Raw genomic sequence first — 72,089 nt, 5'->3', positions numbered from 1 at the left:
CTGACCACAGAGTAGATACTTAATACATGTCAGTTGAATTGAATCTGCAGAATGATGGGGCCGGACTAGATAATCCCTCCAGTCTCTTCTTGTTTTAAATCCTATGATTCTATGTGAAAGAGAAACAGGAAAGAATAGGGTATGTTTAGCAGTAGAATAGTCTAGTTTGGCTGAAAAATAGAGTTTAAGCTATATAAAGGAGGTTGATAGATTATGAAGAGCTTTGAATGCCAGTAAATGCTTGAAATGTATTCATTAAGCAATAGGGACACAATAAACATTTTTTAGAAGAAGAATAACGTGACTATATCAATATCTAAGAAATATTAGTATAGCAACAACATGAAAACTGACTTAGAGGAGGAAGAAAATGGAGCAAGGAAGAATTGTTAGGAAGCTATTAAAATAGTATAGGTAGGTGGTAATGAGGGTGTACTTTATGGTTATGGAAACAGGAATATAAAGAAGAAAGTAAATTGGGAGGTATTGCAGAGGTGAAATCAATAAGACTTGGTAACTATATTTGAGAAAGAAGAGTCAAAAACAATAGGTTTCAAAAATGGAAGAGCATGTGAATGATAATGACATTGACAGAAATAGTGAAGTCAGAAGGAAAAGCAGATTTAAGGAGAATAACACTAAGATGCTATTAGACCATGAACAGGTAAATACTTCTTATATAGGAAAAAAGAAAAGAATATAGTCTACATCCAGTAAGTCAGCCAAATGGCCTTTGGGCATGATAGAGCTGTAGTTAGATAGATCTGGAACCACCTGATAGGCTGGACTCAAGGAACCATTATTGATAGGCCAATGTCATTTTGCAAGAAGTCTATAGTGGACTAAGGTCCCAGGGACCTGTCCTTGACCCTATACTTTTTTTAAGCAATGAGTTAAATAAAGGCATAGATGGCACTCTTATCCATTTCATGGGTGACACAATACTGAAAGACATAGCTAAAATGTCAGGTATCAGCATCAGGATCAATAGTTAGGTATCAGCATCAGGCTGGGCTGTTGGAACAAGTTTAATAAGGCAAAATGTATTGGGGAAAATCTTACATATCTGTTCAAAAAAATCAGCTTCAATAGAAACAGGCAAATTAGGAGCTGGTGTGGGTTTGGGAAAAGAGGTAATGAATTCAGGACTGGATATGTTGAGTTTGATATGTCTATGGGACATCCAGAACAGAAATGTGCAACAAGCAGTTGGAGTCTCAGGACCAAAGCTCAAGAGAAATGAGGGTTGGATATATAGATTCTGGAGCCACCTGTATAGAGATGATAATAGGTGTCACGGGAACTGATGAGACCACCACAAGAGTAAATGTGGACAGAGAAAAGAAAAGGCTCAGGACAGAGTCTTACATAATCCTGTAATGCCAACTGATCTAGAGTAAGACCCTTAGCATTCTAGATGGATCCGCTTTGGAGGATTAATAGGATACGAATAACAATCAGACTGAATGAGAGAGGGTTAATAGGCAATGATCTGCATCATTGGAGGACATATTTACATTGGCGAGAGCACAAATCCATCAAAGAATGGAAGTACAGAAGGAAGGAGATGATGACAATTGTATTATACTCCTCCCTGGCCAACTAAAGTCAGATCTAAGGAAGGCCACCAAAATGATGAGAGTAATGGAAACCAAATAAGATATGGATAGGTTGAAGGAACCAGGAAAGTTTAGCTTATAGAAGAAGAAATATAGAGGTGAGAGGCTGTAGGGAAATGGCCATCGGGTTCAAATATTTGAAGAGTCACCATGTGGAGCAGAGACTTGACATTCTATATGACTCTAGGAAGGAGAAGTAGGACTAATGAGTGCTATTTAAAAGAAGACAGATTTTTGGCACAGAATGATAATTTCCTAATGCTGAGAGCTGTCCAAAAATGGAATATGCTGCCTTGCAAGGTAATGAGTTCTCTGGCCTTAGAAGTCATCAAGCGAAGCCAGAGGTCAGGAATATTGTAAAGAGGGTTAATATCTGGAATAATAAGTTCAGTTCTAGTTGCCACATTTTAAGGGAAAACAGAAACTGATGATCTGGAATTGTCCTAAGACCAGGGTGGTGAGAGGACGCGAGACTATGCTATATGAGTTAGGAACTCAGGATGAGAGATTTAGGAGATGTTAACTTCCTTCAAATATTCAAAATATTGTCATATGGAGAAAAAGTTAGATTAGTTCTTTGCCCAAACGGAGAGAACTAAGAACAACAGGTAAAAGTTGCAGAGGCAGAATTAGGCTCAACATAGGGAAAAACTGAAAATTCAGAGCTGTACTACAGTAGAGTCTTCCTCAGGAGGTAAAGGGTTTCCCATCCTTAGAAGTATTCAAGTAGAGGTTAACTGACTACTTGCTGGGAATATTATAGAACAGATTCATGTTTAGGTATGGGATAGATAAGATGACCACAGAAGTCCCTTCCCCTTCTGAGAGTCTTCTATTCTATAAAGCTTAGTTAGTTTAGCTTTCAGTGTTAGAGGAAGTTGGAGAATCAGGGTAAACAGTTGGAAAAGCAGATCTGAAATTCAGAATGGAGTATTCAGGGATGGAATACAAATTAGGGAGTTGTCTTCATAGAGATGACAGCTGAAACTATCAGAGTGACTGAGATGAACAATAAAGTGAAAGTAGAAAAAGAACAAATCCTAAATCAAAAACCTGGGGAACATCCACTTTAAGGGGTTGGAGAGAGGAAGATAAAGAGCCAATGGAGAAGACAAGTAAGGAGTGATAGGAAATAAACAAAAAGAGAACAGTATTTCTGAAGTCAGGAGAAAAGAGAACATCCTGTAGGACTGAGTGGTCAACAATGTCAAATGTTATGGAAAGGATGAAGATGAGCAATAAAAAGTGTTTAAAAAAACAGAATTAAGGATCTAAGATAACTAAAAGACTCATGATGGAAAATGGTATCCACACCCAGAGGAAGAACTATGGAGTCTCAATGCAGAACAAAGAATACTATTTTCTCTCTTTTTTTCTTCTTTCTCGTGGTTTTTCCCTTTGGTTTTAATTCTTCTTTACAACGTGACTAATGTGAAAATGTGTTTAATATGATTTTACATGTATAGTCTATATCAGATTGCATGCCATCTTGGGGAGGGGGGAGGAGAGGGAGAGGGAGAAAATTTAAAACTCAAAATCTTAAAGAAATAAATGCTGAAAACTAAAAATAAATATATTTTTAAAAACAGAATTAATTTATAAGATCTAATGGCTTTTAAAAACTTAAGAAATCAAGGAAATTGGTGTTTATATATAAGAAGAGCTATATTTAAAAATTCATTATACAAATTTGAGAAAACGTACTTTCTATTTGGTACTAGTTAAAGAGTGCAGAAGTTGATCATTAGGACAGATTAGAAATACATGATGCAGAAGCAAATGAACATAGCAGGATAGAGCTTATGTCCCATAAACCCGACCCCAATTGGTGAGGTAAGGATATATATTATCCAATAAAAAATTCTAGAAAAACTGGAAAGTAGGGTAGCAGAAATGGGGTATCTAAGGATATACCACAATAAGCTCCAAATTGATACATGACCTAATTGTAAAAGCCTACAAGATAAATAAATTTGAGGACCATAACATTCACAACTAGGGAATTATGCTTTATGCAATGAAGGATAGAGATGATCCTGAAAGATGAAGTGGACAATTTGGATTACATATCAAAAAGTCACTAAATTGTGCTTACTCTTACACCCACTGATATCACTCCTAGGCAAGTATCTCAAAGAGATAAAAGAAAGAAAAGACCTGTATGTACAAAAGTATTAATAATAGCATTTTTGTTGTAATAAAGAATGGGAAACTAAGGCAGTATACATAAATTGGGGGATTGATGATCAAATTACAGTACATGAATGTAATGAAAAACTGTGTCATAAGAAATGATAAAAGAAAAAATGATGGCAGAGGATGTCTCAGAAAAAATATGGGAAGATTTGTATGAACTGATGTAAAACTGATGTAAAGGGAGGTGAGCAGAACCAGAACAATTTTTACAATTAACTACAACAGTGTTTAAACACACACACACACACACACACACACACACACACACACACACCTTTGAGAGAGTTAAGAAATTTAAGAAATTTGACCAATGAAATTATCAACTATGATTCCAGAGAACTGACAACAAAACATTTTTCCCACTCTAGACAAAGACATAATGAACTAAAGGTACAAAATGAGACCTACATTTTTGGATGTGGCCAATGTACGGGTTTGCTTTGCTTAGCTATGCTTTTTAAAAGGGATGGCTTTTCTTTTCTTGGTGGGGGGCAGGGAGGGGGAAAGAAGAGTGAAGTTAGTGATAATAATGCCAAAAAAGGAGGGAGGAAGAAAAAGGATGTGAATGAAGTAAAGACAATTCAAAGAAGACATCAAAAGGAGGTTCAGAGAACAACAGCAATGAGCATGACAGTTTAGGAACTAACATACTGAATTGAGTATATACTTCTTTTTAAACCTAAGCTATATATCATGAGATTCGAGGTTTCATGAGTGATTCTCTTTTTCTGTCCTACTTTGTATATGGGAATGTTCAAGTTTATTACAGCTTGTCAAGTTCAGATTAAGAATTTTTTATTTAAAAAAAAGAAAATATAGTTCCTATTGAGAGACAATGATCATGGTAAAATGAACTTTCAGAAATTAATGATTGAAGTCTAATCAACACAATATGGACCAACTACAATTCTAGATATCCAGTAATGAAATATGCTCCCCATCTCCCAACAAAGAGATGAAGGATTCAGGGTAAAGGAATATATTTATTCTGAACAGGACTAATGTAGGAATTTGTTCGCCTGATTATGAATATTTGCTACAAGTGTTTTCTTTTTCTTTCTTTAATGGGGGAAGATGAGGGAGAAAGAAAACAGATTTTTTTGTTTGTTGAAATTTTTTTATTTTTTAAATTAAATGGCTTGCTTCCCAAAAGAAGTCATATATGAATAGTAATGGAAAAAGTCATTTTTATTATTTACATCTATGTATTAGTTGATTCTTCCTTTCAACCACCTCAAAAAGGTATGTTCAAAGGCCAAGAAAGCATAGAGCAAAAGATAATGTATAAATTCACATGGATGTGGAAGGAGTATAAGTCCTACAATTGATTATATGGTGAGTAGAGAGCTGTCACCATTAAATTCTTTACATTTCAATCCAACTCTGTTAACAATCGCTTTTTATTCTTGATTTTACTAGCAATAAATATGTATAATATAAAACAATAGTTAATTTAGCACTATTTCCTTTACCCTCCATCTTAGTCCCACCCAGATTTCTCATTGTGGCGTGAGTTGACCCTGGGTTCTTAAAGACTATGCTAGCAAAGGGTAAGTCTGGCAGGTTCCACTATGATAGAAAGACTTCAAGTATGGTTCCAAGAAGAGAACAAGCATCAGCTGAGCTCATCACAGAGCAGCACTGCATCAGTAGGCTGATGGTGATGGAAACGTTTCTGGTCATGACAACCCATGAAACAAAGAAAAATTTTAAATCATCCTCAATCTTGTATAGCACTCTTTCACTTCTAGAGCAGAGGTGACAGAGTTGTAAGAAAGCGGGTAGAGGATATTAAGAATCACACAGTTTTTAGACCATCAACAAACTTTAAATCTATTGTTGGTACTCTAAATGTGAGAACCTTGTCCAATGACCAATGAGTGGATATGTTTCTAAAGGAGCTAAATCACATCAATCTTGTCATTCTTGCAATAGACAAAACCAGAAGAAAGAAGTTGGAGCTAAAAAGAAGGATGGGTCACAGGCACCCCTTGGAGAAGCAAAGAAAGTGATTTTGAAGAAGGTTTTATTGTACACCCAAGAAATATCATGTCATAGGACATTTGGTCATTATCTATTTTAATACTAAGGATAGTCATACATTTTGTAAAACCTACCATGAAAATAATTGCAACTTATGCCAACATTAGTTGCTGAGGATGACATGGTGGAGAAATTCGATGAAGAATTTGACAGGAATTTACACATCAAGTCAACACTCATTCTGATTCTTGGTGACTTTAATGTAACAGTGGGAAAAGGTTAGGGTAAAATATGTGGGAAATTATGGTCCAAGAGAAAGAAATGAGAGAGACCAAAGACTTGTAATGTTTACCCAACATTTCTATATATGAACGCTTTCTTCAAAAATTAAATTGATAGATTGTAGAAACGGTAAGCATTAAATAACATAACAAAGATAAAACTAAAGAATAAATGATAAAATAAAAATAAAAGACTACATTTTAATAGAAAAAAGATATACTATCTACTTGTTAAATTTCAGATTAGAACTTATAAGAAGAAATAATAATAACGAAAATAATAATGGTATGAAATTATGAAGATTTTATACTACATTAAACAAGCTATTGATAAACAAAAATGGGGAGTAGACAACAGAAATGACACTGATGTTAAGTATAAGTTCACCAAAAGTTCAACTAATGTAAATTAACTGCTATAACAAGGAATACAAAAGAGCCCAGAAAGTACCTCAATCAATAAACATTTGACTTGTTTGCCAAATAGGCAAAGATGACTACCAGCAGCAACACAAAACTAGAATATAAACTCATCTATAAAATCTTATGAAGAAGGAAGATGGATTATTTTAAACAGGAGTTTCTCAAGAAGCAGAAAGAAGTAGCTTAAAGAAAACTGGCAAGCTATTCAACTAAGCAAAGTCATCCCAGGGACATTCAAGGATAAATATGGAAAGAGGGCTATAAACAGAAGAAAATGGAAAAGATTTATGAATATCATTTCAACAAACTGGTTTTTCCATCAAGTACAGTGGAACCACCTCACTAGGATCCTAATTACAGCTACAGAGGAGGTAGAAATGGAACTAATGAGAACAAAGATGGAAAAGCAGATGGACTGGATCAAGAATCTATAGAGAAGATATGTGCTGGGAATGATATAAGTATGAAGACATTGAGGGAATGATACACAAAGTATCTAAGAGAGAGGAAGATACTAAAAGCATAGAAAAAAATTTGAATCTTGTTATTAATGTCACATAAATTTGAACTGAAGAAAATAATTAACAACCAACCTATATGCTTTCTTTCCCATCTATACAAAATCTTTATGAAAACACAAGCTGAGGCTACACTCAGTGAGAGTATTAGTAGGAAACAAGTATATTTTGCATGCAGTATTCAACAATGATCCATATCTTTACCATCTCAAAGTTGACTAAAATGTATAAAAAATATAATCTCCCATTAATTTTTTTGTTGATTACAAGAAACTCTGGCCATTAGACTACAGAATAGACTGTAGGAAAAAAAAAATCCTGCCCTCCCAGCTCTTTTACAACAAGGATTCCATTGGGAGGTATAACAACTACTCTATCCTGTTCAATAATCCAGATAATAAGCATCAAGTGAGGCATAAAACTTGGCAATGAATGTTCACCCAAAGTATTCACTATTAATACAGGAGATCCATCACAAAGCCCAGGTCAAGGATGGCTTCCCTATGGATGGTGAGATCCTCTAAATGCTTCTATTTTCAGATGACATTCTGTTCATTGCATCAAACTTCAAGACACCTCAGAGTCTCCTGGAAGAAATCTGTAAATGCTCAAAGGAATTTGGCCTGTTCATGAATAATGTCTATTGCTCAGAAATTAACATGCATAACAGACACCCTATGGAGGATGTCCACAAGCACATATATCTGGGACAGGAAGTATAAAAGGACAATGAGTTAAGTTCAGAGTTGAAAAAGTGGAAGAGATCAGGCTGGAATGTTTTAGGAAATTGGAAAGCTCTTTACTGAGCCTAAACTTCCCCAAAACAGCAAACTTTCAATATAAATATTTCACTTGTGTCGCTGTATGACAGTGAGACCTGGAACAGCAGTACTGCCAAAGGACTAAAGATGAACATCAAAGAGCAATGAAAAGTGATGGCAGGGATGAGCAGGTTGCAACACATAACCAATAGGAATTCCAAAGAATAGAAAAGGGTGTCACCAAGGAAGTGTATGAAAGATAAGATAGCTGGTGATGTGTCAAAAGTAAGAGAGGACGGAAGGAAGACCAGAGTGCTTCATTGGTCACTCACTGATGTTAGGAAAAAGCAAAGAAGTGACAAATTGATTTGAATGACAGTTGCACAAGATAGGCAGGCAGAAATGTCAGAGATGTGCATCATTGAAAGAAACTTTCAAATCAATGAGATCAAAGATATATTTGAGTATTTGAGTACTTCACTCAACAAGAGCACAAATGATCAGATGAAAATTTCCCATGACATATTTAAAAGAGTAGAAAGTTTAGAGACAGAGGTAGCTCAAGATTTTATGGCTAATCTAACCTGAAAATCAAGAGTTTCATAGAATTATATATTCTACGACTAAACTACCAACTATTCCATGAATAGGCAGGGATGAGGAAACCAAAACATAAGTGTGCAAAAACAGAAATGATTGTCCTACTGGGAAAAAGAATCACAAAATTATAGCATCTCAGAGTTGAAAAGCCCATCTGTTTCAAACTATACATAAAGCAGGAAACCCTTCTATAATAACCAGTACAAACAGTAACCCAGACTCCTTTAGAAGACCTCCAGAGACAAGGAAGTTGGTTCCTCCTTGGTCACCATATTCCACTTAGATCTAATTGTTTGGAAATTTCTCATCATATTAAACTGAATTTCCAATCAGTAGTCTCACTCCTTCCCTCTGGGCCAAACAAAACAATTCTAATTCATCATTACTTCTTCTAAACCCTCCACCCTCCCCACCCTGCAGCCCTCACCAAGTCTTCTCTTCTCCATGTTGAATATTACCATCTCTATCAATCAGTCCTTGCATGACATAATTTTGAGTTGCTGCCCTTCACTGGACATGATCTAATTTGTAAACGTCCTTCCTAAAATTTTGGTACCAAGAACTAAACACCATATTTCCAATGTAGTCTGACCAGGGCAGGGTACAGTTGGATTCTCACTATCCCCACTACAACCCCCAACCCAGAACATTATGCCACTTAGTGCAGCCTAAGATTGTATTAAAATTTTTGGCTGCTATGACATACTGTTGACTTATATTAAACGTGAAATTTACTAAAACCCTAGATCTTTTACATGGTGGCCATGTCTTTTCTATTCTACACTGTTGTAACTGGTTTTTTTTTTAACTAAAATATGACTTTACATTTATCCTAATTAAATTCAGCCTCTTTCCAGCTTGTGAAGAGGTATTCAATGTTTTATTATGAACTAGAAATTAATCAACAAACATGAACATTTCCATACACAAAGAAGTCCAGAAAATTGAGGTTGTATGTGAAATTATAAATCTATTACATAGAGCTTGTTTTTAACATATTACATTAACAAATTTGCAAATTTAAAAATTATATTTATTTAATACATTTAATATTTTAAATGTCATAGAACTAGCATTGCCCTGTTTGTCTGTTTCCCCTTCTGCCCTTCCTTCTGCTCTCTTCTGTGTATTTTTCAAATGTTGAAGGGCTTTTTTTAAGTCCCAATTCACTTATCCAGTATGTTAGCTATCTCTCTCAATTTTGTGTCCCCTGAAAATCTGTTAAGTGCAATTTCTATACCTTCATCTAAGTCACTGAAAAAATGTTGCATGGACAAAGCCTAGCAACATTCTACAAAAAGCCTCCCTCCAGATTGACGGACTTTTGGTTACCATCATTCAAATAAATTTGAATGCACCATCATTAACCCACCTTATCAACCAGGATGTGGGGAGAGAGAGAGAGACTATTTAAATGCCTTGCTGAAATCTAGGTACACAAAATTTCCCTAATCTACCGGTCTAATAGCCCTATCAAAAAGAAGAAAATTAGTCCACCATAATTTATTCTTGATAAATCTTTAATGGCTTGTACTGACCTTCATCTCCATAAATGTTGACAAATGATTCCCTTAATAATAGTTTCTATAACTTTGCCAGAAATCAGAATAAAGCTCACAGACCTAGAGTTAGAAGGTCCTATCGTCTTCTCTTTGAAAAATTAGAAAATGTCTTGCCTTTCTCTTCTGGCAGGAGTCTGATACTGTTTTGCTATGCTGGACTGCCAAAGGGTTGTCATTCCTTACCTATCCCTATCCCGTATGGGTAGAATGACTCCTACCCAACAATTCCCAAAGCTTCTCCCCTGTGGCAGAATGGTTTTCTTTTCAAACTGGCTTACCAAAAAATGAAAAGGAAAGTCACCAAGGACCTACCAGCCAGATTATTATAACTTCTCCCAGACAAAAACTGCTGAATCATTTGCCTAGAAAGATCATTTCTTTTGCTGTGCTGGTATGTTGAGTGTGTGTATACACCTATACACATATGTACATATACATACACACACATATACATATATGCACACATACATATATACATAGAGATGTGTGTGTATTTTTTAAATTATAAAAATTCCCCAGATACACAAAAATATTTATAACAGAACTTTTTGTGGTAACAGAGACCTGGAAGCAAAGTAGATGTCCATCAGCTAAGCAATGGCTAAACAAATTGTGGTATATAAAGGTAATGGAATATCATTGTGCTATAAGAAACAATGAATATCATCAATACAGAGAAGCATCAAAAGATTCATATGAAGTGATGCAAAGTGAAGTTAGCAGAGCCAACGAAATAGTATGCACAACTAAAACAAGGTATATGGAAGAACCACTACCACAAAATAATAAAAAATGAATGTTCTAAAATAATAAAAAACAAACAGCCTCAAAGAAGACATTTCTCCCTAGTCTTTGCAGATGTATAAGGTACAGACATGTGGAACACTGCATATAATTTCAGATTTTTTTCTTTGTACTGTTTAATTTTGGTGATTTTTTTCCCTTCTTTTTTTTTCTTTTAAAAAAGTATTTGTTATATGGCATGCTCTCTGGGAGAAGAGAGAGGGAAAATATAGGAGGAAATTTAGGCAAGATAAAAACAAAAGATATCAATAATTATCAATTATTTTCTTTGATATTAAAGAAAAGATATCAAAAAGTTATTTTAAAAAAGAAAAGAAAAAGTGAATCAATAATTCTCTTTTATTCACTCTGAGCCACAGTCAGAAAAAAATAGAACTCTGGAAAAATGCCACAGGTTAAATCTAGATCTCTCTCCTCTTCTCACCTTGGCAGTCACCGCTATTGTCTCTCTCTTCCATACATGTACAGTGACACACATAGGCTAGGAATGTAATACTTAACTACAGTTATCAAACTCAAAGTAAATATAAAAGGTAAACTCTTAAGAAATGGAGAGTTAAGAAATTGGCACTTGCTTTCCTGACAAGAGAGAGAAAAAGGAAAGTGAGGCTGGAACTGAGGAATAACTAGCCTTGAGTATGCCCCTCAGGGGTAACTCATCAAAATGGAGATCTGCCCTTCAGAGGAAATCTCATCCCTGCCAAGGGGCTCCGCTGCAATTGTTCTCTGTAGTTTCTTACACTTGTCAGAGATGTTCCATCCTACGCATGCTTTCTCCCATGTTAGCAACTCTCAAGTGGTTTCAGCTGTTCACGCTATGCTGTGGGTAGGGGTTGGGAACTTCTGCCTCTTCCCTCTAGTCCTTTGATTTGGGCAAATTCCCAGGAGACCAAGTAAAGTACACCAGGATTTTCACCTCTTGGTGAAAATCATCTCCAACATTCCATTACATTCCAATCTTATGATAAGCCTTCTGTTTCCCAACTACTTTTTTCCATAGGATCAAAGCCAGTAAGCAGTTCAATAATTATATCTGCATGTTTTCTATAGGCTTTGAGTTGTAATTCATCTCCCCCTGACAATCTGAACTCCTTGAGAAGTAGCATCTTCCCATCTCCTCATTTAAACAGTTTCAACGAACCTCATAAAGTCATCAAGTTTAACCTAACCCTAAGCAGTAATTCCCTTTACAAAATGACCAACAAGTACTCATCCAGCTCCTACATCACCCAATGATTTGGAGCTCACTAGTCCCTGGAGGTCCTTTCATTTTTTGGATAATTTTAGTTTTTAGGAAATTTATCCTTATATTGAGCCAAAATATTTCTGTCTGTAACTTCCACCCACTACTTTCAGTTCTGCCATCATGCACCAAATAAAGAAAATCTAATCATAGGATCATAGATTTAGAGCTGAAAGGGATGTGTGAGGCCATCGAGTACAACCCCCTCATTACACAGATGAGGAAACTGACACCTAGATTGTCACCTGACCAATCAGACAGCTAGTAAATATCTGAGGTAGCCCTTTTTAGAGTAACTATTGTATATCTGAGTCTCCTCCAATTTGTGCTTTGCAGTCAATTCTTTGAACCCAAGTGAAGGACTTTACATTTATCCCTAAGGATTTGTCTTGACCTTTGACCAAATTTTCAATAAACAGCAATCAAACACATTAATTAAGTACCTCTATGCCAGGTACCAGGGATACAAAAACAAAAGTGAAACAGGCCATGCTCTCAAGGAGCTTGTAGTCAACTTTATACTTCATGGATAGTGTGGCAAGTATGGCATTTCCAGTTAACATCCACCAAGGAGTCAGGAATATCTGTTCTTATACCATGAAGGATTTCCCTATATACCATTTTGTCCTATTTTTCTCAGTCTAAAACTAATTCTCTTTGATAGGGAAAGAAAAAAACAACAGAAGCAAAATAAGAGTTGAGTAGTTCAGGCTTCTCTCTGTCATCATTTGGATTTTCCAGCTAAGAAGGTGGCAATGTTAAGCCCTAGAGGACCACAGATGCTCCATAAACATTCCAGTAAAGCTCTGAAAATGCATGAGAAAGAACAATAAAAAAGAGAGAGAAATAGATGTGAGCTATTTCATCCATTTCATCCAGGACTGCACAAGAAAACCAATAGAAGCTTATAAGAACTTGAGCAGAGACAAGCCAGGGTAGGCAGAAGGCATAGCATGCCAACAGCCTGGTCTCACAGCTAGAGACAAGGCCAGCCCAGGCAATCCATACTCAAAGCATCATGAACCACAGAAGGAGAAAAGGCAACAACTGGAGTCTTGTAGGAGACTACCATCTCCAGCAACAGCATTTGTCTGGGGCCTGTCAGGGTCACAGCAGAGAATGGAGCCAATTCTGGGTTGAGGGTTGTACAAGGAAGAGAGAGAGGGGCTCAAGATCAAAGTCTAAGTCCAGTCCTTAAGAGAATGAGACTAAACCTAAGAATTCCTGCAGAAAGCAGGGTAGAATCTTAACTATCATGTCCAGGATCAAACAGTCTATACTATCCAAGAGCAAGAGAACAGTCTCACCCAAATGCAAAGCCCCAATCCAGAAACTGAGGCTGGGATATGATTAAATAGAATAAAGTACTTAAAATAATGAATAAATGCTATGGAATAAGAGAAACCTAAGAGCTTAACCCAAAAGAAAATAATTCCACCAGTATAAGTAGTGCCTCAGAGAAAAGGAAAGCAAGGACTACAAAAGTACCTAGAAAAAAATGAAACAAGAGATACAAAATGCATTGTTAAATTAAATGAAAGCAAGGGTGAAAAATGGGAAGGAGAATTCATTGCTAAAAACAGAATGTGGCAAACTTTATCAAATAACTGTGTCCCTGAAAATAGGAATGGGACAAAGAGAAAGCAATTAACTCCATGAAACAACAACAAAATTTAAACAAAATCTAAGGACTGAAAACAAATATAAGGAATATACTCCATGTCATTAATTTTTATTGTCCCATCTACTCCAAGCAGTAATCACATCCCATATCTCAAGTTACTTCAACATTTATTAATTGTGGAAGGATCTATGCTGAAATTGGGATTTGTTTTTCCTCTTGCTTCAACCACCAATATCTACCAAAGAAAGTCCAAACTCTTTAGCCTGTCATTTAAGACTCTCTGCAATTTAGCTCCAACCTACCATCCTCCATTAATGTCCTACTGCTCCTTATTTTGTACCATATGAAATGAAACTGATCTGCTCAAGGATTCAAAAAAATTTTCACTTTCCCATGTTTGCTCACATCTCTCTACACACTTGAAATTATATACTTTTTCATCCCTCATACCTGTTTTTGGAAATTCTACCCATTCTTCAAAGTCTGCCTCAAGTACCACCTCTTCTAAGAAACTTCTAGATTCTCTGATGAAAATAAGCTCCTCTTGTTCTGAACTCTCATAGTACTTTTTGGTTATTTTATACACCTTTTAAGTATATTTCTATACTGTTTTATGTTTTGTCTTTGTATCTCTAACACCCAAGATGGTGCCTTGCATATAGTAGGTGTTCAACAAAAGCTTGTTGGATTGGGTTATCAATTCTCTAAGGCACTTGGCTCATTCTAACTTGCAACATATATATTCGGGTATGTGGGTTTGTTTGGTTTTTTTTCCCTATTACAATAAAACTTAAATTTGCTAAGAGCAGGGATCAGGTTTTATTCAACTTTGAATCTTCTTCAATATTAATCACAGTACCTTGCTTTTTTTTTTTAACTGGACCTGTGATTTTGTTGGTGATGAAATGCCTTCTTTCAATAGAGATCAGCTACTGCCCTGCAATGTATGATCTTAAAGAGTTGCCTGGGGCAGAGAGGTTAAATGAGTTACCCAGTGCCACAGAACCAGGATATGTCAGAGCTGTGGTCTGAACCCAAGTCTTCATAGAGATCAGGTCTCTATCCACATCACTGTCTCTCATACAACACATAGTGGGCATTTAAAAAATGTTAGCTGAGTGAATGAATGAGGTTAGCAAAAGAGATCACTGCCTATATTCAGCAGTTTGAGATTTAAAATGAAGTTCAACCAATTATCCTTTCTATACTAAACCCATATCAGAATTATCTATACTCCATAAAGCCCATCAGTTCCATATATCCAACAAAAAGGTATTAAGGTCCTGCTATGTGTAATGCAAGGTACTAGACATAAGGGATACAAAGATGAAAAAGTATCCTATCCTTCTTCTGGAGGAGCTTACAATGTGATACAGAGTAACTGGGTAAGAATGGTAATGCTTAGGGCAAGAACAGAGCAGGTAGCACCATATTTATAAATTATAAGGACATGAAATGCAGCTGTAACCAAGAGGTTATAAATTCATGAAGTATTAACTGTTTCCATTTTAAGAGCATACATAAAATACATATCCACATCATGTCTTGGGAAATCATGATGGTCTACAGAGAACTCTGTGCTTTTTGTAAGAGCACACAACTCCAGCAGAGAGCAATTGTATATGCAATAGCTTTTAGCATTCATGGTCAAAGCAAGCTTACACATATTACAATTCATCAATGAGAATAACTTTGAGTGCTCAAAGGAGAATTCAAAGGAAATAAACAGCAGTGCCTGTATAAACTAAAAACAAGATAATTTCACACAGAAGCATAAACAAGTTTAAAAGAACCTCAGAGGACAAAGAATAAAACTGTGGGAAAAGTGCACAGAAGTGAAATGTGTATTTATCTCAGACTATTAAAACTATTATGTCTTGTCATATATACAGAGAAAATGAAGAGAATAAGAACAGTAAAAATGAAACTATGTTGTCCAGAACAATTTATAGGGAGGATACATCTCATCCTAAAGACTCATTTGATTAGAACTATCATTAACTTTCACTTCTTTCTTTCAATTGACCTGAGATGTATAGAGTGGTTAAAAAAATTAAATTAAATTTTAAAAAAATAAACAAATTAAAATTTCTGTATTTGTAGTAAGAAAGTTAAGTCCTAGTTCAAATTGTGATTCTTCCACTTAATATCCATATAATACTAAGCAATTCAGTCAACCTCTCTAGACCTTAAGCTTCATCTAAAACCAAGTAAGTGTGTTGTAGGTAGCTTGGTGATTTCTATTGGTCCTTCATACTCAAAATCCTATAAAAGTTATGCTGAAGTAAATTTATGTCCAGTCTTGAGATATTGCAAACTGTTGTCAGGTCAGAAAAACATAGCATGTGCTGGCTCCCGTTGCCAATAAGAATCCACAAACCCTAGTAGTTCAGTGTTTTCCCTTGGGTTCAACTAGCAATAAATAAGGTTATTGCAAAAATATGAATGTTTTTTAAAAATCTATTACAATGAAAAAGGAATAACACATACTAGAAACAAGCATTTCCTTTGCTGCTTAAGCAGATATCAGAAAAAACACGGACTGGTAAAACTGCATTGAGGTTCTGAAGAAAGAGCAATTTATCAGAGAAGGGGTGAGGGAGATAGAGGTTTGGTAAATCTAGGAACAGTAAGAATAGTGTATTATCCAAAAGTGACTCTAGAGCTATTAAAAACATATAATGGTGTCAAAGAGCTCCCCTCCACTTTGTAATTTACAAAATATGAAACACCAAAATATATTTCACATGATTAATTCACATTTTAATAAGAATAGAAACAAATGAAATAAACAGCTATTCAACTCAAGGGATGTTAATGATGTTTTCTTCTTTAGAATTACAGTAAATCCGGCTGTTTATCTTGCTTATCCTTATGCTCAAAATAGAAAGAGGAAATAAAGATTCAAGAAGCCAGAAGAGTGCTCCCTTCAAAATTAATTCAGGTTACAATTTAAGGCATATAAATATATACATATGTTGGCTCATACATACATATATAATAGGAATATAGTTCACTGTGTGAAGTCATTGAACACAATTTTTTAAAAATCTAATATATATACAATGGACAGCTGAAAGGACTGGTTATGTTTAGTCTGAAGCATAAGATTTGGGGAAGAAATGATGGGTCTTCAGGTATTTGAAGACACTATCATACATGAGAGAGATTCTATATAGTCTATGTAACTCAAAAAGGCTGAGCTGGAATCACTGGGTAGAAGTTACAGGGAGGGAGATTTAGGTTCCATCTAAAGGAAGAACTATCTAACAATTAGACTTGTCCAAGAACGAAGAAGTTGGAAGTGTTTAAACACAAACTACATTTCCAGGATACTGTAATGAAAGTTCCAGCTTGAGTATGAGATTAGGTCAGATGACCTCTAAGATCCCTTTGGAATACAAGATTCAATGATTCAATGATGCAATGAAGTGTTTGGATAGCAGTCTTTAATATTAAAAAGTATGTCAATACCATGAACATTTAAAAACATATTAACATAATAAATGTCTCCAATTAAGCCATTTCAGAATGTGGATTACATAGTCCATTATGCCTTAAGCAATAATCAAATACATATTTGATACAATATATAAATACAAACTTTGATCCCCTAAAAAACAATGATCCATGTTATAATCAAGCCATTTGTTTAAAGAAAAATAAAAACTAAAACACTGAACTTTCTTAGGATGCATAAACAACTTTCATACAAATTTATTAGCTATCTATAAACCTGTTCTTAAAAAGAAAATAACTTTACACAAACTCAAAACCTGGGTAATTTTTAAACATTAAACTCCTTTTTTTTTTTTTAGCTAACCTGTTTTTCCTAGCCACTGTACCTACTCCAGCTTGCCACTCTCTTCTTTTCTTGGCTCATTAACATGCAAGAAATATCTATTATTCTTTGTACAGTCACTAACTTTTTAAGGGTAGGGAAATATGAACATAACTATTATAGGTGGGGGAAAGACAAAGGAGTAAGAATAGTAAAATTGAATGTAGGACTCAAAAATCCAAAAGGATAATTAATTAGAATACCAAAGCCTGTCTGGTTTCCAGACAAATACATTCTTTGGGTTAGATTTATGGTGGGTATAGTATGGGGTTCCCATGGGTCACCTAAAATCTATTGGTTATCATCCTAACAAATCTGAACCACTTTCAGGGAATCTCCCAATCTAAAACCCTGATAAGGAAGGGTCAAGCCTGGGACTCTTTTGGGGGATCATATATTGCCTTTCAGTCAACTATTTTTAAAAGATTCTAGAACTGATCTAGTTCTCCCATAGTCCTTTGACTAAGGCAGAATAAAGAGTCAGGTTGAACCTTTGGAGCAATTTGCTTGGACATATAACCAATTTGGGCCCAGAATTCAACCATATTTTTACAGATGTCAAAATAAAGCAAGTCAAATGACTTGCCAACCTTATTGCATTTGTATCCACATTGACCAGCATGAACGATTCTTTCAGCCCTTGGATGTTCATTTATTGTTTGGTTCAGTATTCTTGAAACATACTTATAACAGACCAGATCATAGCAAAATAGTAATAGCTAGCACTTACATAGCAAAGCACTTTATAAATAGTCTCATTTGATCCTCACAACAACCCTGGGAGGTAGGTGCTATTATTATCCTCATTTTACAGATAAGGAAACTGAGACAGACAAGAGGTTAAGTGACTTTCCCAAGGTCACACAGCTAGTATATGTCTGAGGCTGTATTTGAACTCAGGTCTTCCCAACTCCAGGTCCAGCACTCTATCCACTTCATCATCCCCAAATCTCCTCCCAAGCAGTCAGTCAACAAGCATTTACTAGGTGCTTACAACGTGTCAGGCACTGTGCTCCACAGTGAAGTAGAACACCAAATCTTACCCCAATCCAACATGTATTCAGGATCCAACTAGAATTTAGGAGATGAAAGATGAAACATTCCCTACTTGGGAACTTCCTTACACATAGAACTGATGAGTCCAACTTAAAAGTTCATCACTTGCCAAGCATGTGCTCAGTCACATTTTCTAATTGAAAATTTACACTGGAGTGCACCCAAATGTAAAAGTTGACCATTTTTGCTTAGAAAATCAAGAGATATATGGCAAATCTACAATTTTATTCAGTACCAGTATACAACTTTACTGTTGTAGTTTACAACTATGGTTTAATTATATTACATTCATGAGTAACAATACCTTTTAAAATTCTTCTTTAGAGACATTGCTAGAAAAAGTGAAATTTTGGCATTAAATCTATTTATTACAAATAATGACTGTAGATTGCCTAAGGGATGAAATCACAACTAACTACTTATTTTAGTACAACTTCATTTTGGTAACAGTATTGTAGAGTGCGATACTAACCACATAATAGATAGATATCTGCCCCAACTGAAGTCAGAGTTTCCTTCTCAAATGCAAAACAATTTAAATGACAAGTACCAGACCCAAACAAAAAGAAGATACAAATATTAGATAGGAAGCTTCATAGCCCACCTTTCTTCTTGACTGGCATTCTTGGATCTCTCAGCAATCACTGGATTCAAGGACTTGTTTACAGGTATCAACTTTATCCAACTGGGCTGAAGCCAAGAGCCAGGTGGCTGTTGCAAAGTACTTCTGCTGCTCAGTCTTGAAATCCAAGCTCAGTCTTCATTTTCACCAAGATATGAAGTAATGTTGAATATTTTTTCCACAATTAAACTTTTAACACCTCCCACAGAATTTAAAGAAAAAAAGATTGGGGTTTCACAAAAGTGTCTTTCAATTCTTATAAAATATTTCTTAATCTTTAAAAAACTGAGAACATTATTGTTGGTATAGAAAACATTATTAGAATTCCTCTTCAGGCAGCAAATTTGGTGTCAGTTTAATGACTCAAGGCACAACCCAAATTTAAACAACTCTCACTACACTACAAAACCAACTTCAACGCCATTCAAATTTAATGATAAAAGATGCCCAGTTCTAAAGAGGAGAAATTTTCAGGAAAAAGCAAACAAACAAAAAAAAACTTTTTTTAAAAGCAAAGTTCTTTGCCTCTGGTTTCTGAAAAGGTGGGTGAGTCTGAGATGTTCCCCGGGACTGAAAGGCCGGTTTCTATTCAGTGGACAAGAAGTTTCCAATCTCACTCCCTCAAATCAGACAGCATCCACGTTGCAGTCCCTTTCATTTTTTCCCCTTCTCTGCTGTCCAAGCCACCCAGGCTTGCTTTCTAATGCCACTCTGATCCTCCCATGTATTAACCGAGGGAGAAGGAAAGCACTGCTTTGGCATGGAGACATTAAAGTGACAGCGCTACTCAATGGGCACTGGATGCAGTATGAGTTGGCGGAGCAGCCTTCTTCACACTGGAGCCATTCACATCATGCCATCTCGTCTCATCCAAGCAGCTGCCTGACCGGTGAGGAAAAACACAAGACCCTCTTTTTCCAAAGGAGAAAAAAAAAAACCCAAACCTTCCCCAGAGGTAGCCTCGGAGATGCGGTAGCGTTAGTCTTGGAAGCACGAGCCATGCAATCAATCCGCTCTCTTCCCCCAAAGAAAGGGCTCAGCTGCTTGGCCTCACCGTCCACCCTTCCTCTGCCCCCACCCCCAAGCCCTACCCGCACTGTCGCCTCTGGCAGAAAGGGGGAGAAATCTTTTGGGGGGCTGTTTCACCACCACACACACACTGTGCCCAACCCCCGGGTGTCCACACCCCTGTCTTGTATGAGAGGAGCAAGGAGAGGTGGCAGAGCCTTCGTGCAGGAGGAGCAGCAATTATATAACTCGCGTTAGGGGCTCCTGGAAGATGGAAGAAGATGCGGGTTCGGCTGGGGCTACGTTGGCTAGGAGGTCTAGGGCGGGGAGTCGGGGGATGGTGCACGACTACGTCCCGGGGGTCCCCCACCCGGGCGAGGAGTAAACACAGCGCGGAGTGAGGGGAAGAGAGAGCCTCTCAGATGGGCAGGGGTCAGTCTGTCGTCGCCCCCCACCAAGTCACTTCCTTTGCGGGGGGGTGGGGGGGGCGGGAGACAGTAGGTGCGGGTACGGTGCGAAGCTGACAGCAGGGGGTTCAAGATGTGGCTCCTGCATCAAGGTTGACGAGTCGCGGGACCCCGGGACTGCTCGGGTCTACAGCAGTCAAGGGGGACCCAGGCCTGAAGGGAGGAGCGGGTGCAGGGAGAAGGGGAAGGTTCATCCTGAAAAAGGGAGGGGGAAAGAGTGCGGAGTGGTTGCCCGGCCAACGCAAAGTGGGCGGGAGCGACCCGCCCGGCTTCTCTCACAAACCAATGAACCGCCCCTGTTCCGGGGCAGCGGAAGCCAATAGGAATCCGAAGAGAGGGCGCGGCATTTGACCGTAGGGGGCGGGCCTCCCTCCCTCTGGTGCTGGGGCTAGGAGGCGGGGCCTAGGGCCAGAGCTCCAGGGACCTGGGCTACCGTGGGTCACGTGAGCGCCCAAGATGGCGGCGCCCAGGCGAGAGCACCGGGACTCTGAGTGAGCGGGCGACCGTGGTCTCAGCGCGTGGAGACACACGCGAGGTATCGGCGTGAGCAGTCTACAGGCGGGCTGAGGCGAGGTCGAGGGCCCTAGTCCGTGGAGGGTCCAGCCTTAAGCCTAACCAAGGCCTCAGAGCTGCTCTGCGAGGTAGGCGGTGCGAGCGCGTCCTTATCTGTAGTGGAGGAAGTCGAGGCTCGGAGAGGGCTTGTTTTCTCCAAGGTCACACTGGGGACCCGTGCAGGGCACGTGACAGGCGCCTAGTGTTTAAAAACGTGTTTGGTAAGCTGCTTTCCTGAATCATCCATCCCTAATCATAGTATCATAAATTTGGATTTGGAAGGGCCTTAGAGGTCATCGAGCCCAATCTCCTCATTTTACAGATGAGGAAAGTGAGGCCCGGAGAAATAAAGTGACCTGTCCAGGGACAAATCGCCCATGAGCGTCTTAGGGCAGGATTTGAACTCACCTCCGTGACTGGAAGCCCTGGGCTCTGTCCACGGCCCACAAAGCTGCCTGCGTGGTGTTCCTCGAGCCAACTGGGTGACCACTTGTCACAGAAGTGGTAGAAGGGATTGTGTTTTAGAAAAGAGCTGTTAGGTGGTACCTGGAGTCAGGAACACAAGTTCAAATCCCAGCTTCAGACATTTCCTAGCTGTGTGACTCTGGGCAAGTCATTTAACCTCGATTTAACCTCAGTTTCCTTATCTGTTAAAAAAAGGGGGGGGTTGGGGATAACTATAGCACCTACTCCACTCCCCCCCCCTAGGTGCTATCAGTACTAGATGAGAAAATAATTGTAAAATGCTTAGCACCAAGCCCGGCACACACTATGCACGATATAAATGTTCATTGTTGTTGTGATAGAAGTTGGGAAAGTAAAATTGAATTAAAAAAAAAAAAAAGAAAAGTTTGACTGGGCGACTGAAGAATTTCCTTCGAACGCTGAGATCATGATTTTCTTGTCTAGTTGTTAAATTCCGGCAAGTCTGGTATAACAGGAAATCTCCTGGGTTTGTAGTCAGAAGTCAAATCCTGATCTTGTATTCAGCTGGCAAGCCTCTTTTCTGAGTTTCAGTTTAATCCTTTGTTGCTATTTGTCCTTCATGCTTGAAGAGGACCATATCAGGGAGGTGATGCAAGTGAATTGGATTTAAGTGAGGGAGGGCTTTGCACAGTCACCAGCCTCACTTTCTCCTCCTGAGCCATCTGGGTCCAGTGGCGGGATATAGATCAGGACAACTGGAAATGGCCCTGGATGCGGTGGGGACCTTAGCCTTTTCAACCGAAGGTCTTTAATAGATCTCAGTTTGACTGAGGCAACACCCATTCAGTGATTAAGGCTTAATAAGAAATGTGGCAAAGAATGGCCTCTTAAAAAAAAAAATAGATCTAGGAGGGGAAGACCTTCAGGGTTTCTGGCCAGAACAGAATAGACCTTTGAAGGATTCTCATGGTTAGTGAGCATGATCTAAATGAAGAGCCAGCAAAGGAGCTGGAAAAGGAGCAGTTGGACAGGCAAGTGGAGAACCAGGAGAAAAGTGTCATGAAAACCTAGAGAGAAAAGACTATTATGGAGAAGAAGGTGATCTATGGTGTCAGAGGCTGCAAAGAGGTCAAGAAAGATGAGGATTAAGAAGAGGCCATTAGGTTGGATAGTTAAGAGGTTGCTAGTAACTTTGAGGCCAGTAATTTCAATTGAATGATAAGGTTGGAGGTCAGCCTGAAGAGTTAAGAGTGAGAGTAAAGAAATTGGAGGCATTGATTGTAGATAGTCTTCTCAAAGAATTTAGCCACAGCCAAAAACTGGAAATTGAGGAGATGCCCATTAGTTAGAGAATGACCGAATAAGTTGTAGTTTATGAATGTAATGGAATACTATTGTTCCATAAGAAATGATGAGCAGACGGACTTCAGCAAAATCCGGAAAGACTTTCATGAACTGATGCTGAGTGAATTGAGCAGAACCAGGTAAACATTATGCAGTAACAGCCACATTGTGAGGTGACCAACTTTGACAAACTTAGCTCTTCTCAGCAATGCAATGATCTAAGACGATTCCAAAAGACTCATGATGGAAAATGCTATCCACATCCAGAAAAAGAACTATGGGGGTCAGAATGCAGATGGAAGCGTACTATTTTTCCTTTTTTTTTTTTTTTTTTTTTTTTTTAGTTTTTTCTTTCTCATGGCTTTTCCCTTTGGTTCTAATTCATCTTTACAACATGACTAATGTGGAAATATGTTTAATGTGATTCTGCATGTATGGCTTATATCAGATTGCATGCCTTCTGGGGGGGGAAAGAAGGGGGAGAAAAATTAAAATTCAAAATCTTATAAAAGTGAATGTTGAAAACTAAAAATAAATATTTAAAAAAAAAGAAAAATATTTTAGCCACAAAAGCAAGAAGAGAATAAGCTGATAGCTACTGGGGAGAGTTGGATCAAGTGAAGATTTTTTGAGGCTGGGGGAGATGATAGTGACATTGTAGGGTATTATACAGGTGTTAAATAGAAACACTAGATTTGGATTCAGTCAAAAGGCATCCCTTGAGGACCTAGAGGGCCACATGTGGCCTTGAGGCCAAAGGTTCCCCACCCCTGCTCTAGAATAACAAGTGAGGTCTTTTGGTTCATAATTCAGTGGGTTGTTTATTTGTTTTCCCACTGTACTGTACTGCCTTTCATTCCTGCTATCTTTCATGCCATGCTATTGTTGGGATTAAATAGATAAATGTATGTAAGACACTTTGCAAATATATATACATATATACATACACATATATATGTATATATATCAGCTACTTTATTGTTTCCACAACACCAGGATGATTTATCAAATTCATTCTCTCAAACCTCATATTTTAATTATAACTATTTACATACTATGTGCATTTACAATTAGTCACCTATCACCAAATAAAACCAAAACACTTTCTACTTAACGTCACTGAGTTTATAAACTCAGTATTCAAATTTCATTTATTCCCACTTACTGGGTTCACTTCCCCTCACCCTTCTTTTCCATAATATGTTTTGTTCTTTCACCAAATTCTCCTCCAGAACTATTAAAGGCTAGTTACAGACTTTAGCATTTCTTTTTGGTCTCAAAGGGAATTAATCTTCAAAGTAACAATTTTGTTTCCCCTTTTCATTAAGGACTCACAGACATCATGAGAGGCAGTTTAGTGTAGTGGATAGGGAGTCAGGAACACCTGTATCCTAGTAATGCCTCTGACACTTACTGGCTGTGGGACCCAGGACAAAGGTCACTTAACCTCTCAGTGCCCCGACCATCTGTTTTAGGACTGTTAGTTGCAGAGATGGCTTGGATCTGCTTTGGTAGAGGAGTTACTTACCTGGAGCTCCCTGAAGGAATGAAATCTCAAGGTCTGGTCCAAAAAACAAAGACATCATAAACTCCTTCTTTGTGTCCTCACCCCTAATCTTCAATAATTCATTTCACAAAATTTATTCACACGTTTGAGGCCCTGAAGTTACAAAATTAAAAAAACAACAGCCCTTACCCTCAAGGTTACATCCTTCTAAGAAAATAGATCACCTGTGTACAGATAAATTCAAGGTAATTTGATAGAAAATAGTAACAATTATGGGAGGCTAGGGAAGACTTGTCAGGGCACGGGGCACCCGCACTGAGGCTAATTGGCTCGACACGAACCTTGTAAAACCAAGGGTTACTATGTGACCTCCCCAGAGCCTTCTCTTGGGTAAGTGCACTCTTTCTTGCCTATGAACATTGTATTGCCTTTAACCAGCACTTTCTTATATAAGACATTGCACATGACACACCAGCATTGTCCTACTTCTATTTCCTGCAGCCTCTTCAGAATCTTTTTATGTCCTTACTCTCAAGTCCAATTTCTTTTTCTACATATAGACATCCTTTGATTTAAAATATATTTATATATATGTGATACCTTTCTGGTTTCCCATTTTAGGTCCATGGCCTTTATCAAAACTATGCTCTACCACTATCTTCACCTCATCTTTTTTTTTTGGTAGGGTTGTCTGTTTCTTTTTCCAAATTCTTTTTCAGCAGCAGAATATTCCCTATCTGACAGTCAAGGCAATCAGGTGGAATTTAAAGTAACCTCTCTTCCCCACCCTCCACCAAAAAAAAAGAAAATACAATTTTACATAATAATAAAATCCAAGAGGCCATAATGGAAACAGAAATACTGTTTGAAATAACTACAAACTGCAAAAATATTAAGGAATCACTCTATAAAGTACACAAAATACTTGTATAAAATTCAATACAAAAGAAATAAAGAGCTGAAGGAATATTCAGGGCTCATGGCTAGGTCATGCCAATATAATAAAAACAGCAATATGACCAAAGTTAATTTATATTTTTAATGCTATGCTAATCAAACTATCAAGAGGATACTTTATAGAACTGAACAAAATAATAACAGAATCCATTTGGAGAAACAAAAGGTCTAGAATATCAAAGAAAATCATTTTTTAAAAGGTAGGAATAAAAGGGAAATAGCACTTCTAGACATTGAATTGTATTCTAAAGCTACAGCCATCAAAACCATTAGGCACTGGTTAAAAAAAAATTGATCAATGGAACAGACTGGGAGAACCAGGGATAATAGAACTCAGAAACCCAGTATTCAGTAAGCCTGAAAACATAAATTAAGAAAGAGCTTCCTGGTAATAAAAATTGCAGAGAAAACTAGGAAACAGGCTGAAAGATATGAGGCTTAGACTAACATCTGAAACATATTCCACAATAAATTCAAAATAGATATGGGAAATGAATATTAAAAACACCATAAAAATTAGAAGAGAAGTAGATCATATATCTTTCACAGCTGTGGGGAGAATATGTTTTCTTAACCAAAGGATAAAAGCTATTACAATAGATAAGACACATAACTTTAATTACATGAAACTGAAAAACTTACACACAAATTTAATGGGATTTGGATAAAAGGTAAGCAGTCAAAACTCTGGATCAAATTTCTCTGGTAAGGGTTTAGTGTCTAAGATATATAGACAACTGATAGATATAGATAGACACATTGCAGCTGGGTAGCTCAGTGCATAGAGCACTGGACCTAAAGTCAGGAACATCGGAGTTCAGATGTTACCTCAGCTACTTACTAGCTGTGTACCCTGGACAAGTCACCTAAATTCTGTCAGCCTCAGTCTCCTCAAATCTAAAATGGGGGTGATAATAATAGTCTCACTTCATAAAGAGTTGTTGTGAGGATGAAATACTTCTAAAGAGATTAGCACAGTGCCAGGCACATAGTAGGCACTTAATAAATGCTTATTCCATCCATCTATACACACATGTACATGCCAGAAAGCCATCCCCCAATAGATAAGGGTCAAAGGATAAGTTCTCGAAAGAAGAATTACAGACAACCATGTGAAAGAATGCTCTGTTCTTAATAAGTGAAATGCAAATCAAAACGCCCCTGAGGTTTTGCCTTACATGCAGCAAATTGGCAAAGATGACAAAAGATGGAAATAGTCGGGGGGAGGGGGGGGCGGGGAGGGGAGATGATAAGATAGGCACCCTAGGGTACAATTGGTAGAGTTGTGAATGAGTACTATGAGTTTGGAGAGCAGTTTGGAATTAATGTTAAAATCCTGTCAGTTTCTAATGTTAAAACATTAGACAGTGCCAAAGACTTTGGTGGCAACACATTTCTTTTCTGGGTCTTCAGTAGTAGGAATGTAGGCCCTGCAGGAGCAGGGGCCAGGCTGCATTTCACAAGGGCTACTCCCCAGGATGATTGCTGAGGGCACCGGGCTGGAAATGCTGCTAATGCCAAAGTTCTTAGGTTTGGGGTCTGAGGAAGGATGATGATGCAGGGGGTGGTAGTAGGGTCTTGACTTGTTGTCTCTAGTCTCTTTTTCAGGGTACACTGAAGGAGTTCATTGCTGATTCAGGTAGGCTTGTTGTTTGCCCTGTGTGTGACAGTTGGCTAGCTGGCTCCTTTTCCCTGGATTATGGCTGTAAGGTCTGGGTTGGAAACAGTCTGGCTGGTGGGGGCAACAGTGGAGAGCTTATGCAAAGAAAGTGACCTGATCCTTAAAAAATATTATTTGTTATATAGGATAACTCTCTGGGAGGGGAAGGAGGAGAGATATTGGGAGAAATTTTGGTACTGTTAAAACCAAAGATGTCAATAATTTTTTTTTAAATGAAGTGTGCCCCCAATTTTTCTTGTCTTCTACCTTTTAAAAGTAGCATATAGTTTACTTGATAAAGTAGTGCTGTCTTTATCATGCCTGGTTCCTTTTTCCTCTCATGCCCACTACGTGAGCTGCTTTCTAAATTGTCTCTGTTTTGCCATAGAACCTCTTCTGGACTATAGAACCTATTAGTAGGAGTCATCATAAACTTATATATGAGAAAAGGATCATCAGAAACTACTTGAAACAATTTTCTAATGATAGCTTTTCTGTTGCCTTTCTTTTTATATCCAGTTTTTTGCGCACACCAAGAATGTTTCCTGGTCCCATCATGTGCTCTTATCCCATACCAGTATGCTTCCATTATGACCTGTGTGATGTCAGCTATATAAGTTTTAAATGGACTTAGCATGGCCTTAATTCCCACCCCCACCCCCTTTTTTTTTTACCCTAACCCTGAAAGCTAGACTAGACAACATGAGGGAAGCTCATTCTGCCTTTATTCCCATAAGATATTCTACTTCTATGGTTCTGTGTCTTTCAGGGCTACAGGATGGTAACTCATACATATATTCAGTCAGATCCTTTCCCAGAAGAAATAAAACTCAGAAGATTAAGAACGATTGACCTTGTGGAACAAAATTTGTGGCGTCTCTCCAAAAAAGACCAGTAAGAGATCATTGCCTGTGGAATTCCCCCTCCCCACCTACTGTGTGGGCATTGATTTGATTTTTAGCACTTGTCACTTTTTTGCTTCTAAAAACAGAGGAAGAACTTTCTTAACTATTTGATATGGCCCAGGAAAAATAAGAGGTGTTGGTAGTGCAGAAAGATAAACACACACAGAGTTCATTTCTCTAGTTCTCCTTTTCAGTTACACTAGTTCATAAGCTTTAGAGTCATAGAGAACTGTAGAAATTTTCTGAGGAAAAGCAACATGTTTCAGGTAAGACTGGAGAAGCAGAACCTCTCCACTACGTAACTTTATCTTTTCTCCCAGACAACAGTTAGGGACTTATGTGTTCCTGACAAGGTGCTAAGTATTTTGCATATGCTTAGTATAAGAGCAAACAAAATGGTCCCTGCCCTCAAGAAGCTTAAATTCTAATGGGAAGAAGACCACACTTCCTGGGGGGATTGCAAAGACTAGGCTTGGGGGGGGGGGGGGCGGGAAAGGGGAGAAGAGTTGGGAACAGCCCTAGGTTCTGCTAAGATGGAAATGGTTATCCACATCAGGGAGCCTGAGGCCACTAAGTCCAGGTCTTAGTCATCCTTTGTAGCATCAGGCTTTGGATTTGGTAGGTGCTTAAAAATCTTTTTTGAATGACCTTGAACTCCACAGAAAAAGTCCTTAGTCACCAGTTCCCCACTGATAGTTTCATTTCCTAGGCTAATGAAACTCTAGGATAGACTCAAAAATCAGTATAATGGCTGGTCTTTTGTCCTTGCTGAAACCAAAATGAGGATGTGGCAGAATTTTAAAATAGGTAGTATTCTGTGCTTTATCCTTTCCAGTAGTTTTAGGAGTAAATAGAACTATATGTTTGTCTGATTTATCTGGGCAGGCAGCTATGGATCACATTTTCTTAAACGTGTTTAAACTAATCAAGAAGCAGTGATTAAGGTTATGGGGATATTTTTGTAATTTTGTCCTTGCTAAACTTTCTCAGGAAATATCCATTTATAAAAGCTTTTTTTTTTTAAAAAGCTTTAGGCAAACAGAAGAAAGCAACACTAAGATACTAAAACACCACGCTTAAAAGCGGTTGAACCATGATAAATTATAATGATTATAATGAGCAATCTCAGTCTTTGAGAATTAAAGAAAATGACCCTCTTCCTCCCAGAGAGGAGGGAACTATGGATATTGGAATTTTCGGTAACTTTTCATTTTTTTTCTCTTGCCCGGGTTCTGAAGAGTTTCCCCATCCCAGGCAGCAGGGGCAATGCCAAGGGGTGCAGCATCCCTGGCACCACTGTGGGCAGCAGGGGGAGCTCAAAGATGGAGCCCTTCCTCACAAGCAGCTAGGCCTTCCCAAGGAGAAACCTCACTTTTACCTCAAGGTGATTTACCATCATATTTACTAAATCCCCATTTCTGCCAGCTAAGTCATAACCAAGCATTATTTGTTCAATAATCACAAAACAGTTCTGGAATTCAGGATTCCCCATTTATTCACTGCAAAGTTCTTTTGTTGGTCAAATGCAGATGAGCAGTTGGACAACAGTACTGAAGTCCACTTTGCCCTGAGTAAGCACACTGGCTCTGCAGTCAGCTCTTAATGTTTTCCCATATATATTAAGTTTGCTTTTGTCTTTAAAGGTTCCTTTCAGTCAGCAAAACTGTCAAAGCCTGTCAAACTTTGACACAATAAAAGGTTCTATGAAGCTGGCAACTTTAGGGAAATGACTAGTATTAAATCAGTAATAAGTCAACAAGCATTTATTAAGCTCCAACTATGTACCAGGCACTCTTCTAAACCCTAGGATATAAAGATAAAAACAGCCTCCACTCTCAAGTAGCTCACAACCTAATGGCATAGGCAACATGTAAACATCTATGTACAAATAAGATATATGCAGGATAAATTAAAGGGGACTAGGAAAAGGCTTTTTGCAGAAGATAGGATTTTAGCTGAGACTTGAAAGACAGTAGGGAACACAGAAGACAGACATGAGAAAGGATATAATTCCAGGATTAGGGAACACCTATTAAAAATGCACAAAGATGGAGTCTTGTGTAGGAGGAGCAGAAAGGCAGACATAAAACTTTTTCAAAGGAAGCAGTTATTACTTTACTCAAGGCTATGTAAGTCTAAAAACTTTTTTTAGATGTTAGGAAACTATAGTGATGATAACATGGGGTGGGGAGTTGGGGGGTTTTTTTGTTGTTGTTTTTGGCAAGGGTGGGCAGGTTTAAGTGACTTGCCCAAGGTCATACAGCTAGTAAGTATCAAGTGTCTGAGGCCAAATTTGAACTCAGGTCCTCCTGACTCCAAGGCTGGTGCTCTATCCACTGTGCTGCCTAGCTGCCCCCAATGATAACATTTTTTGATGTGCTTAGGGGCCTCATGAATTTTCCCTATGTTGAGTCTTACTTTTGAAAAAAGATCTCCCCTTGGTGTGTGATCTAAAATGACTGTTGGGAAAAAAAAAATGTATTGTTCCTGACTTAGTTTTGTTCCTTCTCTTTACTTTTCTTGGCAGGATGACATATACTTATGGACCACTATTTATCGGGTCAGCTTCATCTTTTTGTGGATTCTTGGCAAACTATCTTTTCAGGCACTGTATGAAGGTTAAACAGCATTCTTTTCAAACATTTGTGCCATTGTCTGCAATTCCATTTTTGACCACTGCAGTGGCTTATAAGTTCCTTGTAACAGATCCCTTAAGTTCTGGTGAGTATACGCTTAGGAATGCTTAATTTGAGAGCTACCATCTCAAAGATATGTAAGTGGAATGCCAAAATTTTGTATACTTCAAGCCATTTAACTTAATATACATACAGGGCATACTAAAATATCTTTAAATAGCTATTAAAGCTTAAAATGGCACTTAGACTTTTGAAATACCATAGATGGATGGATGGATGGATGGTTGGATGGTTGCATCTATCCCTATACCTGAATCTTTGAATTTTTATCAGTCTGAGTCTGTTGGTCAGCTAATACATAAGACTTTTCCAAATTATGTAAGTGACTGGCAAAAATCCTGTATTCCATGTAATTGTGGACATTTTATGTGGTAAGGAAATTGGAGTATGACTAGAGGACAATGTGAAGTAGAATTGAGACTTGAGCAGTCTGGGGAAGGAAAAAGAGCCCCTTTTGATCTATTGAGCCTTTTATATGTTAGTAGGAATGTAATTCTGCAACTGTTCTGTCATGGAGATGTGCTCTATTCCATGAGTTCCTGTCCCTCCTTCCCTACTTCTCTACACTCACACTCCCTCCCTCAGGCTGGACCTCATTATGCCCAGTGTATCTTTGTGTGAACTCAGCTTTTATTATCAGTTCTACCTTGCCTTGGACATTTAGCCCTAGGCTATTCCTGTCATGGTGCCAGCCTGTACCAGCCTAATGAAGCATCCCAGAAGGGTGGTCATGCCCTTAGGGTGTTTACTTAACCTCAGCTGTACAATTCACAGAGGAATTTTGGAAGATGGAGACATCTCTGTACAGATACCTAAAATTCACTGCACATGACTTTGCTGACGCAGGCCCTGCTATGTTCCAGGTGATTTAACCATGGACATGTGTATTCTCAGAGGTGCCTTTGTTTCTGCATCGTGTGGTATCTTTCATCCCTCTGCTTTGGCCTTTTTAAAAAATGGGCGTCTGGCGGTCAAGTAAGTCTTTCTCGATTTTTTGTTTGTTTTCTTATCTGCTCTCATTCTCTAATAGCCACTTATATCACTTTTAATCAAAGGAAAATATTTTTGTATTATAAATTGTTAAATTCCACTTACATGACATACTTATATTGAAAATAAGCTGCAAAGTAAGAGTTAGCTATTCTGACAGGCTGTTTGTTGTGTACGTTTGCAGGGAAACTGAGCTGCTTTTTTTTTCTTTAGGTACGAAACTGTTCCATTACCTCCAAGAGGAAGGAATTTGTACCACTGGACTGTCCTTTGTCAATCAGCTGCAAAGCTAATGATTATTCCTATGATCATACAGACTGTGTGTGGAGGACATCTTGCTTTCCTGCAACATAAAATATGTTGCAGAATATTTGAATTGCTTGAACATGTCTGACTTAAAAATTAACCTTTTAATGTAGATGATGCAGTTTGGAGCATTTCATGAAAGAGCTAAATGTAAATCATAAGCAAGCAACATAACCTATAATACGTGTGCAAATAAAAACTACATGATGTCCTTGACTAAAATGCAAACTATGAGAGGATTAAGAATGATAATAACAATAGCAACATTAATAAGGCACTCTGAGTTTTACAAAGAGCTTTGCAAATATTATCTCATTTGATCATTACAACAACCCCACGAGGTAGGTGCTAGTTTTATCTGCATTTTACAGATGATGAACTTGAGGCTGAGAGAAGTTTGGGGTCACATGTCTGTTAAGTGTCTGATCCTGGATTTGAACTCATGTCCATCATGACTCCAAGTTCATCACCCTATCTACTGCACCACTTAGCTGACTTTTCCATTGATATGTTCTCTTTAATGCCTAGAATACCTCAGTCTTCTAGCATCATGGTTGGTCATTGCATTGATCAGAGTTCTCAAGTCTTTCAAAGTTGTTTATTTTTACAGTATTGTTGTTATTGGACAAATTGTCCTCCTTTTTCTGTTCATTCTTCATTAGTTCGTACAAGACTTAGTAGGTTTCACTGAAACCTTCCCTTCCTGCCCATCAGCTGGGGAACGGCTGAACAAGGTATGGTATGTGATTGTAATGGAATACTATATAGTGCTATAAGAAATGGCAAGCAGGATGATTGCAGAAAAACCTGGAAAGATTTAATGTGAACTGCTGCAAAATGAAGTGAGCAGAACCAGGAGAAGTGTATCCAGTAACAACAGTATTGTAAGAATGATCAACTGTGAAAGACTTAACTGCTCTGATCAGTACAGTGATCCAAGGCAATTCTGGACTCATGATGAAAAATACTCTCCACCTCCAGAAAGAGAACTGATGAACTCTTAGTACAGATGAGGCATATTGTTTTTCATTTTCTTTGTCTTTCTTGGGTCTTTTTTTTTTTTTGCAATATGACTAATATAAAAATATGTTTTGCATGACTTCACCTGTATAATGGGTATCATATTGCTTACCTTCCCAGTGGGTGGGATGGGCTGGAGAGAGGGACAGGATTTAGCACTCAAAATGTTTTTAAATGAATGTTAAAAATAAATAATGTTTAAACCGTCTCTTCATCTTTTCTTATTGCACAGTTGTATTACATTACATTCACATACCATAATTTGTTTACCATTCCCCAATTGATGGGGACCCCTGTAGCTTCCGGTTCTTTGCTACTATGAAAAGAACAACCATAAATATTTTTGTACATATGGATCCTTTTCTCTTTCTTAGATCTCTTTGAGGGACAGACCTGGTAGTGGTATAGCTACTATACCAAGTCTCAGGGTATGAACAGGTTAATGACTTTTGGGACATAGTTCCAAATTGCTTGCCAGAATGGCTGTACCAGTCAATTCATAGCTCCACCAACAGTTTGGAGGAGAATGTTAATAAATATTTGCCAACTATAAACTTTTCGATTATTTCTGAATTGGAGAGCTATTGCAAACCACTGAAAATTTAACCAAATGGTTTTTAAAAATTCAAATAATAAGGTTTTAAAACTATTTAAATTGGCCTTAGAACTCATGCCATTTAAAAAAAAACTAAAGCTAAAAAAAGCCTAAGTGCTATACTTAATATTCAGGATATAACATATAGCATTTTTAAGTTCTATAAAGCACTTTTCCACAACAACCCTGTCACATAATAAAAGTCATTTTACATATGAAGAAACTGAGTCTCAAAAGTTAAGTGACATGTCCATAAGTCACCAAACCTAAGTATTGGGGCCCTGATTAAAACCTATTCTCCTCTTCCATTTATGGCTGTTGTTCTTTAGCTTAACTCTGTTGTGAGAAGGAAAAATAATTAAGAAACATTGTTTGAAAGAGGCCATGGAATTCCACAGAGGAGAAGGAAAACTCACACAGGAGGACTATGATGATTTGTGAGAGATGATCCACTGAAAAAGTAGGTCAGGGAAGCCCTCCATTCAGGCTGTTGTTCCCTGAAACTTCACCCTACAGAGCTAGAAAAATTCAGGAGCAGGGCCAGAGGCTCTTTTCTGCATTATATGTGTCAAATATATTGTTACATATCCCTAAAATGTGGCTTCTGTTACAATAAATGCCACCAGGATCATAAACTTATGAGCAATTACGTAAAAGGTAAGAATCCTAGAACTAAGAAGCATGGTGTTGCGGAAAAGAGCCCTGGTTTTAGGGTCAAAGGGCCTAAGTTCAAATCTCAAATCTTTCTCAGTGAACCTGGGCAAATCTTTTAACCCTCTCGCCTTCTCAGTTTCCTTACCTAGAAAATCAAAGGGTTTAGCAGTACTTGATGTGGTCCCTTCCAACTCTAAATCTCTGATCATTTCAGTGTAAGGTGGGAAGCCTAATCATTTGAAACACTAATTGATTTAAGGAAGGTGTGTAGGCATGGGTGTGGATGTGGGTGTAGGTGGGTGGTTAGGAAGAGGCCTCAATATAGTTCCATTTGCTGCTTTAGATAAGTGAGACTTTAATGTCTGAGTCACTACGGTAACAAGCTGGACCCTTCCCCAAAAAAGAATATATTACTCTTTCAATATTATGTTCTGCTTAACATTTGACCTTCCACTTTGTCTATATTCCCCAAGTGATTCATAGCCCATACATATTTCCAAAGTAGAAAATTTAGGGCTAATCCAGATAGAAAAAGTAAGTTGAAATACTTTTCATATTTTGAGGCAATTTCATTTCTACACGTAAATGTAGTTAATAATGCACTTGTGAATATAATTTTATGTTCATGAATTAAAAATTTGGTTCGATATTTTAAAAAAATATATTCACCCAGACATGCCCAGAAAACTGAGAAGGCTTCGTAAGAACTCATTCCACTCTATTCCACACAACCTTTCTTTGCAAGGGAATGCATGACTGTTTTCACTGTTTTACATAGCCATCAGTCTGAGGAAACTTTGAGGTAGTCACCACATCCTTACACTGAAAACTGGGAGAGCCAAAGTGAGGGAGGCAGCAAAGCCCAGAGCTTGGTCCAATTGTCATTCACTTCTTAGCTTATATTCAACATCATAGTTGTTCTTCAGGCGTGTTTGGCTCTTTGTGATCTCATTTGGGATTTTCTTGGATTTTTGTGGAGTGGTTTGTCATTTCTTTCTCCAGCTCATTTTATAGATGAGGAAACTAAGACAAACAGGGTTAAGTGACTTGCCCAGGGACACACAGCTAGTAAGTGTCTGAGGCCAAATTTGAACTCAGAAAATGAATCTTACTGACTCCAGCCTGCGTGTTCTACCCAGTTCCTGCCTATAACAACAACCACACTGGCATACCCAGTATGGCTGCTAGCACAGGTTCTTAGGTCTGCTTTACTAGGAAAGACAGCTGTTAAAAGGCTCAACAATCTTATTTTAATTAAACACATATCATTCACTTAGTTCAGGGGAAGTCAGCACCCTGAACTTCTGAGAAAATCCAAACAGAGAAAATGCAAGCAGAGAAATAAAGACCAACGGACAGGGCTCTGCTGCCTGAATCAAAGCAATATTGCTATACACTTTACATACATCATTGGATCCAGAGAGCCTTTACCTCTGAGCAGTCGGGGTGCTCTGAACATACAGCCACTCAGAGTCTCAACCAGAGAATCACAAGGTCTTTCTCATAAGCCAGACCCCAAAGCAAAATCTCACCTCAGAGTATATATACACTTCTAAGAGCCAGAAGGCATCACAATCTTCCTGACTCAGTGCCTAATTAGAAATTAGCAAAAGGTGTGAGCCTTCCTGTAAGCAAGCCTCCCCTAAGCAAGCTTCCCTTAATGGGCTCCACCTGAGTCCTATTAATGGGTGGGGAAGATCTTCCCATTCCATTAACATTACACTGCCCTAACATTATAGTACCCCCAGGTCTAAAGGTATGCAAAAGAGACAATATCAAATGTGATACTGACCATGATATCTTCAATGAACTCTTTGTTCTTTCTCTTCAATTTATTTGTCCATTCAAAAACGATTCAGCATTGACAATGCCATCATTGTATTTATATTTTTTTTACTCTTTAATAATTTTCCATCCATCTTCTCTCCTTTGCTTTCTTTTTCTAACTTTGTTACATTCAGTGTTCAGTTTTTGGAATGACCAAATTCAGCCAGATTTAGCCAACCTAGACCAAACTGGTCTGATGAGGCAGTGTGGAGTAGTAAGGAGATAGAAAACTAGCAGACCTGGCTTCAAAATCCCACCTCCAACACAAACTAGCTATGTGTAACCTTGGGCAAGTCATTTAACCTTGGAGTGCCCCCATGAAACTCAAATCAGTTAAACCATATTTGCTTAACTTTATTCATAGAGGGACCTTCCTCATCAGAACTCTCTCTACTGGTAAAATCACAAATCTAGTCCAAAAATCTAAAATTCATAAAGAAAACAGTCTTGTGCAGGTCATCAGATATTAAGAGTTGGAAGGGACCTCAGAGCAGCAAGGTACTGTAGTAGAAAGAATCATATACACTACTCAGAATTGTCTAGTTGAAAGGGACCTCAAAGGTCAGCTAGGTTAAGCCCTCTTCAAAGCGTGAATCTCTTCTACAGCATCCCTAATATAAGTAAGTCCTCTGGTCCCTGAAGACCTCTAGTGACAGAGAACTCACTACATTTTAAGGAAGCCCATTACACTTAAGCTCTTAATAAAGACTTCCTGACAGGACTTGCCAACTCCAATTATTAAGAAATTCTTCCTTATGGTGAGTCAAAATCTGCTTCCTTCAAACCTTAATTCGTAGGTCCTGGTATTGTTTTTTGGGGACCAAACAGAACAAATATAGCTCCTTTTGCATATGTGACACCCCTCTAAATGCTTGAAAATAGATATCACCCATTATCTCCAAAGATTTTTCCAGGAAGAACATCCCTGATGCCTTCACCTCTTCACTGAACCTAGTCAAAGCTTTCAACATCTTAAAATGGGTGCTTAGTACAGACTGTGGTATGCCAGAGATGACCTCTCCACAGCTAGCTATTCCGTGGTCTATTTGAGACTGTATTTTTATTAATGCAACCTAAATCAGTGTCATCTTTGTCATCAGTTATATATGAAAAATAATTATTAATGAACAATTACTAATATGGGGGATCTAGGTTTTTTTTTTCCCTATTTCCTCATTTAGTTACTAGGTCAAGGCAGCCTCTGAAGGACAGGGTTGATGATGAGACCGGGTTCAACCCTGGGCAGAATTCCACCCAGCTGGGAAAGTTTAGTTCTCATTAAAGGATAAAAACCATCTTATCTAGGTGGAATTCTTGCTGCAACCCACCATTGTTCTCGAGTAGGACTGGGTGAAGAATAAATCCCTGAGGTGGGGGTTGATTGAGAAGAGTCTCTTTATCCAAGAGTGATGTAATCAAAGTGGGGAAGGGGTTCCCCCCCACCCCCCACCCAGCCCCTCTTTAGAACAAGCCCAGCTCTCTTTATAATTTTCATTCTCTCACTAATTGTTACAATCAGAGTTGATTTCCACCTGTCAGGAACACCCACTCCTCCAAAAGTATTTAAACTATCGGGGCCAGTCTCAGGCCCCACTCCCATCACCCCACCCCCAAGGTTCAATTTTGGTTTTCAAGAGTGCCACTGACCTCATTTTATTATTTGCCAACCATAATTAATAAATTTATTATTAATTATTCAGAAACTGTATCTCTTAGATTTTTCATTCATAACACATAACACTGTTGATTTACACCAGCCAGTGTTGAGTATAAAGTCAACTAAACCCCTCAGGCTTGTCACATAAAGTGCAGAACTTCTTTCAAGCCACCCTGTGCATGTGAGGTTGTTTTGTCTATTAACCTAAGTGCATGACTTTGGACTTATATAGTAGAAAGAATGTCAGTTCCTGATGGAGTATCATCTGATTGAGAGCAAGGACTATTTCATTTTTGTGGTGGTCCCCCCTCTGCAGAGCAAGCACAGGGCCAGGTCCATAGTAGGTACTTAATAAAATACTTGTTGATTAGATCATTCACCATTGGATGACCTATGAGTGTCTCATTTCCTTCCAATATAGAACGTGGACTACCAGGGGACTGGACCCCGAATATATGCCTTATCTTTAAAACAATTTTTGATTGCTTTAAATACTGTTTTAATATCCTGTCTGACACAGGATATTAAAGACCCCATAACATTTTGTGATTCTCACAGTCAATATAATACAATATGTAAACAGAAACATGAGCCTTCTCTAGGCTAAAATTCAAGTGATGAAATATAATAGCAATAGGTCATTCAATCAACAAGCATTTATTAAGCAGGCACATGAGTATATACTGGCAGGTGAAAACAGACAATGAGCTGGGCCTAGAATTAAACAGATTGAGTTAGATTATATTAAGGGTATTGTGCACTGCTATCAAGGATTCCAAGCTACTCACTACTACAAGAGCCCTAATTTTTAACACGGATCTTCTCCTAAGGATACTACATAGCTACAAATCATTAAATGCCTTGATCAAAAGTATCAGAAAGCATCAAAAGTGCAGGTGGACAGTGGAAGTTCGGATGGTAGGTAAAAGCTGGCTGCAGCATGCTAATTACAGTGACTTCCAGGACATCTCTGAACAAAAAAGGAGGATTCATCACTCCAGAATTGAGGGTAACATGTGGACAACCTGTGAGCTGCACAGGTATCTAGTGAGGAAGACCCCCAGCACATTCTGAGGAATTTTTGGCAAGGCTTGCACACGATGAGAAAGGATGGATGTGCTGCTGTCTATAAAGCATGTACATATTAATGAGATCATAGATTCATCACAGTAGCAAAGTGATTTGGGGGTATCTTTATTTTCTGCCAAGATCTTTTTGATTCTAGGTTCTGGTATCTTGAATCTTTTTATATCTTCATCGAAGTTGCTGATAAAAATATTGGTAGGCAAGGACCCCATTAATACCAGAGATTTCCCTCCACTTTGGCACTGGGTCATGAATCAAAACAATACAGTTGTTCAACTAAGTCCAAAACTATATTATAAGCAACCTCCAGTTCTTCATCATATCCATAAAAATATCAAGAGATAATTTAACTCAAATACTTCCTACTATGTATATGGCATTCTCATGATCTCCCTGCTTATGAAAAATTCTAGAACAACTTCCTAGAATTCAACTATGCCCCTACTATTACATGATCCTTGCTCCCTCCTCAAAAATTTTGGGATGTAATTAATTGTAAAGATGCAGTTAGATTGATGTATGAGGCTAGAAGGTATTTGGTACAATACTAGGAACTAGGCCAAAATGAGGTCTGTATGATTTTGTGTGGTTAAAAAAATTCCCATCTTTTTATTCTCATATTTTGCCAAGTAGGTTCTAATAAAACATATGCTTGGTGGAGGTTGACAAGAATTATTCTTTATCTGAATAGGAAACAAGAGCATCAAGATATTTAAAGACATGTAAGGGAAATTATCAGTTTTTATGAAAATATTCCCCAAATTAAGAAAATAGAAAAATTGATGGTTGCCATGAAGAAAACAGCATATAATTATTTTGGCAGCATGTTAACTAATGGTAAAAGCATCATCTGATTTTATTCAGCAGTTTGAGTGATGATGTCCACATCCATGCCAGCAGCATTCCAAGTCCTGTCTGCATTGCCAACTTTTTTCTGATCAGGGAAATGTTTCAATCATACAATTATATTTAGATCAGAAGCCAGCAGCCAGCCACTGTTGTCTCCAGAGTTTTTCCATCTCCCCTTCCAAATATCTGTTCCTCTCAACTTTGGGACCCTAAATCCCTTCAAATAAACTTTTGATGTCAGATAGCTTCATGTGCAGCTTGGAGTCAATAAGATACAAATGATACAGGCTTAAAACAAAGAATATCCTTTGGGGAAGAGGTTGGAAACTGAACTGGATGACAATGCTTGCTTTCTCTTCCATGGAAGTAGAGACTGCATATCCTTCCAGAAACTCTATTTCTGGACTTCTTTAACAATACACTATCGTAAGTCTCCTAGCTCAACTCAACAAACATTAATGTTTACTGGCGTTAACAGTGTACTGGCCATTGGCTGAGAGGTTCCTCTTCTTTTCTCCTCTTCTCACATCACTCAGATATCTTCTCTATTGTCAAAAAAAACCAACAAACCCTGACTTGTTCCCTCTGTCCCATCTAACTCTCGTCTTATATCTCTTCTCTCTTTTATGGCTAAAGTGCAAATCTGACAGTGTCACCTCCTTTACTCAGTAAACTCCAACAGCTCCTCATTGCCTCCAGGATCAAATAGAGAATCTTTTATTTGTTGTCTAAAGCCCTTCCTACTTTTGTCATCTTCTTGCACTTCCACATACTCTCTGATCTAGTGACACTGGCCGCCTCGACATTTCTTGCACAAGATACTCCATCTCGGACTTCATAAGAACCTGGAGAGTCTTATATGATCTGATGATGAGTGATGGGAGCAGAACCAGAAGAACATTGTACACAACCACAGACACATTGCTTCTGTGATGACTAACTTTGATAGACTTGGCTCTTCTCAACAATGCAAGGTTCTAAGACAATTCCAAAAGACACATGATGGAAAAGGCTATCCACATCCAGAGAAAGAATTACGGAATCTGAATGCAGATTGAAGCAAACTATTTGCTCTCTTCTTTTTTATTTTATTTTTGGTTTTGTTACATCTTTCTCATGGTTCATTTCATTGGTTATAATTCTTCTTTACAATTTGATTATTGGGAAAAGAAGTTTAATGTGAAGTTGTATGTAGAACCTATATCAGATTACATGCTCTTGGTGGGGAGGGAAGAGGTGAGGGAGGGGGGAAAATTTGGAACCCCCAAACTTGTGGAACTGAGTGTTTTAAACTAAAAAAAAATTTAAAAAATATATGCTCCATCTCCTCACTGATCATTTTCCACCAACTAACTCTCCCACCAGGAAAGCTCTCCCTCCTCATTTCTCCCTTCTGGATTCCCCAGCTCCCTCCAAATCTCAGTTAAAACCTCACTTCCTGCAAGAAGCTTTTCTTCCCTTAATGCCTTCCTTTTGTCAACTGGGCAAAGGCCACCCGAAAAATGCTGAGGTGTCCAAGCTGAGTTGAAACCAGAAAAGTTTTATGAGAAGGAAAATCAGACATCAGTGCTGAAGCACCCCAGAACAAAGTACAAGGGAACCCAGAGCCCAAGAGAGGCAGAGGAAATTTCTGCTTGTCAACCCCAAAGGGGGGATTCTGGGAGGGGTTAGGAAAAAGAATAGACAATTTCCTAGGAATGTGTGGGACACAGAAGCAGAATGTTTTGCAGGAACAGCTGACCACAAAGCTGGTTTGGGCCAGTTTTGGGGGGCACAATTCAGCAAAGTCAGCCATTGAACACCAGCAAAGGTATCTGGGAGTGAGCAAGAGTTTGGCTCATTGCAGGCTCCTGACTGGCTCCTTTTGGTAAATGGGCTTACTCTGTGTCCAGTGCATCTGCCTAGTAAGTTAACTCATAGAAAATATTAATCTCTGGAGTACTTCCACACCTTTGAGATTACCTCCAAGTTATCAGGTATATATCATCTTTGAACATGTATGTTGTGTGTAAGTTGTTCCCCTTCCTCCATTAGATTACAACCTTCTTGAGGGCAGGAACTGTTTGTGCCTTTCTTTTCATCCCCAAAAGCATTTAGCACAGTTCCTGACACATAGAAAGCATTTAATAAATGTGTGTTGACTTGACTTAAAAAACATACTTCTCTGACTGTATCAACTTCATTGGCTCCTCTTCCTCTCCCCATCCTACAAAACAGGAATTCTTAAACTGTTTATGTATCATGAACCTCTTTGATAGATAGTCCTGTAAAACCTATGATCCATTTCTTAAAATACTGTTTTTAAAAGCACAAAATAAATAGATTACGAAGGAAATAAATTATATTGAAATACATGTATCAAAATATTTAAAAACAAACATTGTAGTACATGAATGTGATGAAATGTTACAGTGCTGTAAGAAATCATAAATGTGTACAGAGAACCATGGAAAGATCTACATGAAGCAATGCAGAGTGAAGTATGCAGAGCCAAGAAAACAACATACACAATAACTACAACAATGTAAAGAGGAAGGACAACATAAAAAATCAAAGGTGAATATTATAAAATTTTAAAGAACAATCATGGCTTGAAAGAAGAGATATGAGAATACACTCCTGCCTCACACCTCTGCAGTGGCAGAAGGTCCACAAGTATTGTACGTTGTACATATTTTCAGACTTGACATATTGATCAAATATGATGACTTTTTCCCTCTTTTCCTTTTTATTATCTTTAAAAATATTATATGTTATATGGGGATAGCTCTCTGGGAAGGGGAGGAGGAGAGATGTAAAAAAAAACAATCCTTGGTGATATAAAAAAAGACATGAATAAAAATATTTTCACATAAACAAACGTTCAGGCATCCCAGATTAAGAATCCCTGATTAAATTAAAACATCATCTCCAAGATTCTGTCCTTGGTCTTTTTGTCACTCTCCATTCCTTCTATTAGCAATCATGGAATCATAGATTTAGAGGTGGGATGGGATTGTAGAAATTAATCCAGCCCTCTAGTGTTCCAGATGAGATTGAAGCATAGAAAGGTGAAGAAGTAAGTTGCCCACTGTTACATGGGTACTAAGTAAGAAACAGAGCTGTAATGTGAGGCATGGTCCTCTAACTCCACACCTAGAAACACATCTTTCCACCAAAACACACTGTCTATCTTTGAAACTCACAATCTATTCTCATTTTCAGTTTATGAGTAAAAAAAATGTAGAGAATACACAGTATAGGCACTTATATAAGGGAATCTTCTGGTAGACAGTGAATAAGGCAACAGGACACAGAGAAAATCAATAAAAGGATGTCTATGGTCATTGGAGCATGAAGGTCTGAAAACAGCAAGCAATAGGAGACAATGATGATAGATTGTGTGTGTGTGTGTGTGTGTGTGTGTGTGTGTATGTGTGAAAGAGTGCCAGTGTGTGAGCTCAAGTTCTTTAAGCTTTCTTCACAACAACCTTGTGAGGCAGTCACAGTCAACAGACATTTATTAAGCTCCTACTAAGTGACACACTCTGTGCTAATCCATGCATATACAAAGAACAGCATGGATCCCTGCCCTCCTGGAGCCCACAATCTGTTGTGGTTGTTCAGTACTTTTCAGTTTTGTCCAACTCTACATGACCTCATTTGAGGTTTAAGGCAAAGATGCCAGAGTGGTTTGCCATTTCCTTCTCCAGCTCATTTTACATATGAAGAAACTGAGGCAAACAGGGACTCCACCCAACTGGGAGATGTCTATTTAAAGTATAAACAGAATGCTTATACTTTAAATGTCTGTCTTGGTACTGGCTAAGAAATAGTGTGGTGGATCAGTGGAATAGGCTAGGTACACAAGACACAGTAGTCAATGAATACAGTAATCTACTGTTTGATAAACCCAAAGACTCCAGCTCCTGGGATAAGAACTCACTATTTGACAAAAACTGCTGGGAGAACCAGAAAACAGTATGGCAGAAACTGGGCATAGACCAATATCTCACACCACATACCAAAGTAAAGTCAAAATGGGTTCACAATTTAGATATAAAGGCTGATATTATAAGCAATCTGGGAGAGCAAGGGATAGTTTACCTGTCGGATTTATGGAGAAGAGAAGAATTTATGACCAAACAAGAGACAGAAAGCAATATGAAATGCAAAATCGATCATTTTGATTACATTAAATTGAAAAGGTTTTGTACAAACAAAGCCAATGCAGCCAAGATTAGGAGAGAAGCAGAAAATTGGGAAAGAATTTTTACAACCAATGTCTCTGATAAAGGTCTCATTTCTAAAATATACAAAGAACCGAGTCAAATTTATAAGCATACAAGTCATTCCCCAATTGATAAATTATCAAAGGATATGAACAGGCAGTTTTCAGAGAAAGAAATTAAAGATATCTATAGTCACATGAAAAAATGCTCTAAATCACTTATTGATTGGAGAAATGCAAATCAAAACAACTCTTAGGCACCAAATCTTACCTGTCAGATTGGCTAACATGACAAAACAAGAAAATTATAAATGCTGTGGGAAAATTGGAACAATAATGTATTGTTGGTGGAGTTCTGAACTGATCCAACCTTTCTGGAGAGCAATTTGGAACTTTGCCCAAAGGAATATAAAAATGTGCATACCGTTTGACCCAACAATACCACTTCTAGAGCTGTATCCCAAAGAAATCGTACAAGTGGGAAAAGGACCTGTATGTTCAAAAATATGTATAGCAGCTCTTTTTATGGTGGCAAAGAATTGGAAATCAAGGGGATGCCCATCAATTGGGGAATGGCTAAACCAGTTGTGGTATATGAATGTAATGGAATACTATTGTGCTGCAAGAAATGAAGAGCAGACAGACTTCATAATAACCTGGAAAGACTTATATGATCTGATGCTGAATGAAGGGAGCAGAACCAGGAGAACATCATACACAATTACAGACACACAGTATCTGTGTGTCTTTGATAGACTTGGCTCTTCTCAGCAATGCAAGTTTCTAAGACAACTCCAAAAAACTCATGATGGAAAAAGCAATTCACATCCAGAGAAAGAATTACGGAGTCTGGATGCAGATTGAAGCAAACTATTTGCTATCTTTTTTTTTTCCATTTTGTTTCTTCTTTCTCGTGGTTCATTCCATTGATTATAGTTCTCCTTTACAACTTGACTATTGTGAAAATGTTTAGTGTGAAGGTATATGTAGAACCTATATTGAACTGCATGACATCTTGGATGGGGAGGGGGGAAGAGGAGGGGGAGAAAACTTGAAACTCAAAAACTTGAAGAACTGAATGTTGTAAACTAAAACTAAAACTAAATAAATTAATTTTAAAAAAAGTATAAACAGAATCTAGTCTGGATGAGCCTTTACCCTCCTGTTGCTTTTCCCTTCCATTATAGTTTAAAGTAACATAGCTCATGAAGGAGAAAACTAGTCACAGAAGTCCAAATGGAAATGACTTCTCCTGCCCAGATGCCTTGAGGCTGTTGAGTCTCATGATGAAGGAGTTGAAGAGTTTTAGCACATTTCTTCATTAAATATTCACAAATCAGGGCTGATTTTCACTTCTCAGGGGATTCCCTTTTAAAACAGATTTAAGTTAATTCAGGGCCTCCCTTGGTGTCTTTGGTTACTGAGAGAAACCACTGACCATCAATTTACTGATTGCCAGCTAGCCTAATTAATAAATACCTAGACACTCCGTTTCATTTGTCACACCTCATCTGAAAAAAAGGGAATGCTACTCCTCACTGGGTTATTTGATGGTTTCTCAGATCCCTAACATTCTATATGCATTAAAAATGTTTTCTCTTATGTTTTTCCCTCTTCTTGAGGTAGTATGGTGAACTGGTGATATGCTAAAAAGAACCCAGGACTTAGAGGCAAGACAGTTGTGTGCAGATTCCAGTTCTGAGACTCATACTATATCTGGGTGACCACGGGCAAGGTCGTTTAAGCTTCCTGAACCAGTTTCCTCATTTTTAAATTAAAAAAAAATCATTCATTACTCACAAGATAGTTTGAGAAAAAAGTGCTGTGTAACCCTGTTTCACAAATAACACAGGGGAGTCCCTGGAGTTTCCGGACTCCAGCCTCTAACAGGTTCATTCTTGATCTGGTCAGACAGGAAGGACAGGAAGACAGCGTCAGAGGGGTTAATAATCTTACTTTATTCTAGTCTAGTCTTCTCAAGAGGGAGTTACTGAATGGTAGCACCAGCTCCTACAGCATTCCCTAATCACCCTTCTCGAAGGGGTGGGTGAGAAAGAGGCGGCAACTACCCCTACATCTAGGTGGGGGGGGGGGGGCGTCAATTGAGACAGGCACAGCTTGTGCACTCCCCTAAATCCTCCCAAGCCTCAAGAGAAAGCCTGGTTTGCGTGGGTTTGAGTCCCAGGTTTGTGGCTTTTAGGTCAAGTGGGCAAGTCGTATGTGTGACTCACATTTGACCCTGAAAAAGATATATAAACCCAGAGGTTGGCGGTCTCCCTTGGTGCTCTCGGCTACTGGAGGAGTGGCATGTAACTCTGGGCCAGCTGTTATTAAGAGCTCCCCAGCTAGTCAACTCAGATATTGATGCTTTCCTGGTAACTATGAATTGAGATTTGGTCTGTTTATATTGTATATGTTTGTAATTTGTTTGTGTTTGCTCTGAAGTTCAGTTTGCTGGCTTTTCCTCCTGAACTAAGTGAATGATATTTGTGTGATTAAAGTAAGATTGTTAACCCCTTAATTTCCTTAGTAAAGCAGATCAAAGAACCTGTGCTGGTAGCTCTTGTTGTTGGGCTTGTGTTGGTCTTTCACCCCCACAACAGCTGCTAGCTGAATTGTTTCAACAGGCCACTCTGAGATTTATTATCTACCACCTGGAAACTAGACATTGCCTTTGCCACAGATCCTGAGAAACTAAACTCTGAAAAGGATAACCAAATCCTCCTTGCTTACAAACCCTTAAGCACAGTAAAAGTTGTCTGTCCTTCATCCTCGAGGAAGACCATGATATCAGGGAGATGATGACATGACTTGCAATTGACTTTGATTAGAGGGAGGGAGGGCTGTGCAAGGTCACCAGCCTCACTTTCTCCTCCAGAGCCATCTGGGTCCGGTGGCCAGATATTGTTCAGGATTCAGTGGGAGACCCTGGCCCTTTTAAGCTAAGGTTTTTTCAGGTTCTTACTTTGAGTGGGGCAACACCCATTCAGTAAATAGGCCTCTTTAAGAAGCGAGTCAAGAGAAAGCCCCTTTAATAAAAAAAAAAAATCCAACTGGTAGGGGAAGACCCTCAGGTTGCCGGCCAAAAGAGAAACAGTTACTATTGACATTCACTCAGAGTCAGGAGCGCCCAAAAATAACCATAAAAGTGATGCTTGGCAGGGACCTATTGTCCAGTCTTTGAGAAAGAAATTTATCCAGTGAACCCCAAGTTAAAACTATGCAGCTTTTGGCCATCACAATTTACCTTCCTTTGGGCAAAAGCACAGTAGAAATGTCATTACCATAAGGCAAATCTGGCAGCTTTCCTGTTTCGGTGGGGAAAAAGAAAGCAGGGCTGGGAAATGACTGAACTTGTAGGTAAAGGCCTGACAATAAAAGGGAACTGTCCCTACGCTTTCTGGCCTATGGATAATTTTCCACTTGCCTTGACTCACTAATAGTAATAAGGAGCTCACATTAATACAACACAAAAGCCTCCTTTACAAACATCTTCTCACTTGATGCTCACGACAACACTGGGAGGTAGGTGCTGAGGCTGGTAACTCTCTGAGGCTGCGATCGGACAGCGCTCTTCACTGAGCCACTTGGCTTCCTTTCTACAATGCTGTTCAGGTTACAAGCATCCTCACGCTCATTTTGCAGCTCAGTCCGCGGACACACAAAGAGCTCAAGCTCTCTTCCGTGAGCTCGACCGCGAGGCCGGGAAAAGCTTATTGTCTTCCTTCTAGTGCGGCTGCCCAATTAGCGCCAGCGCAGCGCGCAGGCGTCCTGAGGCTGTGCGGAGGTCACGTGAAGGGCAAATATGGCGGCGCCCAGAGGAAGACCGCCCATGTTGCAGTGAATGTGAGCCTGCGGCGGAGGCTGCTCCGCGACTTCTCCACTGCCGGATCGCAGCACCAGGTATCCGCGCCCCCCTGGCTGGGCGCCCCCGGCCTCAGTCTATCCTCAGACTTGGCCGCCTTCGTCCCTCCAGGCCTGGCCTGCCCTACAGCACCGAGCTCCCCGGGTCAGAGTCCGAGGAAAAGCGCTGCTGCCTGGGAGTCTAGCCTTGGGCGGCCCCCGCTTTTCTCTGGCCTGATTCTCCCTTCGCTTCTCCCCTAGACGGAAGCAAGGCTTCCCCAGAGGTTTATATACAACCTGCCATCAACCTTCTTCTCCCCTTCACCTACCCCGTGAAATGGTTTCCTTTTTTCAAAGTCCTACTCGGGTATCATCTCCCCCCAAGTCTTTCCTGCTGAGGCCTTTCACGTGCGCTTCTCTTCTAGCACTGCGTGCATTTTTTTTTAATCCCCAGCTAGATTTTAAACTTCTCGAGGCCTTGCCATGTTTTATCCTTCTATCTCCCCAGTCTTTGACCCAGGTACATTAGCTTCCTCATAAATGAGGAGAATGGGAAACAGACTTGGTAGAGATAGGTTGTTCACTTAGGCTCGTCACAGGAGATGACTCATGTTAAAAAACATTCAGTCAGCAGGTATTTATTAAGCCCCGCTATGTGCCAGGCACTGTGCCGGATGTAGGGGTTGCAAGATCAAAGAAAACAGTCTAGAATCTCTGAGCTTTCATCAAGTGAAATGACATGTAAAGTGCCACATAAATGTTAGCTTTTATTATTATTACATTTTCAAGGGAGATAAAAGGGCAGAACAAGTACATATAAAAATATATACAGTATAAGCCTAAAGTTAAATGCAGTTACATGTAAGGTAGCTTGGGAGGGAGGGCCCTAGCAGTTGGGGTGATTAAGAAGGCTTCTTGCTGAATGGAGATGGTTCCTGCACTGCATCTTAAAGGAAGGACAGGGTTCTGTGAGGGGGAGGTAAGGAGGGAGAGTCTTTCACGCTTGGTGGGTGACTGGTACAAAGGCTTGGAGATGTCGGCCAGTTTGACAGGTTACCACAGCTGGAAAGGGGAGAAGTGCCCAATGAGACCGGAAAGATAAGGGGGCTGTCTGTATAGTGTTTTAAAAGTTAAACAGAGGGTTTTTTGTATTCTTCTAGAGACAGTAGGAAGCCACTGGAATTGGTTGGGTAGAGGAGTCACATGGTCCAATTTGTCCTTAAGGAAAATGACGTTGTACATTTGCGTGTAGGATGGACTGGAAAAGTTGAAGACTATTAGGAGGCTATTGGCAGTTATGTAGGTGCAAGGTGATGAGGGCCTAAACAAAGGTGGTAGCAAGATTGGCAACCAATAGGATATGTGGAGTGAGGGAGAGTGATGAGTTCAGATAATTCTGATGTGAGCTTGACACACCAAGCTAAGAGTCTTGCCTCTTTACTTTTCTTTAAAATTGAGGCCATTGAATGTGACTTCCTTTTCTCGGATTCTCTTTAAAATTCCTTGACATCATCTCTTAATCACTCTTCATTTCCCTCAGTTTGACAAATCTTTCAAGCAGGGGGTTGAGAAGGGAAGAAAGTTGGATTGGTTTCTGTTTGGAGTAAAATAGGGAATCAGAAGAATGAAAAAGAACTTACTGTGGGGGATGATGGGAGTAATCCAAGGCTGAGAAGAATCCCAATAAGACAAGGCAGCAAAGAGTTTTAAGAGAAAAGGAGAGTATGGAGTTGAAATGCCAAATTTTGGGGTTGAGGGATATAGGAGGGATATTTAGGAGGGATAGTGAAGTCAAAGCAGGGATAGTGACCTGAGAAATGGAGGGAAGAACAGGTAGTGAAACATAGAAGGATCAGTGTTTTGGGTTTTTTTTTTTTAATTTGGATGTTTTATATTTTTATAATCATTTTCCTTTAAAGTTCTGCAACTGTTTTGTTTTATATTGTTTAGTCTATTCACATATAAGGATAGATGAAATGGCTTTCTTTTCCTTTTTAATTTTCACTCCCTCCCCCTTTAAATGAGGCAGCCAGGTGGCACATGCTGGGCCTGGAATCAGGAAGACTTAAGTTCAAATTTAGCCTCAGACACTCACTAGCTGTGAGATCCTAGGCAAGTCACTTGTCCCTGTTTGCATCAGTTTCCTCATCTATAAAATAAACTGGAGCTGCAAACCACTCCAGTATCTTTGCCAAGAAAACCCCAATGGGGTCACAAACAGACATGACTGAAACAAATGAACAACAAACAAAAATCCCCATTAAATACAACAGTGTCCCTGGGCTTAATTATGCTTACACAGATTTAATCCTACTATATTTCCACAGGCTTTCCTCAGACATTTTTGTTTACCCGCCCTAGTGCAAATTTTTAAAATTTACTTTTATCTTTCTTTACATTCCTTCTCTTTTGACCCTTCTGTGCCCCAGATATGAATGATAATATGACCATCCATGTGCTTAGGTAGGCCATAAGGGTATTGAGGAAATGTCATTGTATTTAGTCCCTTATTGCCTTCCCTGTTATTTTCCTATTTATTCTGCATATAACTTGCTTTGTACGTTTGTTTACATGTTTTCTCTCCTATTGGGATTGTAATCCTTGAGGGCAGGGACTGTCTTTTACCTCTTGTTGTATCCTCCACATTTAGCACAGTGACTGGCACATAGTAGATGCTATTATTGATTGGTCTTAGTATATGGCAGGTGTTGGAGTGGAAAGGGAGACTGGGCACCAGGGACTGAACTCATTGAGAAAAGAGGGAGAATGTACTGAAGATTGCTAATAACAGCTGCCAACACTCTGAAAAACAGAGTGAACCTCTGAGAGGTTGCCAAATGATGGCATTAAAGTCTGGAAGTGTTAACAGGGAGGAGGCAGGAGATGACTTCCCCTGTGTCAAGATAGTGAGAGAAGGTATAGTTGGAGAGAAGATAGTTGGAGAAGGGATGACCAAGGATACTATATCAACTATGAGAAGCTAAGGCTTTCTGAATACCAGATGATGAAAGGACCATGAGAAGAGGTCTAATACAAAAGGATATTAGTTATGGAATAGGAGAGTGACATTGGTGGCAGGACAGGGTTGAGGTGGGTGGGGATGAGAGAATGGGAAGTAGGGAATTAGGGAAGCAGGTGGTTTATTCATGGGCATCAGGCTCAGTGTCACTGGGATCAGAGAAGAGTTAGTGGGAGTTAGGTGACCTTGGGGAATGACTGAGCAGAGCAAGTCTGGTGAAGGGGAGTAATGCATAATTAGCTTAAAAGCTAATGCCAAATTGTGAAAGGTTTAAATGTCAAACAGCTCTTGGATCCCAGGGGCAGTAAACTTGTGTTGAACCAGGATAGCAATGTGGTGAGACCTGTGCTTGAAGAATTTTACTTGGGTAGCTCTGTGGAGGATGGATTAAGAAACTGAATAGAAGGGAGTTGCATTAGACCCAGTGAGAAGCAGTGAAGGTCTGAATTAGGTCAGTTGTCATATGAGTGGAGAGGGGGACAGTTGCAAGAGATGCTATAGAGGTTGAATTGACAACTGAATAGATGTGTGGGATTGATATGAAGAGATATTCAGGAAAAGGTAGTCAGTATAAAGTACAACAGAAAGGGCTTGATAGGTTGTCAAGTGAGTAAAAGTAATTAAGACTTGGTAATAAGGTCATGGATTGCAGCTTCATCATTCATTTAGAATGAGGGCAGTGTACTGAGACAGTTACTCTACCTTACCTATTCTTAAAGATGAGGAGTGGAGCTACAACGTGTGAAATAAAGAAAGAATGGCATGAGAGGGAAAATCACTTTCCTACTTCATTCTTGGAGGAAAAAAAAACTTAATACCAGCAATTTGCAGATCACTTGATCATAATATAAATTATAAAGAGTAATAATAGCAGCTAATATTATATAATGGTTTAAGATTTGCAGTGCTTTTAAAAGTGTCATTTTATCCTCACTCTGAGGCAGATGCCAATTTTACAGAGGAGGAAACTGAGGCAAGAAGAGCTTAAGTGACTTGCCATGGGTAATACAGGTAGTGTCTGAGGCTGAATGCGGACTCAGGTCTTCCTGATTCTATGTCCAACACTGATCCCCAGTGCCACTTATTTATCTCTGGGGCTAAAGGGTAATAAGAGTTGTGATCTGAACCAAGACATCACATGGGGTACATGTTCGTGTGGGTGCCTCATTAAAATGTGCATTGCTTTACAGCAGAGATTGTTTTGCTTCTGTTTGTGAGCCCAGTGGTTTGCACAGTGCTTTTCTGTATATAGGAGTCACTTAAATCCTTTTTCTTTCATTCTGTCTACAGCTTGTTCAGATATCAGATAGTATACAATTTTCTATCAATATTATACTAGTTGCTACTGAGGTACTAGTACTGTGGAAAGAGCTGTGGATTTAGGACATTTGGGTTAGAGTCACCTTACTATACAAGTGAAACAGCCAGCTGGCACAGCTTTGAATTGGGAATCAGGAATTCCTGAGTTGAAATTCTACCTCAAATATTTACCAGCTGTGACCCTGGCTGAGTCAATTAATCCTGCCAAATTTGATTTGACCAGTTTGACCAGATTTGACCCAAAAAAAGTCTTTCCTCAGCTGCAAAATAAGGAATTTAAGAGCACTTGAGGATAAAATGAGATGTTTATAAAGCGTTTTCGCAGGCCTTAATGCATTATGTAGATGCCAGCTATTATCGTAAATTTTTAGGAACTCATTCATCCTCCTTCTTTAAGGTTTCCTCATCTGTAAAAGGAGGTAATATTTGTACTACAAATCTGACAGTTTTTGTAAGAATCAAATGATATCTCTGTGTAAGCATGTTTAAAGAAATAATTCCTAAAAATTCACTTTTCACATCCATAACTGGTACAAGTTAGGGCAAAAGGGAAGGTGCAATTTTCTTTGAAAGCTAGGTAAACTTGCATTCAATTTCAAGCAAAATGTTTTTTAAATGATTATTAAAGCATGGTTTCATCAGATATAGAATATGCTTCATTTCCATTTTTAGCAGTTTACTTACTGTACATGGATTTCAACACAAAGTGCGTTTGACAGTCTCACATGATGAACTGACATTTACACTACAACTTCACGTAAAATTTCTTTTGATCCTCACTGGAAATCTAGGAAGGGGCATACCTATTATCCCCAATTTTCAAATAAGCAAACTGAGGCTGAAAATGACTTGCCCCAGTCATACAATAAACAAATATCTGAGGTCAATTTGAATCTGGGTCTTCCCAGTTCTAAGCCCAACACTCTCCCCAGTATGCCATAATGCCCCAAAAGCTAGCACCAACTCTGATTTGATTAATATAACCATAGTATCCAGAAAAAGGGAACATGGTCCTGCCAGGCCGTCTTGATCAGCCTACATGTTGAGTATTCAATTCTAGAAAGCTCTATTATAGGACGAAGTTCCAGAGGACTGGAATATAACAATTGGTAAAAGGAACTGAAGATGTTTAGCCTAAAGGAGAAAGAACTTATGGTGCATGACAGCTATTTTCAAGAATCCGAAAGGTGGTCATGTAGAATAATTCAAGTTATAGTTTTAATTGGCAAAACAAGAAGCAAAAGGAAGTCATAGGGGCCAATTTCAGCTTGTTACAACATTTCCTGAACTTTAGAGGTGTGAGGGGGTAGAATATGTTGCCTCTGAAGATGTAACAATACTTCTTGAATTATACTCCCATTTGAGGATGTTTTGCTCTGTCCTGTAAGGTATAGATTGTCTAGATTTAGGGCTAGGTTCTAAGACATTCATTCTATGATTTTTAATTCTGAAAGGACAAACTTCGAAGCATAATTGATTCTGGGCAAATTTTTCAGTCAAGACATTTAGTTATCGTATGTACAATATCTGTTTTACTTGGGTCCTAAGTTAGAAATTACAGAGAAATAACCTTGTGATTTCTACATTTAAGGCCTCAAGATGGAACATAATCAAGAAAATACGGAAAGAAGATTAACTATCAATGAAATCATAGCAAGAAGAGTAGAACAACTTCCAGAATCGGATCAGTAAGATAATGTTATTTGATGTGCACATCTGTTTTATATGTACATATTACAACCAGATGAATCTTCATTTTCACAGTTGTTCAGTGTATCAACTTCCTACTTACCTTAGCAGCATATCCATCAGATACAATAAAAAGTTAAGGATATGGTGGAATTGATTTAACCTGAAACAGTTTTTAGAGGAACTCAAAATTGTTGACCAGGTTAAGTTTATCAATATCCTTAACATACAATGATTTGCTTTTTTTTTCCTCTGGTATAAATTGCTTGACAGGTGAGCTTTTTTTCTTCATACTCAGTCCCTTCCACAGTAGACCACCATAGATGTTTAAATGAATTTAATTTTAATATAATGAAGTAGTGCTGTATATAAAGTTTTGTCTTTTCTGAATAATCTAAGAGTCCAGTTTATATAAAAATTTTAGAGGTAGTAACATGTATATAACATAATAAGCAATATTATTTTGGGCACACATAAAATTAAATTTAAGCTGATTGCATAAGATTAGTATCATCATGTTAAATAAGAGTTCAAGTCATATACTGTTTAAAATTCTGTGCTATCACATCCCAAATATAACTGATACTTAAAAGAATCATAGTTGGCAATAGAGTTGAAACCTGTCATAACTTTGCATAATTGTTCAACGATGAGCTACGTCATCCAAGGAACCTAGTGTTTTTGGTTACTGGTAGTTTCATGTAAATGTAATATCAAGACAGATCTTTATCTGTTATAAGTCATATTCTTGGCTAAGTTTCTTTAGCAACAAATGTGTACGTTTGTATAGTTGTGAATAAGTAATCTTAGCTGGCTGAATTCTAAGCACCATAGATGGTCTTTAAGGACTTGGTAAAAGGAGTAGGCTGGTCACATAGGAAGAATGAAGGATAACACATGGACAATTTGGATATTTACACAAAACATTAGGGTGAATTCAGTATGTGGGCTGATAGAATACAAAAACCCAATAAAACCACATCTTTCAATCCTTAAGCAAATGTAAATATCATAGAAAGATTTACCAATTAACTTTTAATGTTGTCTAAGCCCAATTCTTTTCTATTTCCTTTATGCCTATTGAGATAGACAGTGGCAGGAAAAGGCAACATAGATGAAAAATACAAAAAGCATTAACTGGAAAAGAACATAGTCAACCTTTGAACAGAGACTTCATGGAGGACAACTTGGACCACAATCTTAACCACTTGGTGAAACTGGCAGAGACAAACAATGGGTGGGAGGGTTCACTCTAGACACTGTTATAGCATTTGTAGCTATGCAGTATATAAAATCCCAAATACTTATTCCTAGCCCTTATAGCATATGACTTCAAGAAGGCAAAGGGGCAGCACTTGAATTCTTAACCCTTATTTTGGCTGAATGGCAAAGGTTGGCATCAGTACTCTAGGAATTAATTATTTATAATCAGAACTTGCCTTAAGCATTCCAGAGCTATCACTGAACCAAGTGATAGGTATCCTGGTATGACAGCACTAGGCAAAGAAGCAGATTTGGCTTTTAATTAGTTCTGTGATCTTAGACAAGTTAGCTTCATCATTTCTCGGGGGGGGGGGGGGGGAGGAAAGTGAGAGGAGGGAAATGCAAACATAACAGGATTAGGAAACTGAGGCAAACAGGGCAGAGCCCAGACTCCATCCCACAATAAGTTAAGTGTCTGAGGCCAGATTTGAACTCAGGAAGGCTCATCTTCCTGACTCATGGCCCAGCATCCTATCTACTGCACCACCTAGCAGCCCTGTTTTCAGAAGTCATCTTAATATATTTGCCTGCCTGTCCACACTATCTAGTTCCTAGCCCAATTATATTCTCAAATCTAGCTTCATTAGAGTATTACAAACCTGGCTTAAAGACCAAGAAATGGAGGGAAAGTACAAAGCAACTGCACTGACTGATTTTCTAGACATCCTCCACAAAACATACAAGCTGTTGATAACAGTATAATAGTGCGTGAAAAAAAGTTCCAACAATTATTTCTCTTATTTCTTAGGAATTTACTTATGACTGGATCAGCCTACGTTGGACTAAATGCGGCTTTTTGTGGCCTAATAGCAAATAGTTATTTCCGACGCATCTTAAATGTGACACATGCTCGCATAGCATCAGCTTTACCAATGGCTGTTCTCCCATTTTTATCAACCTACGTAACTTACAGAAGTTTTGTAAGTTTCCCTTTGAGTTCAGGTAAATTACAATTTAACATTTCCAAGAATTTTGTTTTTCTTTAAATTAGCCTTAGTTTTACATAATGCTGATTCTTTGAATCTATAGGACAGCTTGGTTGACAGTTATAATTTAACATTCTCTCTTGTATTTGGGGTGTCAGATAAGGTTTTTAGTTGATTTAGGGTACATGCCTGATCAAGTCTCTTATGTTTTAATGTTTAGTGCTTAAAAAAAAAAGGGAAAGGAACGTACCAGGGACATGAAGTATGTTGAGCATACAGAAGACAATTACAATGAAATATAACCAATTTGCTCTCATAAGTTGAATGTTCTTGAATGAAGTGTTTTCATAGTAGCTCCCTATTATCTCTCTCCCAACTGGAGTTTGCTAGGTTTGCTACAGCACTTCAAAAAAGATATTAGCTTTAAGACCACTAGTAAATTAAAAAATATTAAGATAATTATAGGAAGCAGGCAACTATTATAAGTGAAGAAAGCCCTGATCTGGTATCACAGGGATGCGATTTTATATTGCAACTGGGATTGGCTGTTTCCTCTTCAACATCTTAGATTCTTATTTTATGACATTAGAAACCCTAAAGTCATTAAGATTGAAAGTTTAAATGAGTTGAAATTAGTAATTTTCTCTCCTGAAAGTGGTTTATTAATAACTGGTTAATAGAATCAGATGATCAGAATCTTGAAGTACTGTTCAAATATTGGGGAGAGAGACACTGTTATCTTGACTATTTGTTGTCCCTTCTACTTCTGACCGAAAACTTGATAACAGGCATTAATTAGTATCACTTTTGTATTTGATGAAAACTTTCAAAAAATCCAGTTGCCTAATTTATTATAGCCAATATGACTTAAACCAACTACTGAAATTGCAGTCGTGAAATACAGTTGATAGTGAAGTAGCATCAAACACAGTACCTTACACAATGAAGCTGACTGAGTTTTATTTTCTAGGTGATCTAAGCTGTGAAGCCTGTACTGTTATAAGAGGTGGAATGGTCGGTCTCCTAATTGGGGGTCTCTACCCTGTTGTTTTGGCTATGCCAATAAATGGTGCTCTGGCAGCCAGGTATGTCTGCTGTATTATTTCCACTATTTGTCAATTGGTAGTTCCGCTATCAGACCAGATAATAAACTCAGTCCCAATTCAAAATTAACATTTATTTGAGAAGGCAATATAGTAAAAGAGCATTGAATTCAGACTGGGGAGGACCTGGCTTTGCTACTTTTTTCTTAGAAGGCTTCAATATTTTGTCATCCTTTAAAAAACTGTTCATTTAATGGTCGTGGTTGGGCAACTATTGGATTAAAGAATCATTTAGTTCACCAGGCTCTGTTCTAGAGATCATCAGTTTTTAAACTAAGCTTCCTTTACAAAGTGTTAACTGTTCATAAAATTAAGTATATATATTAATGCCTATTAAACCTAAGTCCTATTGTTATGCATCGATGATTTAAAATACTTTCACCAGTTTGTGGACTGTAGTCCTCTAAGTACCCACACCTCTCCAGCTGTCACTAAAGTCACACTTACACTTGAAGGGTTTTGACAGGACTTGGAGTTTTTGCACTAGGGGGCATAGCTTTCAACGAAGACCCAAAGGTCACGTCCACCCAGGACCAACTGAGACATCAGAATACATATCCCCCCCAAAATATTTGCCAGAATTTTGTAAACGTATTCAACACCATTGTTTTCTTTTTAGGTACAACTCGGCTCCACTACCACAGAGAGGAAATATTTGGACCTACTGGATCACAGTCTCTCGACCTATCCTTAGAAAGATGGTCTTTCCCATAATGCTGCAGACTGCGTTTGCAGCATACCTTGGTTCTAAACAATATGAAGTACTCATAAAAGCATTTGAATTACCTGAACCTGGCTTTCAATTCCAGGATATTCAAAATAAATCAAGTACACAGCTAAAAGAATAAAATTATGTAAAAACAAGATACTGTTGCCCAACAAATACACAAATAAACTTGTACTTATTGCAACTTTACTGTGATTTTATATCTATTACCTAAAGCTAAGCACATCAAAAACAGTATCACTATCAAATTATTAGAGGTGAAGAACTATCCATTAAAAAAAAAAAGCAAAAAGTTTGATAGTTTTCTCAAACTGGAAAACTAGAGTAAAAGAAAAACACTATGTAGCCATTATTAACATTTACAAAATCCATCTACTTTTACCTACTCAAATTGTTTCTATAGCTTTTAAGTTTTTCCTCAAGAATCGGAAGGTTTTTGGAGAGCTCTAATAAAGTTAATTTAGACAAAGCCAAAATACACTTCCTACAAATTTCTCTGTCCTCTCTAGAATACAAGAGAACAAATCTATTCTACCTACCTTTCAAATAACATGTCCCCAAATCTCCGGTTTTCATAGCATTACACCTTATTCACACTGCTTAATAGAGCTTCAAGATACTTAAAAGTATTATATTCACATTACTAGGGGCAACTCATCTATTCCTAACCCTGCCACTGAAGGTTAGAGTTACTAAATTTTCTAGCCCCTCTGCATATATTACTATTGCAAAACAGGGATATTTGTAGTAATTATACATGCGGTTATTACAAGGCTCAAATAAGATAAAACACAAATTTTCTTCTGTACTAATGCTGATAATACAGAATATTAATGTAAATTATTAAGGAAGTGGATGCTGCCATGCCTGCTTAATCAGTGCAGGAGGCAGGATTTTCAAGAAATTTTCAAAAACCATTAAAATAAAAAGAGGGGAAGAAATTGGAGCTCTTGTAAAGGGAAAAATTTCCAAGAGTCAGAAGAATGCAGAATAATTTGCTTTTTTAAAAAAAGTAAAGTTTTAGGGTTTTTGTGTTTTGTTTTTTTTTAACGATTACTGAAAGCCAATTTGTTTTTAGTTTTATTGTCTTTTTTTTTTTTTCCCAAACACCCCCACAACATTAAGGTCAAATAAAAAATCCATGAGTCATCTTTAAAGCCCTTTTTTTTTTCAGCACGTTTTCTCAAAACATAGGCACAATATTATTTAAAGTCTAAAACCATGATTGAGAAACTGTATGAAACTGACAGAACTAAAACAATCTTGAAAACTCTTCAAATTATTTAAAAACCTTTATATCTTCCCTTCATGGTCCCAACAGTATCTTGCACATAATCAGTGCTCGGTAAATGTTTCAATGAATTTAAATTACATAAATGTTTGTTCTCTTCTGTTTCACATAAAGTAAATGTTGGTTCAAAACTTTAATATTTTAAATTGTATTTAATTTACACATTAAGCATTTACAATTTCCCATATTTTTTAAATGGTCATCTATTTTCTAATATTCTCAGATGTTTCTTACAGCATATTACTTTACAATTAGTGGTATGAAAATTATCACTGCTGTCTGAACAAAAAAGATCAAATTGTATTATACTCTAATTACCATAATACGCTAACTTCATAACCCAAGTGTTACTCAATTCTAAAAGCCAAGGAAAGATGCGGAAACTGTCTTTTTACTTTGAGGCTACCAATAATTTGCACACTGCAATTAGGTAAAACATTAATAAGAGCCCAAATATGGTTTAACTGAAATTTACAACTTATACTCTTCAAAACACACCCAGTGACTAGAGTATGTTTTCAATTGGTTTCATTGCAGTTATCAAAAGATTCGACAAAAAAATCTAAGTTAAAAATAAAGCACAAAACGTTTTGTCAGTTATATATACATAGTTCTCTGTCTGCTCAAACTTAATAATGAATGATTTAAAAATACTTCCCAGTATGGAAAAAAGCTATAGTGTTAAACAAAAATTCCAGCTCAATCCAACAGGTGGCAGCAATTTAAGAGATTACAAGGGGAAAAAAAGTATAAACAGCAAAACCCAGTTTATCCAAAATGTAAATAACCAGATCACTTTTTCATGGTATTGTTCATCAATAATTAATGCTCATAATGATGGCTCTCCGTAAAGTACTGAAGAATCCTTAAATACCTTCTGAATACATTCTGCTTATTTTAAAGTATATATCAATGTACTTTAAGGCATAAAAACAAGGGACCCAATCTATGACAAGTTTTCAAAGATTCCTCAAACTTCAGATGCATAGTGGGCCTGGGAAGAATTGCTATTTAAAAATTCTTATTACTGATTCATAGTTATGTCAGTTCCCAAGATCTCTAAGGTCCTGTAACTTTGAAATTTTATAATACATATCAAGAAGGTGTTAGTTATAGTTAGCAGGGACCTCTAAAACAGTGAAATGCACAACTCCTAATTATGAGTGTTTTATCTGGTATCCCATCAAAAAGAATTCTCTAGCCAACAGAAGGGACTACGCCAGCATTTTGCATAAAAGATGTCTGTAACTCCATGAATAATGGCCAAGAGATGGCTCTGCTTTATCAACACCATACCTGGATACAGCCAGAAATGCTCCTCAGAATCCCCCTAGGCATCCAACTAATTCTTGGCAAGACTCCTCTGCCACTAACAAAAGGAATGAGCTGAGCAGATTTAAATTAAGTTTTGACTGCTTCCTTCAACAAATATATATTTATTGAATTTAATCTTTATGGAGAACAGGAACCTATCCCCTGAATCCAACCATATTTATTCTATAACTCCAGAGATATCCAGTGAGACAGAATCTTACTGGTTTGAGATTAGAACATATACTTATTAACATTAGTCCGAAAGATGGTGGGGAAGCAGGGAGAGATGACTAACAAGTAAAACTTCTTGAAATCCACAGTCCTAGGAGGCTCTATCACATGTCATAAGCTGGGAAAATGTATGTGGCATAAAACCATTTGCTACAAAGAAGTCACTTCTAAAATTCAGAATGCTCAAGTCATTACATAACAACAGACCATTTGACATGAAAATATGAATAAAAATACAAGTTATTAGAAACTTCAAATTATTCTCAACATTGTCAAATTAATCATAATGAAAAACGATCCATTATTTCTTGCCTACATAACTTCTCAGTTATATAAGATAGTCCCATACATTTTACCAACCAAAATTCCTCCATGAATATGAAAACAGTTTAACATCTACAAAAGGTCTGCCCTTTAAATACTGAACTTTGCACTAATTATTTTACTAAGTTCAGCCAAGTTAGTGCATCAGCTTCACAAAGACTGCTATGTTACATACAGTTAAGTGAGCACAAATTACGTACACCTTACAACCATCGATGGCCTGGTAATTTAATTCTATTTTATGAAATGTAATTCACTAGTCTATGTTCCTTGCTAAAGAAACTGAAAAGTACTAGATAAAATATATAATTCTCTTGTCCAAGGGGCAGTTCCAATTTTAAAGGGTACTGCAAAGAACTGAATTATGACTCCTCTGAAAGACAAGAATATTTTATCCAAAAATTAACCCATTAGTCTCATGTGTTTCTATTAAGTCTTTCAAGGATTCCAGAGAATCTTTTCAAATCTCCACTTCAGGAAAGTGAAATCAGTATAGAAGTAATTTGGGGGCTTGAAATGGCATTCATTTTTCAGCAGATGCCAAAATTTGTGACCGATATGGCTCCCACAACTACTTTGTTACCATCAGTCCAGTCAGTTACAGGTTGTAGGAAAAGATTCGTTTTTGCAGACACTGCTAAGCTGTTTAAAGAGAAGAAAGAGAGATTAATTCAATGATTATAGAATGCACATTTAATTCAAAATATCTTAACAAGTTGGTTTGATTACACATGAGATTTCATTTGACTAGGTTTTAACAGATGTTTTTTTAAATTTGGTGATGGAGTTGTACATGTAAAGCAATGTCTTCTTATAATTCATTTAATATTTGCATGCTTGTCTCACTAAGATAAATTTTAAAAGCTGAGCATTGATGAGACTTTTTACTTTCTTTCAATAAATAAACATCCATTTATACTAAAGTACTGCATCACTTTACTATGTAAAATGTAGGAAACTGCAAATCCTAACCATCAAGAAAAAAACTCCTTTATCCCAAAATGTTAAAATATTTCACAATAAAATCAGACTGTAACTAATTCCCAAATCAATATTAGTGTATTCCAAAATGCCTTTTTGAATCCAAACACTACTCCTTCAGAGTATATAGCCTTATAGAAAAAGTAAGACAACAGCTTTATATTAATAATCATAACTGTTTTAATTAACAACAAGAAGAAGGGACATGTGTTAGGGTATTCTACTCACTACACATTGAAAGTAATCAGTTTGTTCTTAGTTTAAGAAGCCCAAACATTTATAGTAAAATGTGTTTACATATAAATATGACCATATTTACTAACACCTTTGCTGGTTCTAAAAAACAAGTGATTACCATGTGAAAACAAGAACATGAAGTTGATGTAATAAATGACACAAAAACACTTAGTCATCAAAATCAGGAAAAAGGAATGAAATGGAAACTAGTAAGGGACAGTTAATAGAACATAAGGAACCTAAAATAAGCAGCTTTTAAAAGTATCTTCAACTTTTCCCACATTTAAAATTTTTTGTAAAACTATTTCCAAATCCTGTCATTTGTAAAATGACATTTTTGCAAAGCAAAAATTCCAATGGTGTGGTGATTCTAAATAAACAGCATCCCAAATCTGGAAGCTTTAATCAATGTTTTCTCCTGCATTCATCCAAACCCAAACCTCAATTAATTTAAGAATTATATTGATGTCAACAAGATAAGAGGACATAGTGTTGTTAGAAAAAACACCACACTTACTGTTTCCAGAACCCTTAACTGCTTAAGACCCAGAGCCAACTCTAACAAACATTTTCCTGATTTCCATTCCTGTTTCTTTCCAATATTAAGGTAAGGATAGAGATGAACAAATTCTTTGAGCCCATAACTGAAAGATCAACAAACCTGGTTTTATTATGACACCATATTCTTATTATCATTGGTACTGCACAAAATTATATACAAAGAAATATATACAAAATATTCAAGTATTGTTAGTTAAAATTCCAATTCAAGGCTTCTGTTTCAAAGCTACATTTAACATATTCCATAAAGATATCACAAGTTAGTCACTGTTTCAAATAATTTTCCAACTAATTTTGGTTTATATATGTATGATTCAGTAGGCACTAAAAATCCATGCAGTTGCATTTTGGGGACTTAATCCTGCTCTTAGGTATAAGCAGATTCATCATTTCGTGTTGTAAGTGTAGCTATTGCCCATTCATGCTCAAGTGCAGTAGATGATTTTACAAAATATGTTGTGATGCATAATTGCAAACCAGAGACCAATATTAAGTCTCAAATACCTTATATCTCCAGCAACAAAACATTTACAGTTGTGCAAAAAAGGATTCCATTTACAAAACAAGAACATGTTAAATGAAAGTTAACTACATCTTTGGACTGCTGGAATTAACTTTTTAATTATGCACAATTTTAAAATAAAAAGACAGCAGAAGCCCTGATATTACCTCTTTTTCCTCATTTCTTATACTACCTTTTAAAATAAAGCAGGAAATGTGGCCAGCAGCTGGTCCCGTCTCTTCTGCCCCAACAGCTGTATCCACTTTAGCATAAAGAAAAACAAGGATGCTAAATACACGTATACTTTATCAAACAGTGATGTTTCACAAAGAATTTCTATCAGTCTCAGATTGAAGTACATTATAGTCCTACTTGTGCTAATAGGTATGATTAGTGTACTCAAAGACACAAGAGAAGCAGCCCAGCTATGGAAAAAAGCTTCTCTACTAAAGCATCAAATGTTTTTAAACTCACTGGTTAGTTAACACCAACATTTTTCATCTACTAAAAAGGAGACAATTATCTTAAGTTTTTATATTTGGAATTCTAAAATTCATCCTTTGTGAAACCTCACTTTACATTTTTTCATTCATTTAACCATCCTTAAAATCTCTAACAGTACAGACACAAATTTAACCTATAAATTTTAATACAACAAAATAAAGATATTCAACAACTCATTCATATTCAGTGACTGAATCACTGTGCTGGTCCTCAAGGAAACAGTTTTATTTAAACATTATTATTCTTCTCAATGGCTGTTAACTAAATAAAGGAGTCTGGTATGCATATTATTTCCAATTCTCTAACGTTGATATTTAGCTCTGTAATCTAATGAGCCTGTATAAGTTATATGTCTTATATAGGAAACTAAGAGGCATTCCTGAATATTCAAGAGATTTTACCATCTCTAATTAGAACTACAGAATATTTGTTCATGCCCCAAATACTCAATGCTGTTTGAAAAGTACAACAGGATTTAATCATATAGCCAACCCCTGCAAAATTGCACTCCAACTGGAATTCCAATTTGCACCTTGTACAACTGGAACTTCCATTCAACTTCACCTTTTTCACTGTGTCCAAACTGTATGGCTATAAGCAGGTTTCACTGCACAGTTGGAACGATGTCATCGAAGGCCATGTCCACACTGGGGACAGAACAGCTAGGTACAAGTAAGTTTGAACAAGGGCACACACATCAACAGCTGTTTCAATCAGAGGAAGCATCTTAAACACACTAGTGGCCAGCACAAGTCTGTTTCCAGGGTGGACAGGGCCCAAATTAGGTTGGGTTTTTTTTTTTGTATGTTTTTTGTTTTGTCTTAAATCCCCCAATACAAACAATTGTGTATGTTTGCCCATTAAAGTAGACTAACCAGCAGTGCATGAGCTTTTAGGGGAAGAGATGGATCCTTACCAGGTTGTGAGGCGGTACGACTGTTCTGTAACCCCTACAACGGAGCCTGGCAGGGAGGAAATCACCTAAAAAAGAAACTGTCAGAGAAATTTAATAGTCACATGTTATCATTAAGAGTCGGTTACTGTGTCACATTCATGCTTTTAGCTAAACACTTAATGATTCATTATTACTTTTCTTCTCTGAAATGTGTCCAGTGAAGATGTCCCACTAACGTGTTTTTACATGGTGTAAGGGAGCTGAAAGGGGTAAACACGGATAAAGAGCAGGTTACTTGACCCTACATTTTAAGAGAAGCCGAGGCCTTCCTGGCACACGCCGAGCAGAACTCCACCGACACCTTATCCCTGTCCACGTGCAGGCACACTCCTCCCGCAGGCTCCTCGTCCTGCGCAGCGTCCTGCTGCCGCTCGCCCAGGGGCAGGGCATAGTCGTGGTCCCCGGCGGGCGAGTCCCTGAAGAGGGAGGTGGTGAGTCGCAGTCCCCCGCCGCTCAGCCGGCTCAGCAGCCGCGCCAGGCCGGTCTCGTTGGCCAGCACGGCCCGCAGGTAGCGGCTCTCCTCCTGCAAAGCCTGCACGCGTTTGCCCAGCTCCCGGTTCTCGGCCCGCAGCTCCTGGTTCTCGGCGGCCAGGCCCCGCACGCGGCTCTCCAGCCCCATCACGTACTCCTTCTTCTTCAGCCGGTTGAGCCGGGCCGCAGCGGCGGCCGCTTTGCGGGGGCTCTTGGCCGCCACCGGGCCGTGGCCGCCGCCGCCGCCGTCGCTGCCTCCTGCTACGGGGTTCCTCCTCCGCCTCCGCTCGCCGCCCCCGCCAGAGCCGCCGCCGCCACAGGCCCCGGCGCTGCTGCTGCTGTTGCTGCCGCCGCCGCCGCCGACGACGCTGCTGCTGCCGCCCCCGCTGGTGCCCGAACCGCCGCCGCTACCGCTGCCGTTCACCAATCTCTGCAGCAGGTCCGAGAAGCGCTGCATCTCAGCGGCCGCGGCCGCCATCTCGTCGTCGTCGTCCCCTCTCCACAGGCAGCCGCTGTCCGAGCCGCCCCCCGACGACAGCGGCCCCGGCGAGCTGAGGCCCGGCTCCAAGTCCCAGTCGGGCTGCCGGGGGTCCAGCAGGTCGGCCAGCTCGAGGCCCGACAGAAAGTCCATGTCCTCCGGCTCCTCGGAGCGGGCGGCGGCTGCGGGCGGCTCCTCCTCCTCCTCCATCTTCTCCTCAGCAGGCGCGGCCTCCCGGGCGCCCTCCTGCAGCCGAGGAGGCCCGTCCCCTTCCTCCTCCTCCTCCTCGCCGCCGCCGCCGCTGCCCTCCTCCCCGGCCACCGCCCGGGCCAGGCCCGGGGGGCGCAGACAGCCCGAGGCCGGGGAGGGCACCGGCGCCGGGCTCCCGCTCCGGGCCGGGGAGCCGCTGCCCGAGGCCGCCAGCAGCTTCGTCAAGCTGTGCCTCATCGAGTCCCAGGGGGCCGAGGTGGGGACGGGGCCGCCCCCGACCCCGCGGTGCAGGCCCCGCAGGTCTCGCGGGCCCCGGGCCCCAGGGTGCGGGCCGCGGGAGCCGCAGCGCGGAGATTACTTAAAGGAGAAGGAGCGGGGGGAGAGGGGGGAGCCGGGGGAGGTGGGCACCGCGGCAGCCGGGGCGCGAGGATGACTGGACCGGACCGCCCGGGCGACGACTGACTGGAGCGAGCCGGAAGTCGGCAACTCTCGCCCGTCCGCTCCCCCCTCCCTCCTGCTGGACATCGCGAGAATTCAGGGAGAGGCGGAGAAGAGAGAAGGCAGACTGGAGAATTCTCGGAGTGACCCAGCACTCCTTTGTGTGCTGGATCCTTTAAGAGGGCGTCCTCTGTCTGACAGCTTTGTTTTGTTTCCAGACCACGCGCTCCTTTGTGTACTGCAGTCTTTCAGACGGAATCGGAGTCCCCTCCTCTCTGAGAGCTTTGTTTTGTTTCTCAGACCAACGGATTATATATGATACTTGAGTAATGAAAGCTGCGCCCTTTATCCATCCTTCAGAATCACTCTCTGGGAGGCAGCTCCTCCCCTCCATGGGGTTCAAGAGTCTGCTGGGCACCGATTGAACAAAAACAAACATTTATTAAATACCCACCAAGTGCCAAACGCCAGAGACACAAAGACACAATAAAAGCAGTTCCTGAGCTCAAGGATCACTCAGAGTCTGGAGGGTTGGGGTAGAGGGAGAATTATCGAGGATAATCAAGTAACTGTATACAGAGTTGTACAAAGACCTTTCAAGCGGGGCAGCGTGCTAAGAAATAGGGAGATCAGAAAAGGGATTATGCGGAGGCGGCTGGGTGACATAGTGGATAAAACACTGGAGACGGAGTCAGGAAGACCCGAGTGCAAAATGTACCCACTAGCTGTGTAACCTGGGGAGGTCATTCAATTTCTTCTTGCCTCGGTTTCCTCATCTGATAAACAGGGATAATAATACTATCTTGTCTCTCCCAGGGTTGTTGTGAGGATAAAATGAGATGCCATATGTAGAGCGCTACATACATAATAAAATTTTAATATAAATAATAGGTATTGTTACTCCTAAGAGGTAGCACCTGAGCTCCCACTTACCTTTTCCAGTCATACTCCCTTTGACACACTCTCCAAGGATATGGGTTTACTAGCTGCTCCCTGCGCCCACATTATCACTCTTCTCTGTGCGTCTTCAAGAACTGACCCCCATGCCTGCAAGGTATGGATTCTAGGAGTAAGAGAGAGGAGGGCGTGCATTCCAGAACTAGGAAACCGTGTGGGCAGAAATTCTGAGATGAACAATGGAATGGCGTGTCATTCACATGAAGCAGCTAGCAAACCCACAGCATTGGAAAGAAGGAGAATAATAAGACTAGAAAAGTAGGTCGGCCTGGGCAGGGGGCTTAAGTGCCAGGCTGACAAGTTTGACTCAGGAAAGGCATTCTCATAGCTGTGTATCTAACCCTAATCCTTGTCCTGAGCTCTATTTCCAAATCACCAACCGCCTGCTGGACTTCACCTCAACGTTCCTCAGGCATTTCAGAACAATTCATCTCCGCCCCAACCCCGAGCCTGCTCCATGCACCCCTATTTCTGTTGAAGCCACCGCAGACTTCCAGGCCCCTGAGTTCACTGCCTGTGTTTCATCCTTGGTTCTGCCCTCACCCTCTCCCCCCACATCTTGTCTTGTCAATTCTCCTTAATATCTTTCTCACCTTCCCATTCACACAACCTCCATTGTAATTCAACCTCTACCTTTCACTTGGACTATTTCAGTAGTCTGCTCACTAGACTCCTTGTTTCCGTAGGATCGACTCTCCAACACATCAACCACTTGGCTGCCAAAACAATCTTCTAAAGCGCAAGTCTGACCGTGTCACTCTTATGAATATTCAGCAGTTTCCTATTGCGTATAGTATAAAATATAAACTTCCTAGCTTGGCATCTTTCAAAATGTGACTCCAGCTTATACTTCCTAACATTTAGTATCACCAGTCTTCACGAACTCTTTGTTTCAACCAAAGGCTCCTATTAGCTATTCCGCAACTGGACATTCCACGTTCTGACCACGTGCTTTTGCATAGAGTGACCTCTACATGTAAATACTGCCTCCATCATCTTTTAAAATCCTTAGCTTCTTCAGCTCACGTGCCATCTTCAATAGGACACTTTTCCTGATTCTCCTAGTTTTTTTTTTATTAATACTCTCTCCGTTCTCAAAATAACTTGTATTTACCTGTTTACGGATTGTATCCTCAAGTAGAACGGTAAGCTTCTTAAGGATAGGAACTTTTTTTTGTCTTTGTATTCACTGATGTATAGCTGCAAATTATGTAACACTATGGTCTCTTCAGAAATTGCAAATGGGTGTTAGAGAGAACAGTATGGAGGAGGTTTGTGATGAGTTGTAAGCAGAATGAAACTTTTAACAAAGAATTTCATAGAATTAGAGTAAAGAATGTCATTAGGCAGATTCATGAGTGAAAAAGATGAACTAGTCATGTAGCAAGTACAAGGCATAAGGGAGCCATCCTAGGTGCTCAACTAATATCCTTGCAACATGAGGAAAAATTAAGGACCCCCATGATAAACTTATTGGAATGTATAGGTAAGAGTGGCACAAACTAAGCAGGCATGGATGGGTGACAGTCTGTTTCTTTGTAGGATACACCAAAATTAACAAGATCTCAGTTCCATTTGAATATTGAGTATCCCTAGCACAGTCCAGTAGGTATTTGGTGATATAAGCCTAGAGTTTGATAGAAATTAGGGGTAGGTATGTAGATCTGAGAGTCACTTGAATAGAAATGAGAGTTGAAAGCATAGCTAATGAGCTCATAAGGAGAAAGGATACATAGAGAAGGACAGAATCTTGAGTGATACATTTAAGGAATGGGGAATGGTTCATGAACCCGCAAAGGAAACTGAGAGACATTGGACAAGTAGAAGAAACAAAAGAATGAGATGTCATGAAAGCAGAGGAAGGAAAGAGAATCAATCCACTTATAAGGGATCAGTCAGTCAGTCAGTCAGTCAATAAGAATTTATTAAGTACCTGCTTTGTGCCAGACACTGTGCTAAGCACTGATGGGCACAGGAGCTTCCCAACTGAGAGGGATTTTAGAAGTCTTTGAGTCTAACCCAGCCACAGAGTTCAAGAGGGATGAAGTCTCAGAAGAGGCCATCAGGTTTAACTTTTGAGAGGTTGTTTGTAACAGTGAAGAATGTGGTCTCATCCAAGCAGCCAGGGACAGAAAAGTGAATTAGAGGTGAGGAAGTAGACACAGTGGCTTTGTCTAAGAGTTTGACTGTGAAAAGAAGAAGGCATAAAAGAATGGCTTGTGGGGATGGCAGATCTGGTAAAGGTTTATTTGTTTTAAGAATGGAAATCTGGACTTGTTTGTAGGCATCAGGGAAGAAACCAGTAGAAAAACATTGAAGATTGGTTGTGGGATAGATATGGTGGACATGGCAAAATCCCAGAGGAAATGGGAGAGGATGGGATCAAGGATACACAAGTAGAGAAATTGGCCTAAGCAAGAAGATCTACTTCTTTGTTAGGGACTGAAGAAAAGGAAGTTGATATTTCAAGAGATTTGGGGGTATAGGATACAGCTTCAATAAATGAGGAGTCAAGATCTGCTGAGAATAAGAAGGGAGAGAATGATGTAAATGGCTTAAAGTTTGGAACAATTGGAACAATGAGGAAGTGAGACATCAAGTTAATCAAGGAAGAATAAAAGATCTGCCATGCAGCAGTGAGTTAAAATGAACATAAACTTGTAATGGACTAAGCTAGGTGGTTGTGTGACTTCCTCAGCTATGGACAGCAGTAATAGACATAAGAAATAGTGGAGAGGGGGGGGGGGTGTAACTAGGGTTGGCTTCTGGCAAGGCATGAGCAAAAGTAAGAGGTAATCAAAGAGAGGGGACCATACAAAGTTGAAGTATCAAGATTATCCAAGGAGGAGAGGGAGTAAGAAAAGATGAAGCGAGTGGCAGCTTCAATAGAATTTTCCTAGAGCACTTTGGATAGATTATTTGTGCTATCACCCTCTCCCTGGTATGATACATATTCACTATGTCACATCCTTGAGGGCAGGTACTGTCTTTGTTCATCTTTATTTCTTCAGCTGCTAACATAATACTTTGCACAAAGTTGATGTTTAATAAATGCTTATTGAAAAAAAATTGGAGTTGGGAATATATTCCAAGCATCCTGCTTTAATAACCTAGCATGGAATCTGTCACCTATCACACATAATACATAGTCTTTGCCTTTAGGGATCTTAAAATCTACTTAGGGACTCACTTGACAAATGCTTGTGGACTCAACGTGAAAAGCTTAAAAAATAACAATACAAGAAGTGCTTTTATCTAAAATATACAGGTATAGTATGGTATATTATTCATAACACTTTATATAGCACTTCTATAGTTTGCAGTCAGAGCACTTTTACAGTTTACAGTTATAGCTATTTACAAAGTGATTTCACAACATTCTTTCATAATCTTCACAAATGTATAATATAGATGTGTTTTTCAGTCATGTCCGACTCATCATGATCCCATTTGGGGTTTTGTTGGCAAAAATACTAGAGTGGTTTGCCATTTCCTTCTCCAGCTCATTTTATAAATGAGGAAACTGAGGCAAACAAGGTTAAGTGACTTGCCCAAGGTCATACAACTAATGAGTGTCTGAAGCCAGATTTGAATTCAGGAAGATGAGGCTCAGAAAAGGGAAGGGACTTCCCTATGCTTACATAGATAGTAATTAACAGAGCCAGGAATCCCAACCCAAGATACAGTTCCAAGTTCAGGGCTTTTTTCACTATACCATAAATTACTGAAAACATTAAGTACTTTTGAGTTCAAAGGGAAAATTGTGGTTGTGTTGTGGTCTTACAATAGGTGTTCAAGAAGTTTCATGGAGAAGAGGAAAGGAAGGGAATAAGCATTTTTAAGCACCTACAATGTACTGCACTAAATCTTTTTTTGGGGGGGGTCAGGGCAATTGGGGTTAAGTGATTTGCCCAAGGTCACACAGCTAGTACATGTTTCAAGTATCTGAGGCTGGATTTGAACTCAGGTCCTCCCAACTCCAGGGCCGGTGCTCTACTCACTGTGCCACCTAGCTGTCCCTAACCTTTTTTTTTCTTAACAAATAATATCCCACTTGATCCTTACAACAACTTTGAAAAGTAGGTGCTATTATATTCCACCATTTATAGAAAAGGAAACTGAAGCAGACAGAGGTTAAGCCCAGGGTCACACAGCTAATAAGTGTCTGAAACCTAATTTGAATTTTGATCTTCTAGACTCCAGGCCTAGAAATCTATCTGCTATTGTCTGCTTCAAGGTAAAGGCAAAACTTTAGCTGTGTAGTTAGATAGCATTTAGTTGGGTAGAAAGGAGAAAAGAACTTTATTCTAGTGAAAGGCAAAGATGTAAGTGAAAGATGTGGACAGTGGGAAATAAATTTAGAGATACAGCTAAAGTATGGATTACGTCAGTTATACCCAGAGAACACTCAAATGTCTGCCAATGGAGTTTAGTTTTTTGTCTTATTTTTAAAACTTGTCTTTTTAAAGGAAAGTTTAATTAATTTGTTTAAAATTAAGTTTACTCAAATTTTAGTTTCTTTTGTCTGATTAATTTTTAAAAATATGCCTTATGATCAAGTATTCAATAAATATTCTTCTTGGGGATAGAAGGAATAGTGACTGGTTCTGTGATTTCACTGATATGAGGAACCACTGATATAGGGAACTGATATGAGGAAACTCATTTGGTCAACTCCTTCTCGGCAACATACAGTCTTAGAGTTGCCTAGACAGAGGCGACAAACATGTGGCTACCTTCACCAGATTAAAACTGAAGTGGGAAATATTTAGCAAAATAAATAAATAAATTAAAATGGACAGTTTTCTAAGAGACTATATGGCTCACAGGGATCCTTATGCATGGTTTAAGGCAGCTTTTTTTATTTGAGTTTGATACCAGTGGCCTAGAGCATAG

The 72,089-nt window shown here is 38.8% G+C and overlaps 3 protein-coding genes across 7 annotated transcripts; 2 read left to right on the top strand and 1 right to left on the bottom strand.

The window, feature by feature from the left end:
• The first annotated feature begins 20,422 nt into the window (after window positions 1-20,422).
• On the top strand, window positions 20,423-33,179 carry TMEM126B (transmembrane protein 126B). Its single transcript, XM_036743917.1, has 6 exons — window positions 20,423-20,538; window positions 21,065-21,143; window positions 27,824-27,948; window positions 30,487-30,680; window positions 31,519-31,630; window positions 31,859-33,179. Exons 1-6 carry the CDS (start codon window positions 20,423-20,425, stop codon window positions 32,037-32,039), a joined length of 807 nt encoding a protein of 268 aa, XP_036599812.1. The 3' UTR covers window positions 32,040-33,179.
• Window positions 33,180-47,629: 14,450 nt separating this feature from the next.
• On the top strand, window positions 47,630-57,923 carry TMEM126A (transmembrane protein 126A). Its single transcript, XM_036742893.1, has 5 exons — window positions 47,630-47,752; window positions 53,623-53,719; window positions 55,732-55,925; window positions 56,880-56,994; window positions 57,632-57,923. Exons 2-5 carry the CDS (start codon window positions 53,631-53,633, stop codon window positions 57,858-57,860), a joined length of 627 nt encoding a protein of 208 aa, XP_036598788.1. The 5' UTR covers window positions 47,630-47,752; window positions 53,623-53,630; the 3' UTR covers window positions 57,861-57,923.
• Window positions 57,924-58,770: 847 nt separating this feature from the next.
• CREBZF (CREB/ATF bZIP transcription factor) lies at window positions 58,771-66,248 on the bottom strand. Of its 5 annotated transcripts, XR_005009516.1 has the most exons (4): window positions 64,885-66,248; window positions 64,601-64,677; window positions 63,374-63,442; window positions 58,771-61,541 (listed from the first exon to the last, which is right to left on the bottom strand). XR_005009516.1 is itself a non-coding variant. In XM_036742892.1 (2 exons), exons 1-2 carry the CDS (start codon window positions 66,033-66,035, stop codon window positions 64,662-64,664), a joined length of 1,167 nt encoding a protein of 388 aa, XP_036598787.1. In that variant the 5' UTR covers window positions 66,036-66,248; the 3' UTR covers window positions 62,763-64,661. The 5 variants fall into 5 exon arrangements, 1 of the variants encoding a protein (XP_036598787.1); XR_005009514.1 differs by having other exon boundaries at window positions 63,348-64,677; XR_005009515.1 differs by having other exon boundaries at window positions 63,374-64,677.
• Between the last annotated feature and the right edge of the window lie 5,841 nt (window positions 66,249-72,089).

Source organism: Trichosurus vulpecula, chromosome 2 (genome assembly GCF_011100635.1).
Source record: "Trichosurus vulpecula isolate mTriVul1 chromosome 2, mTriVul1.pri, whole genome shotgun sequence".
Lineage (NCBI taxonomy): Eukaryota > Metazoa > Chordata > Mammalia > Diprotodontia > Phalangeridae > Trichosurus > Trichosurus vulpecula.
This window is presented reverse-complemented; position numbering and strand designations above follow the sequence as displayed.

Bases quoted from the DNA above. Each gene is read 5' to 3' on its own strand.
- TMEM126B (XM_036743917.1), top strand. From the start codon at position 20,423: ATGCGGGTTCGGCTGGGGCTACGTTGGCTAGGAGGTCTAGGGCGGGGA. The intron at 27,949-30,486 runs GTAAGAGATCAT...TTTTCTTGGCAG, and splicing joins CGTCTCTCCAAAAAAGACCA to GATGACATATACTTATGGAC. The intron at 31,631-31,858 runs GTAAGTCTTTCT...TTTTTTCTTTAG, and splicing joins AATGGGCGTCTGGCGGTCAA to GTACGAAACTGTTCCATTAC.
- TMEM126A (XM_036742893.1), top strand. From the start codon at position 53,631: ATGGAACATAATCAAGAAAATACGGAAAGAAGATTAACTATCAATGAA. The intron at 55,926-56,879 runs GTAAATTACAAT...TTTATTTTCTAG, and splicing joins AAGTTTCCCTTTGAGTTCAG to GTGATCTAAGCTGTGAAGCC. The intron at 56,995-57,631 runs GTATGTCTGCTG...TTTTCTTTTTAG, and splicing joins AATGGTGCTCTGGCAGCCAG to GTACAACTCGGCTCCACTAC.
- CREBZF (XM_036742892.1), bottom strand. From the start codon at position 66,035: ATGAGGCACAGCTTGACGAAGCTGCTGGCGGCCTCGGGCAGCGGCTCC.